Here is a 72,089-nt window from a genome sequence, read left to right on the forward strand (position 1 = left end):
GTCACAGGGGATGGTATGGGGGGATGATTATTACGATTTTTTTAAGAAGGGGGGGATGCCATCCCCCCCTCAACTTGAGTACTTTATATATACACACACTGTATATATATGACCAGCACAGCTATGTTATTTTGCATTTTTATTAAATTCAAGAAGAAAAGCAATCAACCACACCGCCCTCAATCTGAGCTCATTTTGTGTAACAGAAAAGCCTCATGATTTGATGCTGATGGAGTAAAAGGTTTAATATTAAGTATATTACTTAACTTCACGATTCTCAACAATTCTCATTTTGATGGAGGGGATAACGGCGCAAGAGTTTTCATGAAATATTGACTTTTTTTCTCGTGATATGACGAGTTTAATCACGTTATTTTAAGCTGTTTTCTTAACGGCAGGAGATTGATGGAAAAGTTTGCACAGCAACTGATTGTATCTATAGTAAAGAGCTCCTGAGGTTGGGAGGAATTTAGTCCATCCTAATCTTTGGACAAAACGCGAGGACTAAAAGATTTCTTTGAATCTGAATCTTCATTTGGTTGATAATTATTTAGGATCAGTTGTATGTCTAATTTAAGTATATAGAGATGAGTGTTGACATTTTACTGGCGGCTCTCTACTGCCCCCTCTTGGTTATTTTAAGGTACTTTTTGTCACAGAAATCCTCTGAAAATCTTTGTAGTTTAATATAAATACCCTGTAGATGAGCAGCTTGAAATACAGGAGGCCTGAAAAGAAAAACATTACGAGACAAAAACGACGTCATCCCTTTGCAGTTGATTTATTTCAAGCACTTTTAATAGGAGAGAATAAAGGAAGATGTCACAGCAGACAGAAGCAGCAGCAGCTGTGTGACACCTATTAGTTGATTGGGGAACACTTTCATTTGAATTCTCACACACTGAATGAAATTCTCTGTGAACAGATACAAAAGGAGACACGTAAGCCTAAAATGGTTGAGAAAAAAAACAAAAACGGTCTCAAACAGCTGAACATGAATTGGATTTCACCTAAACTACCATCACAACATATTTCCACCCTGAAACACAGTGAAGAAATAAAAAGCTGAATTTAATCGTGAACCATTAGGTCCAGTTTCTCCCATTAATCATTTCATTTATTCCTCCTTTACTCAGTATTCATATCGGTGAAGGTTGGACTAAATTATTGCAAACTTGCTGCATAAAAAAAAAAAAAAAAAGTGTTATAATTCTAGGAAAAAAAACAAAAATTATTTATTTAAAATAAAATTTCTGATTAAAAACTCAAGGCCCAACCTTTAAAAAAAAGAAAAGAAAAAAAAGAGAAATTAAAGTCAAACAGATTGCTCTCATTTGACTCCTTTTACTTTCAAAAAAGGCCACGAGACACCACAGTGACACAGCTGCTCTAAGGTCCACCATAACGTACGGCTCGGGTTATCGTTAGCATTAAAACAAGACGGTTCCTTATCAAAATGTACAAGTTTCCCCGTTCCTTCATCCACCTGTTGAATTCTAGCATTTTAAAACACAGAAACCTGCTAAAATGTAAACAGTTCTTCATAAAACACATGAAAATGAAACAAAACCAAGAAAAGACGGCAGAGCTGTGATGTATGGAGAGAAATTTGTTCCAATATTTTTGAACGCAAAGAGAAAATTTCATGAAAAGTAATTTGAACAAACTAGGTTTCAAAAATAGGACTGAAGAATGTCTTAGTCAAAAAAAGTACTTGAGAATGATTTTTAACGTATATGTAAACATTCTACTAAGTTTGCTTTCTCAGATTTGATTTTTCAAATAAATTTTCATTTTTTATTAATTTTCAATTGTTTAAAAAGGGTTAGGGTCAATATTTTTTTATTAAATATTCAAAATAATTTTTTGTAATTAATAAAAAAAAAATCTAATTTCTTTTAAGATTTTCTTTCACAAAAAATTATTGTAAAAAAAAATAATAATAAATGTATGGAGGCAGTTGTGTAGACTAATATTTATCGGGCCACTTCGAGATTTATCTGTAAAATTGGACTTGAAAATTTTGTCAAAATGAGTCTCTTAGAACAATAAAAAAAAAAGAAAAAAAATTTGAAAAAAGGATGCAAATGTGGAAAAAGAAAATGGTATAAAACAAATTTCAAAATTAAATTAAAAAAGCAAACTTTTAAATGTTAAACAAAAGTTTTAACATTAAAAATCACTCTGTAAACCTTAACATTTCCATTTTTGAAAAATATTTTCTTCAAATTTTTAATTTTTTGTTGTGTTCAGAAATATTGGAGCAACTTTCCCTCCATACCTTTGCTTGTTGCGTTGATGCATGAGAAGCAGACTGGAAGCATTAACAGTTCCCACGCCATCCTGTCTTTCCTGCAGGAGTTTCAGCTCTGACGGCAGGAGGAGGAGGAGGAGGAGGAGGAGTTCCTCTTTTGGGCTTAAAACCCAGCGAGTGATGCGGAGCACCGATTCATACACGGTGTCCAGGACTAACGGCCACAGTCGAACACAGAATATATTTGTTGGGAAGTACTATGTCAAACTACTCTGTCCCATTTTTTCCGTCTGAAGCATCACAGGTCTTAAAAAAAAAAAAAGAAAAAAGCCTAAAAGGCCATAAATATCAGTTCCTGCAAATGAACTAAAATATTTACAGACTACTTCTGGCGCCACAGTGATCTGAGGAGAGGAGGTAAAGAGCTGAGGATGATGACGACTTCAGGATGATGTTTCTCCTTCTGGATTCATGCGTCGTTTGTTGGATCTAAAGCCCTTCTTTTCCTTTACACTTCGCTTTGGGCTGAGCGGCGCTCTGAGCGGCGCTCTGAGCTCCGCCTTCTTCTGGCCTCCTGCTGGGTTCGGGCTGGGAGGGGTTGATCCAGGACACCCTGGACGCCTCCGGCTTCGCCGTCTCCTCCAGGTCGAAGTTCAGCTGCTGCACGGCACCCTGCTTCTTGAACGACTCCCTGCGCTCCGACAGAGCCAGCTTCCTCACCGCCTCCTTCGGGTGGCCGCCGCGGTGCTGAGGAGAGCCCGACGCCCGCTGGTGGTTGCCGCCGCCGCCTACGGGGTCGTGGGTTTCTTTCTGCCCCCCGAGGCTCAGCCCCTGGCGACCGTGCTCCCCCACACAGACGAACCTGGTGCCGGCGTCTCCCTCCTCGTCCTCCAGTCCCTCCCCCTCAGACAGCGGCATCTCCATGGTGTGCCGGCGGGTGTTGTACGCCTTCCTGTCGCCGTGGTAACTCCCCTTACCCGTTTTGTCTCCAGTCAGCTTCTCCGCTGACTGTACCCTCTTGAGCAAGGGCGAGCGCGGCGGCTCTACGCTGCGGGGGCGCACCGAGTGACGGGCGACGGTGGGAGGGGACGACGTCTTCCCGTGGAAGCCCTGCAGGGATTTAGGGTGATTCTGGAGACAGGAAGGGGAGCACTGAGGGGACGGGGGCTGCGGCGGAGGGATACAGGCCAGAGGGGACGGAGGGATGCTGCTGGTGGACTTGCAGCGCCCTGCCTTGGCGTAACGGCCGTGGACGTGGAGGGAGCTGGGACGAGCCTGCGGTACCGGAGAGTTGGGAGAACTGGAGCAAGGAGACGAACTAGAATCTGATGGATGAGGAGAAACAGGAAAGGAGGTGAGATTTAGTGGAAACGTTTCCTTCTCGCCGATGAAGAAAGACTCCCACCTCCAGAGTGGTCCGGCGCGGGGGAGCGACACGGCGTGGACGGCCCGGGGGACAGGCTGTGTGTGGGGGAACCGGAGAGGCTGTCGCTGGACGACTGCGGGAAGCCAGAGGAGAAGCTACGGCTGTTCTGCATCGGGGGGGGAGCCGTATGCTTGGACAGCTTCTTAATGATGCGACGTCTGGTGCTGAAAAAACAAAACAATGTCGTGATTAAATCATTCCCAACGCTTCCCGAATCCATCTGTTAGTTCCCTCTTCCAGGTATTGATTTAGCAGAGATGAGCTTCATCATCGCTGTGCGACCCGACGCTCTGATGCGATCTACCTGCTCACACTGTACGTCTAAAAACCACATCAGATTCAGCTCCGCAGTGAGATGGCGCTACTCAGACTCATCTATCCGCAAGTTTTAAGACGACACTTAGGAACAATTTGCATGTTTTCTAAGCCAAAACAAGGCTTTGTTTTTGGTCTACTCTATAAAACCTGGAACTCAACACTATTTCTGACATTTTAAATTAAAAAGCTTCCTTGATTGGAAGAGAAATGTCTTCAAACTTGGAAACAAATTCCAGTGTATTGTTTTTTTTGGAATGACTGAGGATCTTCACCAGCACTTTGACAAACTTCTTAAATCAGGAAAAGGTTTTGAAAAGAACTTTGCTGCTTTCCTAGATTTTATTTATTATTTATTTTTATTCATTTTATTTTTTCTCCCTGTCAAGTTGATTTCTTTGAATTGCCAGGGTCCTACAGCATAAGGAAAGTTAAATTCAAGACTTTTAGAGACTTTTTAATGCCACTTGAAATAAAAATTTAAGACCAAATTCACAAGAAACACAAGAAAAACCTGCTTGCATCAACTTAACCCAAAGGTTTATTTTAACATAAACCACTGCACTAATGTTTCAAATTTTGAAAAGCTTCCCATACAGGAAGAAAGCTAAAAACACACAAATGACAGATATATTTTAACATTTATTTAACTGAATTCACAAACTTTGTTTTAGCAGGGAACAAAACAAATCAGTTTTAAAGCCACAACATAACCAGTGCTAAGTCTTTTTTGCAGCTATTTTTCTTTGTATGGTTTTCTTAGTATGTTTGATTTGGTGATAAGTGGAGGCGTTGCAGAGACAAGGGTGGAACTAAACTGAGAAATACCGGCTGTTTCTCCGTAACTCCATTTTGACGCTTTGTGTTTCGTGCTCCGCATGTGCGACTCCACTGCCTTAATTCCCATCGTTCTGAGCTTGAATGACTTCTTGCACTAAATCCACTGAGCCTCATGTATGTTCCCTGGTTTTAGCCATGGAGGAAACTCTTGGCTGGAGCCAATTTTGGTTACATTTACACTTGCTCATATTTTCCAGACAAAATGTTAATGGCGCATCTCCCAAATGTCCCGGCCGCTTTTATTGGTTCTGCTATCGGGACGGAACCAATAATGGTGAGCCGTTATTTAAAAAATAAAAAAAATTTTCAAGTTTCATTTAGATTACAAAAATAAATCGTAATAAAAATAATCCTATTTATGATTTTTTTATTTTTTTTATTATGACCAACGAAAGACTGATTTAAGACATTTTAATACCAATTAAGGCCTCAGTTTTGTTTTGAAGAATTCAATGCCTTTTAAGACTTTTTAAGGACCCTGCAAAAAATAGCTGCAGAAAAGACTTAGCACTGGTTATGTTGGGGTTTTAAAGCTGATTTGTTTTGTTCCCTGCTAAAACAAAGTTTGTCAATTTCAGCTAAATAATTGTTAAAATATATCTGTCATTTGTGTGTTTTTAGCTTTCTTCCTGTATGGGAAGCTTTTCAACATTTGAAACATTAGTGCAGCGGTTTATGTTAAAATAAACCTTTGGGTTAAGTTGTTGCAAGCAGGTTTTTCTTGTGTTTCTTGTGAATTTGGTCTTAAATTTTTATTTCAAGTGGCAAAAAAAAGTCTTAAAAAGTCTTGAATTTAACTTTCCTTATGCTTTTGCGGGCAAAATTCTATCAATTATTGCAATATTTCTTTAGACAATATGTGTATCTTTTCATAAAAACAGTATCAATATTTTATTAGATATGTCAGGAAATTCTGAGCACTCTCAAAATATCTCGACATACTCGCCGTATGTCAACGTGTGCCGCCGTGTTTCAGCGTACTCATAACTTTCAGAAAACACGGCCATAATTTTGCCAGCGTTTTTGCCAGATTTTTGGTCAGGCACACGCTGGTCTAAATCGTAAAGGTGTGACAGGGGCTTTAGGGAGAGTTTAGGATAAAAATAATGGTCCTTATAACAAGCTAGACTGTTTCTCTGGGATTATTTCTAACGTTGTTTCCAACTGCCTTGAATTGTTTGGGTAACAGTATGTGGAGACGTTCATAGCCTTCCTGCAGGGTTTAAACTAGTGAGATAAACTCTGTTCAGCAGGGCTGGATTTTACGCCAAGATGTTATTTTTCTTTGCAGTGAAAATAAAGTGGCGACTGAGTGAAATCCATGGATCTCCATTTATTTAACTGGACTTTACAGCTGAATACTTTTTTTTCCCGCAGCACCAGCCGCCATGCAGAGCCAACCCACCTCTCCTGACCGTCCTTCTTCTTGCTCTTCTTGCTGCGTCTGACCATCTTGGCCCTGTAGCTGGCCCTCCTGGCGGGGCCCACCTTGATGGACGTGTTCTCCAGCGCCGTTGTTTGCAGGGTCACCTTGTTGCCGCTCTGTGGGAAACATTTCAGCCAGTAGTTGGTGTGAAACAGACAAGCCTTTGTTTCATATTTTACTTACGTTTGTTTTTGAATCCATTTATCCTGATTTGAAGAAAATTTCTAACATTGTTCCGTTGACTAAAAACTCTGATAAACTCAGAACACCTAGAAGTATCTAAATGATTTATAGTTAAAGGAATGCTGAATCTGTTTAAACACAAGACTCTTAATCATTTAATATAAATTAAATAAACGGATCAGAATATTCAGCTTTTAGTCTTAGCTAACGGTAAATATGTAATAAAAAAACTGGTTAATATTTAACGGTTTCTGCTCAGTTTGTGCTCAAAGAATCGAATATTGATCAGAAAAGGTTCTAATCGTTCAATCCTCCTATAATCATTCTATTCATTTATTTTTGATTCATAGTTTCTATGCTCGTCGAAAGATGGAGGCTGACGAATAACAGCGAAGAAGTTGCTGTGGCAACCGTCTGTTTGTGCAGCAGTAAGTGTGGCTAAATTTAGTCAATGAAATTATCTGTCAGCTTCCTGCAACACAGGCCAGTATATTATAAAAAGGACGGCGCATGGCCAACATGACTTGTGTTCTCGCCAAGTACGTTCTGGATAAGAACGCAGGAAAGTATGGACTTGGGGAGACCGGGAGCACGCAGAGTAAATGTGGGACAATTGGAACAGAAGCGTACTGATGATGTCACCACACGCTCTGCTGGTCTAGAGCTGCATTTCATCTCCTGTTATTAACAGTCTTTAGATAACAATAAATCATGAGTTTTTCATTTAGTGGGTGAATAATGATTAAAACAGATAAACACAAATCAAATAAACATTTTGCCAAATAAAACAAAAAAACTCCATCATAGCCGGCGGTCCTTCACACACTGCTGCTGCAGAAGGGCTACCGTTAGCCCAGGCTGCAGTTAGCCTTGGCGAACCGCTGGTTGCCATGGTCCTCTCAACATCAGAACTCTTTTTAAAATTTTAATTATGCACTAAATCAGTAAATCGGTATATTGCGACGCGTAAAAGTATAACTTTCTCACCTCAAACTATCTTAAAACGTACTTTTATTGAACAACGGAAACAGAAAAGTGAACTTTTAATTTAATACTCTGAACTCTGTGAGCGCTATTCTGAAGCTGCTGCTGCCGCAGTGCATGCTGGGACAGCTGTCAGTCTGGAGAAAGACAAGTCTGCTGGGATGCAAGCTGGGTAAAGAGGGAGGGGCTAGAACAACATCCAGGGACTTTGTCCGTTCTCTGTCCTCTTGTTCTTGTGAATTGGAATAGTACTATGGCTGTAGCTGAGGACGTTTCACGAGCAAATGAGAACGCACAGATTGAGAAATGGCCGCTGACCCGGGAACCCACCCGCTGTAGCTAGCAGATCTGCTTGGGTCTTGTGCAAGCTAGTGAGGTTATGCTATGATGGGCTGAACGTTGCCACAGACAGTGTGGCGAGTCGGGAACATCTTTAGCGTTAGCGTGTCTGTCGACCGAGGAATATTTAACTGATTGATAAAGATGAAAAAATCTGTTCATGGTGAACAAAGTAACTGCAAGACCACAATATAAAGGGGAAGAGGTGTGTAGTGCTGTGGCTAGCTGTGCTCAGTAGCTAACAGGTTAGCCTCTTTTAGCTGGCTCAGTTAGCCATATTAAGCTAAAATACTTTTAACTTAGTAAACATCAACCGTTTGTCGTTGGGTTCAGTTCTGTTCCCAGATCAATGAGCTGTGTTATTACAGGATCAACACCAACATGTGTGGAAATGGGCGCCTATAGTCGTACCTTTAGCAGAAGCTCCACCACCTCGGTGTGGACCAGACCCTGGACGGACTCCCCGTTGACGTGGGTGATGAGGTCGCCGGCCCTCAGCCCCGCCTCGCGTGCCGGACTGCCGTCCTCAACAGACTGAACCCAAACAGAACAAAAGGAGGTTCAGGTTTGACCGTCCACCTTCAGGGAGGAACTTCACATTCTAGATTCACATCACAGGTCGGAAATAATAATAGAACATCATCCACTCTGGTTTTGTTTGCTTGTTAGAAGAACATCAGATGTTCATTTCCTTCTCGTTACCGTTTTAGTTTCAGGAGGAGGAAAGGGTGATGAGGTGTGTGTTTGGTGATGCAACAAAGGATTGTGGGTATTAAACTGAAGCAGAGGGACAAATTCTTTAAAGGGTAGGGAGGTAGATAATAACAGGTTATATTGGCAATATGCACAGATATAAAACTCCGGGTCAATAACTGATATTTAACATTATTAAAGATCATATTTGTTGAACCAAACACACACAACATGGACCCAATATTATAATACTTAAAGGAATAGTACACCCAAAACATGATTAGCCTTCATTTTCTACTCACCCCCATGCTGAACAACACTCTGGAGTACTTTTTTGATATCTCAAATGCATCTGGAGATCTGGGAGGCTTCTTGCTGTCTGCTGACATTCAAATAATGGAGGTCTATGGCGCCCGAGGCAGAAAGGTCCATAAAAGTCCACAAAAAACGTGTCAATATTCCTCCATACTGTTCGTCCAATGTATTCCAAGTGTCCTGAGTGGGTAGCATCCAGAATTTACTCGAAACGAAGTCATTTAGAATGTTTTAGAGCATAAACAGTAGTGTATAGGATTTCCTGAAAGTGTGTTCACGAGTCTACGGAAACCGCGGCAGACCAAACCAGATGAAAGTGCGCATTCAGCGTCTGCTCTGCCGATAATGCAAGCGTAGAAGAAGAAATGTGCTGTTTACCTGTGCAAAGAAAGAAACAACGAAAGAAAAATGTCTGAGGACTTCAGTGTTGAGGAAGAGCATGAGTTCTTTGCCGAGCTGAATGCGCACTTTCATCTGGTTTGGTCTGCCGCGGTTTCCGCAGACTCGTGAACGCGCTTTTAGGAAATCCTATACACTACTGTTTATGCTCTAAAAACATTCTAAATGACTTCGTTTCGAGTAAATTCAGGATGCTACCCACTCAGGACACTTGGAATACATTGGACGAGCAGTATGGAGGAATATTGACACGTTTTTTGTGGACTTTTATGGACCTTTCTGCCTCGGGCGCCATAGACCTCCATTATTTGAATGTCAGCAGACAGCAAGAAGCCTCCCAGATCTCCAGATGCATTTGAGATATCAAAAAAGTACTCCAGAGTGTTGTTCAGCATGGGGGTGAGTAGAAAATGAAGGCTAATCATGTTTTGGGTGTGCTATTCCTTTAAGGCTAGATGTTTGACTCAATGAACATTAGATAAAAAACACAGATTAAAATATGGGTTTTAGAACGAGTGAAATTTAATGTTTATAGAGTTAATTTTGATATTTGGAAATTCCAGGAAACAGAAATGAAACTTTATCAAACTTTCCAAGAAAAACGTAATAAAAACAATCCACTGGACTTTGTTTCCAAGTTTGAAGACGACACTTAGGAATAATTTGCATGTTTTTAATGCCAAAACAAGGCTTTGTTTTTGGTCCACTCTATAAAACCTGGAACTCAACGCTATTTCTGACATTTTGAATTAAAAAGCTTCCTGGATGGGAAGAGAAAAGTCTTCAAACTTGGAAACAAAGTCCAGTGGATTGTTTTTCTAAATTTTGTGGAATGACAAACTTCTTAAATCAGGAAAAGGTTTTGAAAAGAACTTTGCCGCTTTCCTAGATTTTATTTATCATTTCCTTTTATTTATTAATTTTATTATTTCTCCTTGTTCAGTTGATTTCTTTGAATTGCAATCTTTTCAAATTGTGTTTTTCAAATCACTTTTTTCTTCAAGCCTCATGCACGTGCTCGCTTTCACCAATAAAAATTTTGCTGCCAACGTCCAGCCGACCGATAGAAATCCATTTTCAACCAGAAGTGAAGAGAATGTGGTCTGTAAAATTATTTTAAATGTGTAAAACTCAAATTTTAAAAAAGATAAGAAAAAAAAAGGAAAAAAATCTGAAGTGCTTTAAATGTTAAAAAAAGTGAAAAAAAATGTATTGAATTATTTTTTTCCAAAACATAATATTTGAGAAAAGTTTTTTTTTGACTAACACATTTTTTAAATTGGTACTTCTGGATTGCTTTTATGTTTATTTCCAAAATGTGTTCTTTGCTTTCAACAATGGGACAAAATTCACTCCATAAATTTGACCTCATCAAACCAACCTGAAATAGGACCGGTTCAGGTTTGCTTTGATGCTGCTAACTTCAGATGGGTCTACAGACCACCTACCCAGACCATGTGGTGAACCGTGTAGACGTCGCTGTCTCCCATGTACACCCTGATGGCTCGCAGGGCAAAGCCAAACCTCCTGCCCGAGCTGTGGATGACCACCGGGGGCCTGAGGCAGCTGACGCTGACGGGCAGGTCCCGGCTGGGGGACGAGTCCCGGGACGAGGGGTTGGACGACAGGGACAGAGATGATTTGGGACTCAAAGGAGGAACTGCTGAGTCGTCTGGTGTCAGAAGGCAGGAAGTATTTAGAGTCAAACAATCTGCTCTTATTTGTGCCGTTGAACAAAGCTGCATCTGGGTCTCACCTGGGGTGATGATGAGGGACAGACCGGAGACTGAAGCAGACTTGGGGACGTTGCCAGACGGGGATCTGGGTTTCTCTGGGGTCTCAAGTTGGTGAGCGATCCGCCGGGACGCCCCTCTACGGAACGAGGGCCTGGTTCCCGTGCTGTTGCTGCGCAGTCGGATCCGCCTCAGGTTGGAAACGATCCCGTCTGTAAGCCAGGGTTCAGAGTGAGCGCATGTTCCCCCGCCAAACATGAAGTAACGACGGACGAGCCGCTTTACCTTCCTCCTCAGCGGGGATGGCGAAGCGAGCCGTGACATCCAGGCTCTGGGTGCTGCTCATCACCAGCGGGCCGCTGCCGCCGCGCTCTGGGTGCGACGGGCTGGAGGAGGCACGTGGACGAAGGCTGCGAGAGGGAAAAAAAAAAGACACGTTAAAAATGTATCACTAGCTTTATTTAGACATTTAACCCAGAATGAACCCATCTACAAGATCAATATGTCCTTTTGTAAAGATACTTTTCTTCTCCATGTAAATATCACATATTATTGAGCTTAACCTTTCTTGTTTCTGCTAAACTAGTTTCCTAAAGAGACAGACAGACTTTGAAGTTCTTCCTAAAAACAAGACTTATTTCTCTTTAAAAAGAGCATCGATGGGAATGAGGCATATAAGGCACACACTCGCACATCAACCATCCATCCACGTTCTTCCGCTTTATCCGGGGCCGGGTCTCGGAGGCAGCAGTCTAAGCTGAGATTTCCAGACTTCCCGATCCACTCCAGCGGCTCTGGGGGGGCCCTGAGGTGACACAGGGCCAGCTCAGAGACATAGTCCCTCAAGCGTGTCCTGGTCCTTCCATGAGCCCTTTTCCCAATAGGACAAGCTTGGAACAGCTCCTAAGGGAGGCGACCAGGAGGCATCTGGAACAGACGCCCGAGCCACCTCAGCTGACTCCTTTCAACGTGGAGGAGCAACGACTCCGAGCTCCTCCCGGGTAACTGAGCTCCTAAACCGATCTCGAAGGGTGCGCTCAGCCACCCTGCGAAGGAAACTCATTTCGATCACAAGACCCTTATGGACAGAATCAAACCCAGGACCGTGACGTCGTCTGGTATGGCGAAGCCAAGGCCCCACCCTGGAGCCAGCCCTGGGGTTGGGGCCTGCATGGTGGCTGGGCCATGCCCCCGGGGCCCGGCCGGGTTCAGCCTGAACAGACGACGTGGTTCCACCTTCCTGTGGACCCACCACACGCAGAGGGATCCGTAGGGGTCAGATGCAGAGAGGACCGGGTGGTGGTTGAGGGGGAAAGAAGTAGAAAAGTTGCACTCCACCTATAAAAACCTCATTCACTGAAATAATAATATCCCTGCGTTATAGATTCTTAAAGGCCTCGCATCAAAAAAATACTGCGCAAAATCAGTGCAATGCAATACCTCGGCTCCAGGCGTCCCGCCCCCTCCACAGACACTCCGCTGCTCCTCTCCCATATTGTAGCTGACCGCAGACAGGAGGCCGGCTAGTTTTGTTTTTATGACCGAAATTGCGGAAAACAACTCGTGAAGTTTGACCCGCTAGAAGAGCGAGGTGCGTGAGAACGCTGGGACCCTTTTTCCACCTGGATCTCCGCTCTTTTTGGCCCTCATGTCCCTCCGTCGTCGGACTAAACTCGCCCCCACTTCCTCGCTGCCTCGGCCGTATCTAGACCCACAGTGTGTAGCACAGACCACGCTTCAATATTGAGCATAAATCAAAAATGTCTGCGTCAAGCTCACTGCAACACACTGCTGTAAGAGTATAATCAGGAAGCGCAGTAGGAGGGCAAAATAGGTTTAGCGCCACCGCAGCACGGGAGGAGAATTACGCCCAGGAACAAATGGATAAAAATAGACCGGAGGAAAAAAAAAACATGAATCGATTCTCTTGCGGACGTGTTGATCGGATCGTCGGCTGTTGGATCGATGCATCGATACAAAACGATTATTATTTACACCCCTACTGCTCAGTGGTCCGCGGTGCATGTATGCTCAGACACGTGAAACATTAGAGGGAACACCTGCGCCAACCATTCCTCATACCATGAGTGTCACACAAATAGATCCATCATGCGATCGGTACAAGTTTAAAGTGCAGATGAATAAAATCCTTATTTTTGGTTTTAGGCAGGAAAATTCCTCCATATAAGCAGAAAACCTGCAGGATCAGAACAGGGAGGTTCATTGGGTCCATCAGAAGCTCAGACTCACCTCCCCCTGGGTACATCTGCCTTCTTGTCTCCACCGGCCAAGTTCTTGTATCCGTCTCCCAGTGAAAGGCCTCCCCTGCCGTCCCAACGGTCCTCCTTCTCCTCGCTGTGGCTTCGCTCCGAGGAAGACAGGCTCTGATTGGACGGTGTGGACGTGGACAGGTGTTCTGTGCTGCTGTACACCTACAGATCAGGAAAAGCAAATGCGTCATTTGATGCGTTTAGTCTTCCTTACACAACGAGGAGCCGAATCAGAGCGACGTCCACCTTGCTGAAGCGGTGAGCGACTGAGGAGAACTGTCGGAGCTCCAGGTTGGACTCGTCATCGTTGGTTTCGTCGTCATCGGAACCCAGATGGCAGTAGCGCTCCGACCGTGCTACAGGAGGCAGAGGAGAAGAGAGAAAAAATTGGATTGGGCAACAGCTGATGAGATGTTTCAGAAATAACCGACATACTGTCAAAGTAGCTGGTGTCCTCTTCAGACTCCAGCTGAGGTATGAACTCTGCTTTCTGCCTCAGGAGGCCGTTCCAGTCCAGGCCCAAAAAGAACATGTGACTCTTCACCTCTGTGGTTCCAGCTGTAGACAAAACACATCATTAATGATTCTTTCTGAAACATCTGAACGTAGCATAAACTGTACAACAAATTAACCCTTAAGCATCTTTAATGGTCCATTTTTGACTCCATACTTTTAGACTGGGATTTTTTCTGGGCTCCAGCCTTTAATATACTACTACTGAGAACGAACTACGGAGAACATCAGCCCAGTTCTAAAGTCCTTCCTCAGGCTCCATGTATCTCAGAGAATAGACTTTAAAATACGTGTCTAAGTCTAAAAATCACTGAAAGGCTCAACGCCAAGAAACATTCCAGGCTTATTGTCAGTGGATCAACAGCCAGACCAATCGGGTCTACTGGCTTTAATCAACCCTTCAGAATCAGAACCAAACACGGAGAAAAGCTTTTAGTTTTTATGCTCCACTCATCCGGAATAAAATCCCAGAAAACTGTAAAAACACTAAAGCCCTCAGTTGCTTGAAATTGAGAAAAAGTGATTTGTTTAAATCAGCAGTGGCGGCTGGCCAATAGAGGGCGCTATGGTGCCGCCCCACTCCCAATGACACTGATTAAGAAAAAAAATATTTTTTTTATAATTTTATTTAAATTAAAATGTAAAATATTTCGAAATATATCTGTATATATATATATATATATATATCTGTATATATATATATATATATATATATATATATATATATATATATATATATTTTAGATGTGCAAGATATTTAATTGATATTTAACCTTTAATGACTAGTAAAGCGTAATTCAATATTGACTCGTTAAAAGTTGTACATGTGCAGCAGCTCCTCTGCAATAAAAAAAAAGGTAAGGAGTGACAGGAAGTGTATTTGCTGAGAGAGACAGAGTGCAAGAAATGTCCTTTTTCAGGACCTGGTTTAGCAAGAAGGCTAAGCTAGCAGCATGTAGCTTTATTCTGCTTTCTCTGCCTCCTTTTTTCAAATGTCAGGATCTGAGCCAGCATGGATAAAGATAGCTAGGACGGATTTAAAGCACTTTCTAGAAAAGACAAAGAAGCAGGAACAATCTGGGATTCACATGGAAAATAATATAATATAATATAGTGTACTTTTTCTAGACGTTTGTTAGCTTGCATAGTTGCTTATAAATAAACTACGGAAGAGGATTAGAGCCACTGAAAAAAAAAAGTTAACTGATTTTTAAATATTATTTCAGTTTAATATGGGAAAAAAGTCAGAATTCTGACTTTAATCTCAGAATTTTGGATCTTAATGTAGATGGGCACCATGAAGGAAGAGATGTGGAGCACTCAGCTTCACTGACAAAGATGTGAGTTGTTTGAGAGGGCCAGTGACACATTGGTGGAAAATGACGGAATTAGGCAACTTTTTACGTGCCCGAGGGGTCCCCTCATTAATGGAGGAGCAGGTGATTAAAACAAGAGAGCTAGTCTCTAAAACAGACATGGCTATGGCTTGATGCGAACATGTTTGTTAGCTGTCAGAATTCAGAGAAAAAAGTCAGAATTCAGAGATTAAAATCAGAATTCTGAGATTAAAGTCAGAATTCTGACTTTTTCCCCATACTTAACTGAAATAACATTTTAAAATCAGTTTACTTTTTTTTTTTTTTTCCCCAGTGGCCCTAATCCTCTTTCGTAATAAACACATTCTCAGTAAATAGTTTTTATATATTAAAACCAAAAACTGACTCTGTTATTAAATTGGTACATTATTTTTTTGTAGGTTTTTGACCCAATTTTGGACCTTGCAAAACATTGATTTGTCTCAGAAGGGCAAGAGTTATGCATAAAAAGTAAACCTACGCATTAAATTATTTCTTCTTATTAAATTTTTTCGAAAGATTCTCGCACAACTGGAAAATCGCCCCAAAAATGGCACAGTGTACGCCCGGCTTAAGCCACCACTGTAAAAATCGCATACCACAACTTATTGTTAATGTGCCAGCTACAGTACAAATAAAGGTTTATAAAAACAAAGTTTGTTTTTTGGGAATTAATTGGGGACTAGAAGTCTGTTTTTTCAGTATTATTGTATGACCATGATGGATGAAGGTTTAGGAGTGTTTGTTCTTTCACATATGAGAGTAAATCAGAAATAAGTAAAAGAGGCGACAAAAAAAACTAAAAGGTGAGAAGTTATGGACTAATTAGGAGGGAGGACGATCACCTGGTTAAATGTTCATTTACGGAAAAATAATGTGCGTGTGTGTGTGTGTATATATATATATATATATATATATATATATATATAAACAAAAGATGATGAAAGGTTTCTTCTCTGTCACGCTGCCACTGACCTGTTCCCAGACGCTCCAGAGGGTTCTGTCTCAGCAGTCGGGTGATCAGGTCCTGAGCGTCGGCTGGCAGAGCATCTTCACCTTCAGGCCAGATGATGTCATCTAAAATCAGCAAAGCAAAGACACCGATTGTTGCAGAGAAAGAAAGAAAAAAAAATCCCAGGTATGTATTTTTCCGTTCAAGTAATTCAACTATAAACACATTTGAATCAATGACATACATTGTGTAAATTAAGTACTAAACATGCCACCATTTTTCTCAGTAAATATGTTTCTAGAGGCGCTATTGACGTGACGTTTTCACCAGATGCAACCCATACATACCAATAAATCAAACCATATATGTCCAGAAATTAAGTTATGTGTAATAAAGTGAAATGGGCATGGAAAGACAAGACAGCAGCTGAAATCTCTCAGTATTAGAAAACAATCCTCCTCCTTATCAGTGCAGATTAATATCAGCTGGTTCAGAGCCAAATGACGGCCTTTAAAAAGGCGTCTCTGGTATCACACAAGAAACACCTCACAGTGGGTAAAAGTAAAGCGCTGTATCAAGAATAATAAAGAAAAAAAACTATAGAATTGCTTACAAAAGGATTTCTAAACTTCTGAATGTTCCAATGAGCACTTTTAATGATTTTTTATGACCGGCGGAAACGCTGTTATGTGTAACCAAACATCACTGTCAATAGAAATGAAAAACGACTCACCGTTTACCACCTGACCAAAGAGCTGCTCTGGAGTGTCTCCAAAGAAAGGCACACAGCCCACCAGAAACTCGTACAGGATGATCCCCATGGCCCACCAGTCCACTGGTTTGCCATAACCCTGCCTCAAGATGACCTCAGGAGCGATATACTCTGGAGTGCCGCACACCTGCAGAGGACAACAGAGGAGGGAGGGGGAGGTGAGCTCAGTTTGAGAACCGAGGCCCAAACCCTGAGAGGACGAGGCACCCGACCTGTTTGTCTATAAACTCCCTGGTGTCCTTTTCGATGTGTCCTTCGTACAAGTTGGTCGTCATGTTCATCAGACCGATCTTCGACAGCCCGAAGTCCGTCAGCTTAATGTGACCCATGGAGGTGATCAACAAACTACCAGGAGAGGGAGGAAGACGGCGTGAAGAGAGAAGTACGGGAATGAATGTTTGGTTTGGCTGAAGAGGCGCTCACTTGTCTGGTTTGAGATCTCGGTGCACGATGCCGTAGTTGTGGAGGTATTCCAAGGCGAGCACCGTCTCTGCAAAGTACATCCTGGCCATGTCCACAGGGAGGGGGCCGATGTTCTTCAGCAGGTTGGCACAATCCCCGCCTTAAAGCAGAGAGGAGCTGGTTACAGAGCAGCAGCTAATTATGAGGCAGAGCAAAATCGGAAAAGTGCATAAAGCATTTGCTCTAAGATATTAATAGAATCCTCCTTTCTGAATTATTTTGATGGGCGGTAAATAGAGCAAGTGGCTATCAGGGTTCCTACAGCATAAGGAAAGTTAAATTCAAGACTTTTTAAGACTTTTTAATGCCACTTGAAATAAAAATTTAAGACCAAATTCACAAGAAACACAAGAAAAACCTGCTTGCGACAACTTAACCCAAAGGTTTATTTTAACATAAACCACTGCACTAATGTTTCAAATTTTTAAAAACTTCCCATACAGGAAGAAAGCTAAAAACACACAAATGACAGAAATATTTTAACAATTATTTAACTGAATTCACAAAGTTTGTTTTAGCAGGGAACAAAACAAATCAGTTTTAAAGCCCCAACATAACCAGTGCTAAGTCTTTTTTGCAGCTATTTTTCTTTGTATGGTTTTCTTAGTATGTTTGATTTGGTGATAAGTGGAGGCGTTGCAGAGACAAGGGTGGAACTAAACTGAGAAATACCAGCTGTTTCTCTGTAACTCCATTTTGACGCTTTGTGTTTCGTGCTTCGCATGTGCGACTCCACTGCCTTAATTCCCATCGTTCTGAGCTTGAATGACTTCTTGCACAAAATCCACTGAGCCTCATGTATGTTCCCTGGTTTAGCCATGGAGAAAACTCTTGGCTGGAGCCAATTTTGGTTACATTTACACTTGATCATATTTTCCAGACAAAAAGTTAATGGTGCATCTCCCAAATGTCCCGGCCGCAACAACGCTTTTATTGGTGCCGCTATCGGGACGAACCAATAATGGCGAGTCGTTATTTTTTTTAAATAAAAAAAAAAAGGTAAATTTTAATGTTTTATTTAGATTACAAAAATAAATCATAATAAAAATAATGGGCAATGGCGTTGGCAGAGAAACTGACAGATGGATTAAAATTCAACAGGAAAACAGTTAAAAAGATACTAAGAACAAACTATGTGGATGTGAAGATGTAACATACAGCAGAATGGGTTGTTGACTCTTTCTTTAATTTTGGGCAAAAGTTCCTGTGATGTTATGAGCCGGAAAGCTCTTGAACTCCAATACCCAGCATGCAATGGGGCGCATGGCGTCACGGGTTGGAGGCTAGAGCGAGAGGGAAGGTCTGAATGTAGCTTGCTACTGAAAGGTTCTGTGGAAGTTTGGAAATAAATATACAGAACAAGTTTACACGCCTCGTCTGTTCTATATAGAATCGAAGAACAAAACAGTTCCAAAAACCTTTAGAAGAATCTGCTGCTGCTCAGCCGCCTGACGTCGGTGTGCAGCAGCAGATCAGTGTGGTCTCCACCTGCCTCCTCCAGCTGGGCGGAATAAACGCCTCTGAAAACTCCCCGCCCGAACAGAGCAAGCGATCTTCATCGCAACACTCATGACATGCTTCATATTTAAAATACTGCCACACTGTTGTTGCTGAATGATGCAGCGGCTGATCCAAAAATCCGGGAAAGTTTCAGACAGCTTGAACAAACCAACAAATCCAGCAGTGCGCCCAACCATAGATGGAGCCCCATCAGTTGGGATAGATGTCATTATCTCCTTATCTCTGCAGATTCCTCTTCGCGCTTTAGAGTCCCTGGTAACCTAGCAACCGTGGCAAACCATGCCCAGCAATCAGCATGCAGAAAAAAAGGTTCCCTGCATACTTTTTACTTTTCATTTTATTATGAAAATAGACGTGGCCTCTCATGATCAATGATTTGATTAGTGTTTTTAAAAACGTTTTTTTTTTTTTGTCATAGCCATAAATAGGTCTACATTGTAAAACTTCTCACAATCGACTGAAACTCCGCCCACGATCGACTGGTAGATCGCGATCAACTGGTTGGGCACCCCTGGATTAGGGCTTCTCTGTTTCTTTTGTGGGTCTGCTTCTGTCTCCTTGAATCCCAGTCGGCTTCAGCAGAGGGCTGCACCCACTGAGCCTGGTTCTGCTGGACGTTTCTTCCTGTCAAAAGGGAGACCTTTTCTCCCCACTGTCGCTGCAGCATTCGGTGAGGGATTGAGGAGTCGACAACACAATGCAAACAGATATCTACAGTCTCCACGTGCTCATCAGGAGGAACGAATCTTAGACTGAGCCTAAATGTCTGTGTCAACGTGAAAACTGGTGAAGAAAACAGCAAAGGACTTACTGTTGGGACTGAAGGGAAACCAAAACAATTTTCACTACTTTGTTTTAGTAAATCCCAACAGGATCCACTTAAGTCTGTGGTGGTGATGAGACAATTAGTGAGAAGGTGAAACCCTGCCCCGCTGTTCATAGTTACCTTCTACATACTCCATGACCATGCAGAGGTGCCTCCTGGTCTCAAAGGAGCAGAACATGGAGACCACAAACGGGTTTTCAGCAAACGTGAGAATGTCTCGTTCCACAAACACCTGCTGGATCTGGTTCCTGAGGATCAGGTTTTGTCTGTTGATCTGCTTCATGGCGAAGCGTTGGCGGGTCTCTTTGTGTCGCACCAGGTACACGGCTCTGCGTGGCGGCAAAAAGATGGACCCGAGATTTAACAACAAAGCAAAAAAGATACATTCACTAAATCAAGGAAGGGTAAGATTTATGAGAGAGAATTACTCACCCGTAGGCGCCGTTGCTGATTAGCTTTATGGTTTCAAAGTCACTCTCGCGTGGTTTTCGACAAGGAGGGGTGGAAGCTGCTCGGCTCTGCTTCCAGAAAAGAAAGAAAAAACCCAAAAAGCTGCTTTGTTTGTCTTAAAGTATTATTAATGTCGACCAGTCATGTAAAGGGTCGTCACGTCTTCGCAGAAACGACTGAGGTGAGAACAAACCTGCACAGGTGTTGCCTCTCCAGAGTCATCGGACTCCCTGCTGGCTGATCTCTGACACGGGCTGGTCTGCTCCAAATGGACCACCTCTGCAGGACCGGAGGAGAAACAGCTTCAGGTTCTATTCAGGGTTTCATGCACATGTGAGCAGCTCAGTGTGAAGGGAGTGAGTGGATAGAGATCGCCCCCTGCTGAAGAAGTTTAAGCCGGGTATACGCTGCACGAATTTTTGGCCTTTTTGGGCAGATTCTCCAGTAGTGGGACAATTTTTTTGATGTTAACTCCAAACTAAATATTTATTCAATAAGGTAAGATTTTTATAAATAAATCAATGACATAGTGAAAAATTAACCCTTATTTTTTCTCTTAAAAAATACCAAATGACCATTAGGGGTGTATATCACATCCATCATGGCGATTTGATTCAGTATCGATTTCCTGACCCAACGATTCGATTATTTTTGACACTCAAGAATGCACCACCATACGATTAATCGTAATTTTTTATACCTTACAGGCTAAACAAAGTTTCAAGTTTGAAATAAATCAATGAAAGCTGCAATAGCGTTATGCATCAAAAAATACTGCACAAAATCAGTGCAATGAGTGCAATGCAATATCTCGGCTCCAGACGTCCCGCCCCCTCCACAGACGCTCCGCTTCTCCTCTCCCAAATTGTAGCTGACCGCAGACAGGAGGCCGACTTATTTTGTTTTTATGACCGAAATTGCGGGAAACAACTCGTTAAGTTTGACCCGCTAGAAGAGCGAGGTGCGCGAGAAAGCTGGGACCCTTTTTCCACTTGGATCTCAGCTCTTCTTGGCCCTCAAGTCCCTCCGTCATCGGACTAAATTCGCCCCCACTTCCTCGCCACCTCGGCCGTATCTAGACCCACAGCGTGTAGCACAGACCACGCTTCAATATTGAGCATAAATAAAAAATGTCTGCGTCAAGCTCACTGCGACACACTGCTGTAAGAGTATAACCAGGAAGCGAGGTAGGAGGGCAAAATAGGTTTAGCGCCACCGCAGCACGGGAGGAGAATTACGCCCAGGAGCAAATGGATAAAAATAGACCGGAGAAAAGAAAAAAACATGAATCGATTCTCTTGCGGACGTATCGATGCATCGATACGAAACGATTATTATTTACACCCCTGATAACCATAAATATTGCTCCTAATTTTTGATTGCTTAACTTAATTATATCTTTTAATTCTTTTGCATATCTTTTTTAATATAAATATACACATATCCCTTCAAATTATTATTATATAGCTCTTTAACATATCTGCAGATAATGTTTCTACCTTATATACATTGAATATATGATTCTTCACTATAATGCCTATCTGTTTGTCTTTTGTTGGACTCTGTGGTTGAACCTACTTCTGATGTTTTCTCGCAGTCAGTCCTGCATTAGCTGATTGGCATTACAGTTGGCTTCTATTTTCTGGACAATTAATCCAATAAATAATTTTCCAACCCGCTACCACTGCAAATTTGTGACGTTTAATCTTCAGATTGTCATTTGTGGAAGTTTAACGATGGTATAATAAGTGGATAAAGATATAAAAACAATGATTAAGGTTTCACTGCACCTTCCAGTGGATCTCTGGTGAGGCCCAGTTGGCTGATGATGTATCTAGGAAGGTCGGTCTTGATGCCATGGCCTACTTTGGCTTGGCCCTCTGCAGCTTCCAAACGCTGGTAGAACTCCTCTGGATCAAATTCCTGTACGGTAAATAGAATAGGAAAACAGAATGAGACTTTAGCTGGTGGGTCTGAAATACAGAGAGTTCAGAGAAGGAAAGGGGAGAAGGAACTAAAGACCAACAGAAAAGACAGCCTAACCAATGGAAATATGCAAAGAACAGAAGGAATGACCCTGAGAAGGAGCAAAGGAAGAAAGGAAAGATTAAAGTGAGGAATAAGCATTTACAAAACAGTGAATAAATACAGAAATATGAACAATTTTATATCATATTCTTTTAACTCATCCAGAGCACAAAAACATTCAAATCAACTTTTCTCCTCTATAGGAACCCAGTGGGTTAATGGAAGCTGGACCTCCAGGTACCCGCTGTGTGGTACAGAAATCCTGCTGCTGCCTCAACAGGAACAGCCCATCTTCAAAGGAAAAGTCCGCTCATATTCAGAATTCAAACTCATAAAGGAACTTTAAATTTGAAATTATTACATACTTTTCAATAAATAAATGTTTTTTTAATTCAGAGTAATTCTCATGTGAATGTGCTTTACTGCAGGCATCCATGTTTGTCAAAGAACACTACTGCCACCTACTGGTTTGTGACGTCACGGTGCGGTATCGGCTGTTGATCAAGTCCCAGTGCTGTATCTGGTGTTTGTCACAACGCGCTATTATCCAAGTCATCTTGAAAACATTCTTCTTCCAAATGTTGGCTACATATTACGGGTTTTTTCTCTGGCCAGAAGTTCGATGGCAAATCCTCCCTCTTCAAGTTGGCGATTCAACGACCAACCCGTCCGTGGAGGATCAGGAATCAGAAAGGTGCAATATCTTTTTTTTTTCACGGTAACCTCAGGGAATGGAGCCATTTTTGTGGGGCATTTTAGAGGAGAGAACTTCTATTGTTTGTACCAAGCGCAACCAACAACAGACATGAATTTTCAGCATGTGCTCTGTGCGTTTCACCCGATGTATTCCAACATCCAGCTGCCATGCACGTGGGCATTGTCAGTTTCACTATAGCTCTGGTGAATTTCAATGGTGAAGTCCTCTGGAAATCTTCAATAATTGTTGTTGATTGCAGATGTGTCTAGTAGTTCCCATTGATTCTGCTTGTAAAGCGGGGAGAATGGCGCTAGGCTAACCGCACCGTGACGTCACTGCTGGAAGATGACAGGAGGGAGGGGTTACTTAGCCTCGTGAGACCATTCTGATCTCGCGAGCTTTCAAGATTTCACTCGCTAATCAGTCTGGAGACTCTCCGTTAAAGAAAATTTGGAGCCGTTCACCAAACGAACGTCCAATCAGCGTTGGCTTTGAGGCGGGTCGAGGTGTGACGCAACGAGAAGCACGACAGTTCAGTCTAAAGAACATGGCGGCTTCAGCCGATGAAACTAGCGTTAGCGTGGCTATCGAGCAAGTTTTATCGGAATTACAGAGTATTTCTTCACTGAAAGAAGAGCAAAACACTGCTATGGAGGCTTTTCTCAGAGGAAAAGATGTTTTTGCTCTTCTCCCGACTGGTTTCGGCAAGAGTTTGATCTATCAATTGGCTCCTCTTCGTCTTCGCTCTGTTAGTACGTCATATGCTTCGTTGATCTGATTGGTTTATTTGGCCCGTCTATCACCAACATAGGCCAATCAGCTAACCAGTATTTTCGCCCCTTCCCAAAATTACTTCAACGGAAGGTTTCCAGATGGATATGCGGAGAAAATCCATCTGGCGGAGTCAGGTTAGGTGTTACTATATTTGGGCAGAAATGGCCGCTCCAAGACTCAGTGACTGCAACGAAAAAAAGTATTTTTATTCCTGAGTAACTTTAAATTAATTAAATCACTGCAAACCTATTAGTTTTAGGTATAAATAATGATCCTTTGATTATTCCTTGCTGACCGGACTTTTCCTTTAAGAGATGACTCACCGTTCAGCAGACTGAGGAGGCAACTAGTTTGATCTTTGGGGCTTTAGGATTGCTGGACCAACATTCAGCTAGGTCCCTCTGCTAACTACCATTACTAGTAGCTCTTACCAAACACTCCAGCAGTCTGGCAGGCCTGGAGATGATGATGAGGATCTTCTTCACCAACTTGGTGATGATGGTCACCTCCTCGCTCTCTGAACGCTCATAAGCCTGAAGGGACCAGAGAGCGATTATTATCGTTATTATTAGTGGGATAGAACAAACAATACAAGGTTAGAGCTGTCAGTGTGGTAAAAATCTGGTTGTTATTTGAAATTGTAAAGGTTCACTTTTTTTGCAACATAAAACTGACTAAATCTTTTTTAAGTTTTAGTCAATTAAAACTATCAGATATTGTTACGACTAAAATTCGACTAATAGTTTTCGTCCTGAGGACTAAGACTACAAATGAATCTAAGATGGCTGTCAAAAAAACACTGCAACCAACCCATATTAAGGAGTAAAAACTCCTGTTGGCAGATTTTACTTATCAAAGAAAATCTTGACTTTTTTCGGATGCGTGAGGAAGACTCACCTCATGGAGCAGTTTCTCCAGCTTTTCCTGCAGCTCCACGAAGTACCTGGAGGTGACCAGGCCGTCCTGGGACTTGTCCAGGCAGTCCCTGGCCAGCTCCACCAGCTGGTGCTGAATGAATCCCAGCACGCCGTCGGCCAGGGGGAGAGACGTATCTGGAGAATACTCTGAAATGATGTGGACCAGCTGACCCTCCATCTGAGCAGTTGCCTGGGAAACCACAACAGTCAATTTGATTTACTTATAAGATATTGACTTGTAAAGAAAATATATATCCAGATGGTTTCATTCATTCATTCCAACAGAAAGCCACCAGTTTGAGGTAAAACAGTGTATTTCACCTTGGGGAAGCGCTCTTTGTAGACGTGATTCATCATGACAACCTCATTGTCGAACGTTCCGCAGGTCCGCCCAGGGCTAGACGAGAACCAGTCGAAGGACAGCAATGGAAACAGACAAAGAGCAAATGTTTAATGGATGAATATATGAAAATTCAAAATCTGCAGAGCATAACAAAAAAAAAGAAAAACCTGATCAGACGTACAGACAAAGAAATTTAACATTTGCCTAAAAAATTCAGGCCACTGAAGTACGACTGCCTGCTGTAGGAGTCAGTTTAAGTTTTATTCACTGGCTGTTTATCAGATTTGAGTCATTAAACTCCGATTTGAAAAGAAGCCATTTGAATTTCTCTGATCCACAGGATCAAAATTGTACCTAAAAGCTCAAACATGGTAATAAAGTCATCATTAAACCATGGTGGCTGCAGAAACCAATAAACTTCAGCTGTAATTAGGATTAAATATTGGAAGCGTTTCTCTGCAGAGATATTTGATTAGATCAAATCATTTTCTTATTTTGTTTTGAGGCGGCTGTGGTCAGCATAGCTGGTGCAACATTAACATGCCGGCTGTTTTCAAAGTTTTGATTGAACAAATAAGAGTGAGGAGGATCTGGAAGCTAAGATCTGAAGTCAACATTGGACTAAACATTTATGCTTGGAGATTTAGCTGCATTACACACAGCTAAAACAACAAAGTTCGTGGTATGTACTTCTTCCTCTGTCTCTGACCCCCCCCCCCTGCCCAATACACACATACCAGGGTTAGCTGCAGGCAGAAGGTTAATACCCTGATCTGATCCTTATGCCTCATAGCTTTATCCATTTATGTCATTATGTTGACATAATGACAGTTTCATGATACGAATCGAATCACGACTTCTTTGCCAATACCCACCCCTAGTCTGCGCTATGTTACTCCACGTCCCAAAACAAGAGAGACAATCAGGAACTAGCTGTGGGTCGAGATACGGCCGAGGCGGTGGGGACAAGTTTGTCCGACATTAGAGGGACATGAGGGTAAAAAAGAGTGGGGATCTGAGTGGAGAAAGGCTCCCAGCGTTCTCGCGCACCTCGCTCTTCTAGCTGATCCAAATTCACGAGTCATTTTCCACAATGGCGGTCAGACAAACAAAACAAGTTGGTAAGGTACCAAACAGGAAATACAGATAGTGTAGAGCAGATGTAGATTTGACCAATCAGAGGCCTCCTCTCTGTGGTCACCTACAATTTTTGAGAGGAGCAGCAGGGTATCTGAGGAGGGGGGGGACGTCTGTGCGTTTACTGCGACACCTACGCAAACGACCTGGTTTCCAAGTATAAATCAGCCTTTAGGGAGATGCGTCATCAAAATCAAATTGTTTGATTTAAATTTTTTTTTTCTGTTAAACATATCAGATATACTGAAGGAACATGCTTATTAAAGCATGCCACACTCCATATGAGTGTGGCATTTTTCTGGCTATTTCTGTGCAGCAACAGTTGCTAAAAGGGCGTGGCTTCATCCAGGGCTGACACTGAACGGTAACCTCAGGGAATGGAGCCATGTTTAGGGGGCATTTTAGAGGAGAGAACTTTCATTGTTTGTACCAAGAGTTGTGGATCTCTTGTGTGGATCTAAGCGCAGCAACAGACGCGAATTTTCAGCATGTGCTGCGTGCTTGTGGCAAGGGGAAGGATGTGTCACAGGGGAAAAAAAATAAGCCATCCAGATGCAGCCAGCACCCTGGGCCTCTCTTCATAAAACGTCTCTGGCAAACTCATAGCTTCCAACCGCTCCTTCTGCTCAGAGGGATTGTCCAATCATTTTATAGAATCCTCAAATAGAACACAAGCTTTTTTCCAGAGACGCACAAAACCATAATTTCACCAAGTTTCGCTTTAAAAAAGGGCCACGTTTCAGTATTAAGGAAGACAAAGAGAGAGAGGAAGAACAATAGAGGAAGGAACGTTGGCAGAAAGCAACAATGATTTACAGTTAATTTATTATGTGCAGTGCTGAGTCTCTGGAGTCTAGATGTTGATTATCTATAGCTTTTCTTGCAGGGTTCCTACAGCATAAGGCAAGTTAAATTCAAGACTTTTTAAGACTTTTTAATGCCACTTGAAATAAAAATCTAAGACCAAATTCACAAGAAACACAAGAAAAACCTGCTTGCGACAACTTAACCCAAAGGTTTATTTTAACATAAACCACTGCACTAATGTTTCAAATGTTGAAAAGCTTCCCATACAGGAAGAAAGCTAAAAACACACAAATATATATTTTAAAAATTATTTAACTGAATTCACAAACTTTGTTTTAGCAGGGAACAAAACAAATCAGTTTTAAAGCCCCAACATAACCAGTGCTAAGTCTTTTTTGCAGCTATTTTTCTTTGTATGGTTTTCTTAGTATGTTTGATTTGGTGATAAGTGGAGGCGTTGCAGAGACAAGGGTGGAACTAAACTGAGAAATACCGGCTGTTTCTCTGTAACTCCATTTTGACGCTTTGTGTTTCGTGCTCCACATGTGCGACTCCACTGCCTTAATTCCCATCGTTCTGAGCTTGAATGACTTCTTGCACAAAATCCACTGAGCCTCATGTATGTTCCCTGGTTTTAGCCATGGAGAAAACTCTTGGCTGGAGCCAATTTTGGTTACATTTACACTTGCTCAGATTTTCCAGAGAAGAAGTTAATGGTGCATCTCCCAAATGTCCCGGCCGCAACAACGCTTTTATTGGTTCCGCTATCGGGACACAACCAATAATGGAGAGCCGTTATTTTTTTAAATAATAAAAAAAAAAATTGTCAATTTTAACGTTTTATTTAGATTACAAAAATAAATCGAAATAAAAATAATCCTATTTATGATGTTTTAAATATTAAGACATTTTAATACCAATTAAGGCCTTAGTTTTATTTGAAGAATTCAATGCCTTTCAAGACTTTTTAAGGACCTGCAGGAACCCTTTTTTGGGTTAGAATGCAGCTAATCTGATGCTGGTTTAACTCCAAAAAAGTTTGGTCTTTGTTTCCAACTTGGATCTGACGAAATTGTTTTTATAAAAACATTTTTTTTTTTAAATAAAGCATTTTGAAAACCCCATGATAATCACATTTAATTAATTTAATGTCAATTAATGCCTTAATTTAAAAAAAATAATTTAATGATTTTTTTAATGACCCACGGAAACCTTGTAATGGAAAAATATCGGTATCAGAAAAAAGCCAACTTGTGGGATCACTAATTATTTCGTTACGGTTTAAGACTAAATGTCTAATTTTGAGTGCGTCTCCAGAACTAACAGTCTCTACATAATTCATTAAACCCTGCTGTTCATTTCCAATCAGCCCATTATTAAAGCCTACAGACAGTGAGGAACTCAAAGTTGGATTAAAGTCGTTGTTTCAGTGAAACTCTGTACCTGAGGCTGCGGGAGCGGAGCCTGACATGGTGCACTGGCTGGGCTCCCTCGTCGTCCGCCGCGCTCTCAGAGCTCCGGAAATGTTTGAAGAGCAGGTGAAGATCATCTTGGGTGGGCTGAGATGGCAGCTGGTGCAACAGCTCGTGAGAAGACGACGACTTAGAAGAAAAAATTAAACGAGAGAGAATTTTGTCAGGTAGCAGCACACAGATCTAATCAGACATAAAAAGCTGTGTATTGAAATCAATTGAGGACTGAGGTCAGGTGAGCCCCAAATCAAGCCAAACAGTGAAGCATGGTGGTGGCGACATCATGCTGGGGTGATAACTATATTAGCAGGGCGGCGTCATAAAGAACGCTCTGAGCAGGAGCCTGAAAGGAGCTCTGTGTGAACAGGACTGACCTCACCATGGCTGAGCGGTGACACCAGACCCAGCCATTGTTTGCCCTACAACTAAACTCTAGTTTCTGCCAAATACATAAAGGTGTAATCAAGATGATCGTCATGGAAACTACCGACGCCATGAATAAGCGTAACTGGGTGGAGCGCGGCTCTCCTTCCTTTAGACTTTCCCCAAAGGAGAGGAAACAAAACCAGGGAAGAAATTTAAAACGTTCAACAGCTCCTACTGCTTCATGAGATCATCCAGGAGAAAAACGAGGGACCTGGTTACCATGCCGATCAGAACCTACGGAAGAGGAAAAGCTCACCTCTGGAATTCCTTCTAAAGAGTGAAGCGTTCCTCCAACTTAAGATATTTTATGTGTTCATATTTGTTAGAAAACTTTGCTGTTTTTGATGTTAAAACCATCCCTGTCAATAAAAAAAAGGGAGTCATTCATGTTCCTTTCTGAAGATTGCAGAAAGAATCACCTTTGTTTCACACTGCAAAAAATGGAAATCTAAATGAGTCATTTTTTCCTTAAATAAGTGCATTTTTTTCTTGAATTGAGGATTGCCAATGGAACAAGAACATTTACATGAACATTTACATTTAAAATAAGAACAAACAACTGCATTGTCTTATTTGTAGTGCATGTTATCTAATGATCTTATTTTAAAAGTAAAAAACCTCCTTCCATTGGCAAGTAATTTTATTTATCTACTCAAATTAGGGGCAAATACACCTAATTTAAAATATTTTTACTTATTACTAGATTTTTTTGCACTGCTTTTCACTGTTGAAAGCTGTATGCATCTGACCCTTGTTTTGTATTCACTCTGTGCATACAAGATGAAAATACAGTTAGTCTAAGTCTTGACACATTCATCTCCACTTAGCTTCAGTTCTGTCCCTCAGGTCTCATAATGCTAAAAGGAAATGGTCTGCAGATTCAATAAAGGTAAAGTAGCATAAAATGGAGACAGACAGATATTTGGCCATTTTAAGGCAGTTAAGTCCACAACTCTGCGTCCAGCATAGCTACAGTTTACAGCAAGTTTAGCAGCTCTAACATGGAAATATCAGTAAATGGAAACATGCCAAACACTGGCAACTGACAAAGAAAAAAGGGAGATCAGTTGCTAATGGAAAGAAACAAATGTTTTTCAGTCAAGCCTTGGAAAAACCATCTAGAAATAAGTAAACATTTCTTTAACTATGTATATTTATCCTTAATTTGAGTAGGTAAATGAAATAGTTTGCCAATGGAATGAGTATTTTTTTTAGAAATAAGACATTATAATTGTGTTTTCTTATTTTAAGTGTAGATTGTCTTGTTCCATTGGCAAAATGTCTCTTTTACCTCATCAATTGCTCTTTAAGTTAATGTTTGCATGTTTTAAAGTTTCTATTCTCTAGTTAATAGAGTAATTTAGATGATTATTTTAATTAGGGATGCACTGATCCAATATTTTTATTGGTCCAGATATAAAGAAAAAAAACTAGATCAGTATCAGTAACAACTGATCTATTCATTCTAATTCTATGCTATGCTCTGCCGTCATGCGGCAGCGCAACAACACAACACGGCCACATTGTTTATGACGCAGATCCTTTCATAATGGCAACAGATTTTTTTTAATGTTTTTTTTTAAATGAGTCATAACATTGATATTCGGGTTGTTTGCTATTTTTTATTTTTTTTTAAGAAAAGGGAAATCAAATCGTATGCACAGAAGAACGATCGCAGTTTTTTTTTTTTCACACAATAAAACCATCTTTAGGTAATAATTCAGTGCTGTTTTTGGTATCGGTAAGAAGTTATTAATCCCATTAATTGTTTTAGCTCCACCACAGTGTGTGTGTGTATATATATATATTTTATTTATTTTTTTACATTTTCAATGTTTTATTTTATGTTTTGTTGCATTTCTGTTTTTCAGATTGAGTTTTAAACATTTCATTCTTTTCAAATAGTTTTTTCCAGATCACATTCTTTGTTTGAATTTCTATTGGTCCGCTGGACGTTAGCGACAACATTTGTATTGGTCAATGTGGAGTTGAGAGCAAGCGTTGGTGTTTGGCTTACAGTTGAAAGAATGATCTGTAAAAAAAATAAAAATAAAAACTGCAAGGAATGCAACTTGTAAAGCTGAAAAACAGAAATTTCAAGTAAATATATATAAAATCTCAACATTTTTTAATTTAAATTTGAAATATAAATGTTAAAAAATTTTTAAATAAAAAAAAATTGGTAAAACATTTAAAAAATAAAATTCAATTTAAAAAAATTAAAATAAAAAAAAACCTAATCAGTGATTTTTTTTGTAAAAACATTTTTTGTTGTTGCAAATAACAGATCGCAGAAAACAGTTGGATGTGGCCAAGGCAAAAGTCTGAATATGTCTGAGCCTTAATTAACTTTAAAAGCTGCCAAGGATGATCTAATGTAGAGTTTAGGGAAAACACCAACAGCATTTAGTACAGAGCTCCACATTTGAAAAAAAAATAAATAAAAAACAAGTGGGTGTGAGCTGTTCCAAAACAACATAGAAATTTAAATTTGGATTACCGGTACATTTAAAAAATAAAAAAACTTGTCACAATCACTGCTCTGTCTGCAGTGATATACAGCAGAGCCGTCTGTTTATGTAATGAGAGACTAAAGTTAACAGCTCTCAGCTCCCTAAAGGGCTATCCCATTACCCAGCTGGTTAACCACTGCTCGTAACCATTTCCACTGCAGAAAAAATAGATTTCACTCAGTGGAAAGGAAGGATCTGGAAAAACACTGCTTGGATTTCAAAGAACTGCTGCTAATCTTCCCAAAGAAAAGTCTGTTCAGATCTTCCTCTTTTCAGGAGAAATCAAATCACAACGTTACCAAAGTATCAGGGCCGTTTCTGACACTTTGACACGACGACTAGGGTGTATGGCGTGAACTTTGCTCCATTATTATTGTAAGCAAAGAACACGCTCTGTAAATTAAAACACAAAAATGCAATATAGAAAAAAACGTTCTCATAAAAATAGCAAGGGTTATCAGAGTAACTTTGCTGTTGTCTTAATGTTTGTTTTATTTTATATTCATTTTTAATTGAACTTTTTTGTACAAATTTGATTTTGTTTTATTTTTGTTTTTCAGATTTTTTTATGTTTTACAGATCACTTTTTTCACCTGAAGTGCGATACAAATGCTTGATCTAAACCAATGAAAATGTTGTGCTATGTTCATGCAGACCAATAGAAATGCGTCTTCACTCCTCACTCCAGAGGAAAGCCCGCCCCTGGAAGGGAAATGTCTAATCTGAAAAACTGAAATTTAAACAAAAAGAAATTAGAAATTAGCAAAAAACAAAAAAAAATCTAATTAAAAAACATTGATTGAAAACCGAAAGGTTACTCTCAAAACCTTTTAAATTAAAAGTTTTTTTTTTTTATTTCATCTATGGACTGCATTTATTTCAAATTTGAATCTACAAAATCTGTTGTTTTTTTTCCTCCAAATTTCCATTCTTCACTTGCAGCAATAATGGAATGAAACTCACTCCATAATAGCAAACTAAAAATCCAGCCAGTCAACATAAGAGAAAAACGCTAGCAAATCACACTTGGAACACCCTTCAGTAGGAAGCTGTTGTAGAGTGAAGCCGCTGTCACACCTTCACGATTTAGACCAGCTTATGCCTGACGTGCTAAAAATCTGGCAAATCGCTGGCATACGTTGGATAAGTTATGAGGACGCTGAAACACGTCAACATACAGCGAGTACTTCGAGAAACTTTGAGCATGCTCAAAATTTCTTGACGTGTTCCAGCGTATGCCATACTTGGGGCATAAGTTACAGGTAAGTTATCTGATCGTTGACATACGCTAAAGGCCAATTTATACTTCTGACGCATAGCCTCTGCAACCGTCAAATCTGTCTCTGTGCGTGACCACGCCCCCCGCGCAGAGGTTCTGCAACTGTCGTTGCGCACCTCAAAAAAAATCTATGCCTCGGACGGTCGCAAACACGCTCAGACATCAAGCGGAAGTGCGCAGACAGAAAGCAGCTGTGATTGGTCCTTGGTATGTCTTTCCCGGCTGTTTGTGGTCGTCCTTCTCGATTCGGTGTGGGAGGGTGCCATTTTTAAAAAACTGGGGAACAACTACAATGGACGACTACGACGAAAGGTTAATCTGTCTTTTTTGCCAACTCCATTAACAAAACCTGTTCCTCTTCGATGTCTAGCAACCCTAGATCCCTCTCCGTCACCGTGATATCTTGCAGATGCGACATTGTTGTTTTGGAAGATAAACACTCCTGCCGCCGGCACCAAAGTTCCCGCAACCATCCGTCAAAGTTCTCGCGAGTTTTTTGAATAGGCTCCCTTTTGCGTTTTGGCAGGAAACTGCTGTGCGTCCTTAGAAATTTCTTTCTTGCTGTTTCTTTTTATTTATTCTTTTTTTTAGCGGGTGGTAAACAGCGGCTGGGTTAATACTGCGAACAAAAACATCTTTTTGGCATCTTTTTCAGCGCCTAAGGGGAGCAGCTTTAATCAACGCTTCGTAATGCCCATGAAATAATGCTTGAGCATCCTTTAATAGGCATTATGCTGTTGTGAGTTATGCATAAATTAGGCTGTCGTGGGAAAAAAGTCCTGGATTTCTTATAAAAATTGAAAAAAACTACACAGAAAGTTCAGAGTATGCCAGCTTTTTAGGAGATTCTGGGACATCAGGCATACGCTGACAGGGCCCTGAGGAAGATACACCCAATGAACCGACAACAACAGCCACAAGAAATCTAGCAAGAAACTAACTTAAAAAAGTCTGGAGATGTCTGAGTATGTACTCTACAGTTACTGAGTCAATATTTCTCAGTGGTTTTCCTTTCCAGGACAGCAGGGCCCTGCTATCTGATCGTTACGGCGTGTGTGACTAACACAGGCGCTAAATGCTCCCCTGGCAGAGGTGGGGCTAAACAGGCTGCATATCAGATGTTTAGAGACACACTGAGCTGAGCTTACAGAAACTGATGAACTGGGTGCATTGGTGCAGTATCCAGAGGAGGGAACAGACGCCACAGACCACCTTCGCCCATCCGCCCTGCTGAAACAAAAACAAATAAGAAGTTCAGTGGTCGCGTTCGAAACCCTCACATCCTGTCGATGCACTTTAGACTTCAAACGCTTCATGCTCTTTGCTTGTTAGAGATGCAAGTTAAGGCATGCTTTGCGCTCTTACCTTTCGGTGCGGGCCCGCTGGCTACAGAGACAGGAGGCGGGAAGATACAAACAGGAGAGATGAAATTAAAAACCGGTTCATTCGGCATTGCTGCCAGTGTGGCTGTGCTGTTGGGTCTGTCCTGTCCTAGCAGCCGGCAGTTAGCCGATGTAGCAGATTCACCACGATGCTATCGCACTGCAGCGTCCCACTGAACACCAAGTCAGCATGTATGGAGTGATTTTTGTCCCATTATTGCTGGAAGCAAATCTATCTGGAATTTTAAATTTGAAGAAAATGCAACTCAGAAAAACTTCCTGATCAAAAAAGGTTTTAAGTTTAAAGTAGCAGTTTTCTTGGATTTTAATTATTTTCTTCCTTAAATCTTTCTATTCAGATTTTTATGTAAAAAAAAAAAAAACATTTACAGATTTTAAAATGTTTTTTTTTTCCAAGATGGGTTTTACAAATTGCATTATTTTCTGAACTCTTTTCACAGATCACGTTATCTCATTACTGACATCCAGCAGACCAATAGAAATGCATCTTTGCTCCCCATTCCAGAGGGAAAATGCTATGCGAGAAAAACGCAATTTGAAAGAATGTATTTCAAAAAGAGAAAGTGGAAAAATGCTGATGAAGATTCTCAGTCATCCAGGTCATGGTCATTCCGTAAAAGTTCAAAAAAATCCACTGAACTTGGTTTCCAAGATTTGAAATTTCAAATTTTGGAAACCAAGTCCTTTTACGGAAAGTGGAAAAATGCTATTAGAAAATATAAAAACAGTTTTTAAAAAATGGTTGCAAAATATGAAAAATAAAATCTGAGAAAAAGTTTCTCTCAAAACATTTTTATCATTAAAAGTTTTCAAAGTTTCATTTCTGCATTGCATTTTTCCCCCCAAATGTTTATTCATGAAACCTGTTCTTTGCATGCAAAGATAAAGGATCAAAATTCACTCCATAGAACTGCATCTGACAGACAGGAAAATTGAACACGCTCCTGGCAGTCTTCCTTGCATGCGGCGCTCCAAGGATGTGACCCGGTTTCACAGACTGATCTGATCCAATGCGACAAGTTCAAAGGTTCAATAGTTAAACCTGGAGACATTCGGCTCAGTCTGAAAGGAAACATATGCAGCTCTATCTGAAATCAGCCATAGCTCCTCTGCATCATTAGACCTGTGCACACATTAGTTGGATCAATCTAAAAGCATAAACTCTAACTAATAAGCATCTTTTAGTTTGTATGCAGCGGTAACTTTACTAAAAATAAAAAAACATCATAGGGTAGAAGATGAAGTGGCTTTATATTGATCGGTAGAACAGGTGGCATTGAATCCAGAGGTAGACTGATGCGTTACACGGATGATTTTAGCCTATATTTGCCCTTTTCTTCCCGCCTTTTTATACGAATAAATCGACTGCTCCCTCCGTTTGCAATCTGATTTTTCTCTATACCAGGGAAAAGTTAGACCGATGTCAAAATACTATGACATAAAACTAGAATCTGTTAAAATTACATTTCCTTGTCAGGAAGAGGGTGGGACTTTCTTCCTAATAGTTGGGATGACCATTTGCTTTAAAAAACAAAACTTTCCTCTTTATTGCAATTGGTTCTGAAGGAGATATTCAAAAGGTTTTAGAAGTTTAAAAAAGCTCAATTTGGTATCTTAAGTTCAGAGACGGGCCGAATCAATTATTGAAATAATCATCAACTCATAATTGAATTAAATCTCTACTAGAGTAATAATATACAGACTCTACATGTCATTTGCTCAAAGAATAACCAGCTGACAGTGATTAAGATAACACTGCAAGAATATAAAGTTCATTTTAATAAAATGATTGCATCTATTTTACGGTTATTTTTAACATGTTTTGCCATTTAAAAGCAATCTAAAATGTATAAAACTAGTTTTAGAAACGTTAATCGACAAAAAAAATAAAATCTCTTTACAAAAACGATTAACTGATTACTAAAATAACGGACCACAGTTTTCTGCAGAAGCTGCGTGGAGCAGAGAGGAAACTGAGCCCTGCTGAACCAGGCGTCTTTTGAAGCAGAGAGCCGACTGCAGAGATGCTTCTCTTGACAAACTTCCTGTCCCATTATCTTTATCTTTTTCTTAAAAAAAAAACAAAAAAAAAACCTGGGCAATAAAAAACACAATGAGCAAAAATGTTTATAAATGCAGCTTCACTAAAAGTATCTCTTCTTTGAATAATCCTTCAAAAAATAAGAGATTAATTCATGTAGTGTCTGAAAAGCTGTACTAAATGAAATTTTGTGTTGTTTACACTGTATACAAAATGACAATAAAAGTTTTCTAATGCTACGTTCACATCGTAAGCAGCAGAGGCACCAAAAACGCGCATGCCGCTTTATTTTTGATGCTTGTACAAGTTTAGTTCTGACGCGCGGCTAAAGAATATTTGCTGCTCTATCAGCACACCTGAAAAGTGGGTCTGATACACGTAGGGCGGAGCTACTCTATCCTTTCTTTCCCTGGACAGGGTTCCTACAGCATAAGGCAAGTTAAATTCAAGATTTTTTAATGCCACTTGAAATAAAAATTTAAGACCAAATTCACAAGAAACACAAGAAAAACCCACTTGTGACAACTTAACCCAAAGGTTTATTTTAACATAAACCACTGCACTAATGTTTCAAATTTTGAAAAGCTTCCCATACAGGAAGAAAGCTAAAAACACACAAATGATAGATATATATTAACAATTATTTAACTGAATTCACAAACTTTGTTTTAGCAGGGAACAAAACTAATCAGTTTTAAAGCCCCAACATAACCAGTGCTAAGTCTTTTTTGCAGCTATTTTTCTTTGTATGGTTTTCTTAGTATGTTTGATTTGGTGATAAGTGGAGGCGTTGCAGAGACAAGGATGGAACTAAACTGAGAAATACCGGCTGTTTCTCGGTAACTCCATTTTGACGCTTTGTGTTTCGTGCTTCGCATGTGCGACTCCACTGCCTTAATTCCCATCGTTCTGAGCTTGAATGACTTCTTGCACAAAATCCACTGAGCCTCATGTATGTTCCCTGGTTTTAGCCATGGAGAAAACTCTTGGCTGGAGACAATTTTCTTTACATTTACACTTACTCATATTTTCCTAGGGCTGGGCGATAATTCAATAACGATATATATCGATCGATAGACGTGTGGCGCAATAGAAAAAAAGAGTCGATAAAAGTTCGATTGTAGCCTAGCATGTAGGTTTATGCTAGTCACTGCTTCCTCTCAACCAATCACAATCGCGGACCCAGGCATGCCGTCACCAAGCGCCGCCCTCTCAAACCACAACACAGAGCACATGAAGATGTCGCAGCAAGGAGAGGCGGAGGAAATTGTTTCAAAGAAGGGTTTTTGTAGTTCGCCAGTCTGGCAGTATTTCGGTCATGGCAAGTCGGACAAAAAACAAACCACAGTCATCTGGAAAATCTGTCGGGAACCAGTGAAAACCAGTCTGATAACGCAACCAACTTGTTTTTATCATCTCAGCCGCTCACAGCCGCAGGAGTACGAGCTGTGTAGGCCCTGACGCGGCTCTCCTCCGAGGAATCTTCGGGAAAATATATATATATTTCCATTTCTGGGCAGTTTCCCACGTAGTTCTAACAATTGAGAGAGAAATGCTGAGGGGCCAGAAACTTCAAAGTAATAACTCAGGTTAAAGCAGGAATGCGGGTGGCGGCTGGGGGGGGTGGGTCCATTTATTTATTTGTTATATTTATTTTGGTCACTTTTCTGGTCACTTTAGTTTATTCTTTGTCAGTATTTAATAACATAACCCAGATCTCTTAAGTTATTTTTCTTTAAAACAATTCTGTTATGGTTAAAAAAGTTGGTTAAATAAAGATTTAATTGGAAGTCTGTGTTTGTGTTCTTTATTATAATTAAATCATTTAGCAATATCATAAAATGTCCAGGCAGAGCTGCACATAAAATATGGTTTCAAATTTTTTCAATAATTATCGATATCGATCAATATGCATTTTTTTTATCGATAAGCTTTTTTTCTATATCGCCCAGCCCTGTATTTTCCAGACAAAAAGTTAATGGAGCATCTCCCAAATGTCCCGGCCGCAACAACGCTTTATTGGTTCCGCTATCGGGACGGAACCAATAATGGTGAGCTGTTTTTTTTTTTTTTATAAGAATTGTCAATTTTAACGTTTTATTTAGATTACAAAAATAGATTGTAATAAAAATAATCCTATTTATGATGTTTTAAAAAATAAGACCTACGAAAGACTGATTTAAGACATTTTAATACCAAGTAAGGCCTTAGTTTTATTTTGAAGAATTCAGTACCTTTTAAGGCTTTTTAAGGACCCGCGGGAACCCTGCTCTAACAATGGCAGCTAAATTTGCTGTGATCAGTGGGTAAAAAGTAGTTTTAATGTTTTTCAGTGAGAAAGTCCACCTTAAAACTTCCTCTATGCAGTCAGTTCATCTAGATTACCATCCTGCCTTAAATATTATTTCTCCGTTGGAACCGCTCAGACCGCCGTACAGCAGCGGTGCGCTGTCACTAGAAATCCTGCTTAACAGCAGCCTCACGCCCGGCCGCCTCTCCGTGTTTTTCTGCTACTGTTCGAGGCGCCTGGAAGTAGATGTTAGTGTTTTTCACATACGTTAATCAAAATGCAGACACCAGATTCATAAAATTGAACATATTTTTCCCAGCAGGTTTTGAAATTTTAAGTTAATTTAGGCGTTAAAGAGGAGTGATCATAGCGCTCTGCATCAGCAGCGCTGTCTCTCTCTCCCTGCCAGCTCCCAGATCAGCTCCTCTGATTGGCTGATGCGGCGCGTCGAGCAGCAAAAGTTTAATTTTTCCAACTCCAGCATCGGCTGCTTCTGAAGCGCGCCGCGCACCTCAGATGTTCAGAGACTCATGACGCGCTGCGGGACCTTTTGCTGCACCTTAATGAGTGCCAAGCATTGGCTTTGCATGGAAACTAGCTGCTTCTGCTGCTTGAAATCTGAACGTAGCATAAATCTGACATATTTACATTTAAATGTTCTTTAGAGCTGAAACAATCGGATTAATCGATTATTGAAATAATCATCACCTAATTTAGTAATTGATTAATCATTATTACCTTAGAGCAGTAATTATAACAAAATTAACTTAGATTTATTTTGTCATTTTGTATATGTGTGTATACAAAAAGAAATTTCGTTTAAAACAGCTCTAGACAATTTCATTTTTTTTAAGTGCAGCCTTGAAAACAGTAATACATTAAAAAAAAAGGTAATATTAACATATGACTGTATATTTACAGTTCTATCATTGCTTTTTTTAAAATAAAATAACTAGGGCTGCAACAACGAATCGATAAAATCGATAAAAATCGACTTTTAAAAGCGTTGGCAACGAATTTAATCATCGATTAGTTGTGTCGCGTGATTAATGCGTCATCCGCCGCCGCCATCATCCGGGGGAAGAAAAAAAATATGGCGGAGCGAGTCAGCGCCGCAGTTGCAGTGTTGCCAACTCAGCGACTTTTCAGATCCCTCTAGCGACTATTTTTCAAAAAAGCGACTAGCGACAAATCTGGCGACTTTTTACGGTGTCACTGGCGGCTTTTGCCTGCCGTGGGGCGCCTCCCCCATCCCAACCCCTTTCTCCCTCTCCCACAGGAATCCCTCTCAGCGCAGCAGTCGGAGCCGCAGGATTTTAGTGAGGAGTTTACCCTCAGCGTCCAGACTGCAAATGAAGCGCGTATGCGCCGGGATTGACGGCGCAAATTGATCACAATAATTAAAATAGCCTGCGCTTTGTAAAGTGAAAAAAGTCGTAACATGCAACTTTTGTCAAAACAAATGAGCATGGCACCGAAGCACCACTGTTATGACGCAGCACCTGAAAAGAAAACACGTTGGAGCCGTCGATGGCAGGGAAGAGAGCTGATCAGCAGGATGAGTAACCATGTTTGTTTCGTTTTAAAGTGGGGAAACGTAACGTTAGTTTCTCAGGTAGCTCATCTGATGCTTTCCTTACCGTGTTAGTAGGTTACAGACAGGGATAAGGTTGGCTACTTATTTTACTTTTAATTTCATTTGAATTAGCTTAAGCAGCGTTTATATTTTCTTTATAAATAAATTAACTTGCAAATTATGAGGGCAAGCCTTTAAAGTTTAAATCTTCTGGCAAAGATAAAGCAAAGAAGATCCTGCAATTTATGGAAGTAAAGCAGAATAAAATCCAGCAAGATCAGTAATATGTCAATTAATTATATGCCACATTCCCATGTAAATATCTGTCTTTGGAGGATGTGTTTTTTAGCACCCCTAGTTCTCTCATTTTTATTCCAAATACAATTTATAATTTGAATCACAGGGATATTTTTATCTCTATGGTTCAGTATTTTCTCAAGTAGCAACTTTAACTGCTATACTTTCCTGTCTTAAAAGGCCGAACTCTTCTAGTCTAAAAAAAACCTCATTTGTTGAAATGGGGGGCCAATTGTTTAAACCCCTTAGGGGCTTTAAAAAACAAAAATGTCTTTTTTGCGCTTTATGAAACAAAGTAGCCTATATTTTGTGGATGTACAGCTACATTTCTCAAGTAAGTTTGTGTAGTTTTAACACAAACATTTATTTTTCATATTGCACCAGTACAGTTAATGAGCAACCTGTACTTGTGTGCTTGTTTGTTCCGTCTAAAATGTTTATTTTGGAATAAAGAGGTTAATATAAAAAAATATTTTTTGTCCGATTCATCAATTAATCGAAAAAATAATCGGCCGATTCATCGATTTTTTAAATAATCGTTAGTTGCAGCCCTAAAAATAACCCATTTTACACAACATTCAGGAGTATAATGGCGGTGGGGAAGAAACTGTTCTGGAATCTGCTGGAATTGCATCAATTGTTAAAAAATATATACCGCATTTTCACGACCATAAGGCGCACCGGATTATAGGGCGCGGGTTTTTAAATGCCTCTACTGCGTATTTAAAAATAGAGCGGGAGCAAAACTGAGTATGATTGTGTTTTATTCATGTATTTATTACAAAGTATTAATCAAACCCATCAAAGTCATCATCCTCTGTTTCTGAATTAAACAGCTGCGCTAAATCAGACATGCCAATTTCCCCTTCTTCGCTGTCAGAGTCACTTTCCGTGCCGTGCGGCTCCTCGGAAATAATGCCAGCTTGTGCGAAAGCTCGAACAACAGCGCCAGCAGACACGTTAGCCCAAGCATCTACAATCCATCCGCAAACCATGGCGTAACTTGAAACTGTGGTCTCCGTCGGTCATCCATCGCTCCCACGCCGCTTGCAGCCTTACTTTGAGCGGCCGGTTCACACTGATGTCGAGCGGTTGAAGTTCCTTTGTCAGACCTCCATTAATAACAGCGTTCATCTGTTTCACCATGTTTTTCACATCGGCTGTGAGATGGGCAGGCATGGAGTCACGGATTAACAGCGATGGTGATGCGTGGAAAAAAAACACCTGGTCTCCTTACATTCACCTCCCTCAGCCACTCTTTCATCCTCTCCTCATCCATCCAGCCCTTTTCATTTGCCTTAATAACGACTCCAGCTGGAAAAGTCTCTTTAGGCAAAGTCTTTCTCTTAAAAATCACCACAGGCGACAGTTTCTGTCCATTTGCGTGGCAGCAGATCCACGCCCACACTTCCCCCTTTAACGTTCTCATGGCGGTCTCAACAACATCCGCAGTAACAACACACATAGGGTGCACCGCACTATAGGGCGCGCCGCACATTTTGAAAAAAAAAAAAAAAGACGTTTATATGCGCCTTATAGTCACGAAAATACGGTAAACATTTTGCATTTAAAATTTAAAAAAGATGTTGCCGTCTGTCAATATGCTCTATCCAGAACTCCTCAAGTGGAAAACTTTTAGTTTCACCGAATTTGCAAACCAATTGTTAGTTGCAGCCCTAATGTTTATGAATATACATTGTCCCCTTTAAACAAATAAAATGCCATTAACCGTACAGCGCTGGTTTGCACTGACGATAAAAAGATCTGGGATTTATTTACCTTCGGGCGAACTGGAAGTTGGAGGAGGTGCTGGCAGAGATATTCCTGGGGCTTTCTGAAGGACTGCTTCCACCTGAAAGACACACATAACATCATATCTAGTACAACATTAAACTTCTTCACCAAGAGGAAGCTCCAGCTCTGGATTCACAGCTTCCAAACAAAGCGTTGGGAGAATAAACACACAAACTGACACCTCCAAGCTGTCAAACATTGACACAGGGCCGAGCTGAGAGGATGAAGAAAGTACCTGTTGCGAGGTGAAGAGGTGAGAGAGGCCGTGACAGCGTGGGGGACGAGGGAGGCCCGACCGCCAAACTCCTCCTCTTGTTGTTACGGGAACTGTAGCCAAACACAGCAGGACAGGACAGGTTAGCACGTTTCCCCCGTTCAGACAGACAAGCAGCACGTGGGTGTAATAAAAAACGCAGTCAACCTATGAACCAGAGCGGCGATAACAGAAGCACCGACATCTTTTTATGACATCTGTAATAACATTTATAGACACGAAGAGCAGGAGAGCAAACAATCAAATCATCTCTTAATGAGGCTCCAATTAAAGCCTTTAAAAAAGTGCTTAATGGACCAAATATCTGAAAATAACTAATTGAAAACTAAAAAAAATGAATCAAAACAGGGTTTTTCTTTCAGCTTGAGGAACTCAGATTCAGAGACGGTTAAATCCTGACCCAGTAACCTTAAGATCAAAGGTTGCTTCAGTCCACTTCCTGCCTCGCCTGCAGGGATCCACACCATCATTAGATCAGGTCTCTGCTTTTTCACCAGTCCTCATCTGACTTACAGATTCTCCTCATTGCAGCTTGGATTCAATTCCTGGTAATAAACCAAGTGGAATCTGTGAGTCTTCCTGGAACAACATCTTACTTCCTGACCTAAATATGAGGCAATGAAACGATGCTAACAGAGCATGACATTTCAGAATCACTTCCAGAGCAGATTCTCTAACTGCTGTGGCCTTGACCCCCCCAAACAGAAAATATAGAGAAATGTGGAGCAACCGGAGAGCTGATAAGGCGTCTAAGTTTACCACGATTTGTGTCTTTTTTTCCCCCAGTCTTATCAGACAAAACAAACAGTCTGTCCTGACAAAGAAGCATGGGACAAGAATGTGCAGAAGAAGCACCGCTGTGTCACACAGAGAGCATGTGAGCTGATTAACAGCTAGCTAGCATTTATAGCTCTGTTTGTCTGTTGCATCCAAACAGGCGACTAACAAACATGGAGCATAAAAAATGCAGCTAAACTCCTGACTTAAAGTCGTAGGGAAACGGCTTTTCCAACCGTTGCAGTTCCGATTTCTCCCGACTTTACACGAGTGAATAAAGTGAATGTGATTGGTCGATTATCAAGGGGGCGGGATTGTTGTGGCGGAAAGTTTGCAAGAAAGTTCGATTGTGACCGTTTTTTTTCGGAAGCATCTAGCTAACCACTTAGCAACTTAGTGCTAGTAGGGTCCCAATTGGAAATTCCATTGGGACCAAGTAGCACTAAATTGGTGACTTAGAAACGACACTGTCAAGGAACGCTATGGACAGAGGAAACATGCAAGAGGAGGAGAGTTTAGTGTCGGAGGTCGTGGATGAGTCTCCTCCATCATCCATTTTTTATTTAGAGGAGGAAAGCTTGGACGAAGATGTTGTGGAAGAGGACGCCAGGGCGGCAGAAGCTTGGTTTGGTGTAGAAGGCTTCGAGCCGTACATGTTTGAGCCCTTGCCTCGCAACGCTGCCAGTTCTGTTAGCTCTACGCCTGCCGAAGACACAGACGTCCATCCCCGTGAACACTGGGACGGAACTCGATGGGAAAGGAAAGGATTCGGATTCCCTGCTCCTCTCTTCTCCTTCCTCCTGCTCTGCATCCTTGGCATGACCTGCTCTCTCTTTTTCCATCCCCTGCTAGTTTCTCTTATATTTAAATTGAGACTTGTGTGACAGCTGTTCCTGTTTGGCTGTGACTCCATCCTGGAGAGAAACATCAGCTGTGCTGCTGCCATCAACACCTTTGCTTATAGATGTTGGAGATCGGCCTGTTTTCCAGTGTAGTCCTGTTTCTCTGACTGTAACTGGCTGGATGTGCTCTCTTCATCCTCTGATATGGGAGCTGGTGCTGGAGCTCTCTGCTTCTGTCTCCTTGAACCCCAGTCGGCCTCAGCAGATGGCCGCTCACACTGAGCCTGGTTCTGCTGGAGGTTTCTTCCTGTTAAAAAGGCAGTTTTTCCTCAACGCTGTCGCTACAAACATACTTAGTGTGAGGGATTGCAATTGAATAAATGAGTAGATGCAATCAACTGGTTTTCCTTAGATATAAATAAATCTGACTGGATGATCTGGTGAACTGTAAAGTGCCTTGAGATGAAATGTGTTGTGAATTGGCACTATAGAAAAAAACTGAATTAGGTAAACCAATGTCAAAAGAATCGTATCGGTCTTTAAAAGCGATCCGATCAGTATGGAGAGCATTACCTAACGTCCTATTTTCCAGTAAAAAAACATGCAAATATGGATGAAAGAACAGTAAAAACAGACAGACGTGTTGCCTAACATGATGTCACCCGATGCATGCCTGTGTGCTTGTTTGTTTTGTTTTCTCAAAAGAAGATAATGATATATGACACAGGAGCAAAACAAATACAAAGCGATGACCTCAGCATGTCGGTTAGATGCTAGATCTACTAAAGCTTAGCTGTTTTTAGGGAAAAAGGGAGATTTTTCTCTGAAGTAGAGAGCCAAACATGTCATTTACAGCTTCTAAAGGGAATAAACCCAAATAAAATGCCAATCTGAACTTCAGCCAGATAATAAATGAGGAATATCTCCTCTAAATGCTCTGAAGCTTTTTGTTGATAAAGGCAGGCAGGTCCAGCAGGCATTACGGGCTGGACTGAGAAGGTTGATCGCATTTACCTGACAATTAAAAGCCTAACTCCTTCCCCCCCCCCTTAAACAGTATCGACATCTCTGTCTTGGTGTCGTTTTATGCGACAGCTGGCAGCAGACAATGCAGTCCGTCTCTGCTCCACACACAAGCATACAAGTCTGAACAGGCCACGTTTCTCCGTCGGAAACCAGATCTAGGGCGGATGGAACAGAAGCTGGAAGGACTCTTAGAAAAATGTCCGTTTGGAAACCAGAGAAAACACCCAGGAAACGTTGCTAATCAAATAAAACGTTCAACAATTGGCTCGTGGAGGGTTTTTCCCCTCCTTACAGACGGATCGATATTCCCCAATGCTCGTTACCTCTTCGACCTCCTCATCATCGCTCCAGCCATGAAGCTGGTCTTGTAGCTGGGCAGGACGGTCCAGTAGTAGCTCTGGTCGGACATGTCGCCGGTCAGCAGATCAAGCCAGAGGGAATCAGTGTCCTCTCATCGTGTTGAACAGGGTCTCCCTGTGGATGTGAGCTCGCGGGCTGTGGCTTAGGCCCCCAGGCAGAGTCCGACAGCGGAAAAAACTCCATTCAGCTCCGGGAGAAACTGGCCCCTGTTCGGCGGGAAGGCAGCTCCGGTTCGCTGAGCGACTTCAGCTTTCTTATTCAGTGCTGAAAACCAGCAACTGTGTGTGTCAGCGGAGAAATGCAGCAGCATTCAGCAGAAGCTCAGATAGGGACACAAACTTTCCTTCAGCGGGACGGAGGAATGAACCGCGCATGCGCAAGACAGAGCAGACGGGAAGGGGCGTGGCTAGTGGTGCATTCAGAATCCATTAGGAAAACACAAAACTGATTTAACCTTTATATTAAAACCACACATTAAAACAACCTTAACAGTGCTGTCGATTTTATTATTTCATTCTTGGACATCTATTACTACCATATACATCCAAGAAGCCCAAACGGTGTGGAAATAACGTGAACGGTTCGGCGTATCCTGTTAAAACCTTTGGGTTTTCAAATGTCCAAAATATTTTTAACGTTACATTTCATCTGCATGAAATGGCATATGTACGACGGAGTATTAGGGCCACACATGAAGAGAAAAAATATTTTTGCCATGACGAGATTAAACTCGACATGTCGACTTTAAACTCGACATGTCGAGTTTAAAGTCGACATGTCGACATTAAACTCAACATTTCGAGAATAAAGTTGAAATGTCATTTTGAGTTTAATCTCGCCCTGTCGACAATAAAGTTTAAATTAGTTCAAGAAAGCCAACCGCTGCACAGGATGCATGCACAGAATCCTATACAGTTGCAGCACGTCAAAGACTACCTTCACTCTTAAAATGCAGACTGCAGCTGTGGAGCGCGGTTGCTCTTTTCTCCAAACTTTGGAATGTCGAGATTAAAGTCGCCACGATATATCAACTTTATTCTCGAAATGGCGAGTTTAAAGTCCACACGTCGAGATTAAGCTCAACATGACATTTCAACTTTATTCTCAAAATGTTGAGTTTAATGTCGACATGTTGACTTTAAAGTCGACATGTCGAGTTTAATCTCGTCATGGCAAAAATATTTTTTCTCTTCATGTGTGGCCCTAATACTCCGTCGTACATATGACTAAGCATGGCAAATGTTTTTTTTTTTTTTTTACCAACAGGAAAAAATATATACAAACTCAGTGGCACAGTGGGTAGCACTGCTGAGAGAAGAAGGTTGCAGGTTCGATTCCCAGTCTTTCTGCATGGAGTTTGCATGTTCTCCCTGAGTATGCGTGGGTTCTCTCCGGGTACTCCGGCTTCCTCCCACAGTTCAGAAACATCACCGTTAAGGTAATTGGGTTCTCTAATTTCTCTTTAGGTGTGAGTGTGTGCGTGAATGTTTGTTCTGTTTGACTCTGTGTTGCCCTGCGATGGAGTGGCGACCTGTCCAGGGTCGCCCATAGACAGCTGGAGATAGGCACCAGCACCCCTCGAGACCCCGTTTGGGATAAAGCGTGTCAGAAAAATGGATATATATATATATATATATATATATATATATATATATATAATAAGAATAATTTTACACTTTTTTTCCCCATTTAGCAGAAGACATTTCATAAACGTGACTTGATCTATGTCTGAATCTCAACTCATTCATTGTAAAAGCAAATATAAAATCTAACCAATGTTTTTAGGGTCTTTTTTTGTGTGGATGGATGGATGGATGGAACTTTACCAAATACCTCTCATCTGTTTAGTTATCGTGTGTGTGTGTGTGTATATACACCTGTCTAGCTCACAGCGTGAGGACCATTTTTCCTAACCTTCCGTTGAAGTAATTTTGGGAAGGGGCGAAAATACTGGTTAGCTGATTGGCCTATGTTGGTGATAGACGGGCCAAATAAACCAATCAGATCAACGAAGCATATGACGTACTAACAGAGCGACAACGAAAACACAACCACAAGCCAGGCTACTCTTGCCGAAACCAGTTGGGAGAAGAGCAAAAACATCTTTTCCTCTGAGAAAAGCCTCCAGAGCAGTGTTTTGCTCTTCTTTCAGTGAAGAAATACTCTGTAATTCCGATAAAACTTGCTCGCTTCTCGTTGCGTCACACCTCAACCCGCCTCAAAGCCAACGCTGATTGGACGTTCATTTGGTGAACGGCTCCAAATTTTCTTCAACAGAGAGCCTCCAGACTGATCTGCGAGTGAAACCTTAAAAGCTCGCGAGATCAGGATGGTCTCACGAGGCTACATTTTTCCCAATTTCACCATCAAAGTGAGGACATTTTGCCGGTCCTCACATGCTATTTTGCTAATGCTTAGGTTTAGGGCTAAGGTGTCAATTGGTTAGGGTTAGGATGAGGTATGCATTGGTTAATTGTTAGGTTTAGTGTTAGTTTTAGGGTTGGGGCATAGAAAGGGTTGAAAATGACAAAAAAAAAATCAATTTAAGTCAATGGGAGTCAATACATGGTCCTCACTATGATGGCAGAAAAAGTATGGGTGTCTTTGTGGATGGGGGGGTATAATGTATCCTCTTCCATTCAAGTGTACAGATTTAAATGAGACAAAACTGGAATAATTAATCCCAAAAGCAAAGAGTTTGAGGTAAAATTACCTCAGAGTTAGTTCAACCCTTTAATTTACAACAAAACAGAAACTACACAAGTTTGTTTTGAAAAGATCAGATACTTTGGGTCCCTGGAACATATTTATGTCTCAGAAGCAGTGAAGGAAAATACTTTTAACAATTCTTTAAATCTGTTTACTATTGGAGAGGTGGTTTATTTTTATTTTATTTAAAACCTACATCTGCAATGAAGGTTAAGATTATGATCATGTAATATTTCTGTTTCCAATGCCTTCAAAGACAGAAATTATCTGATCAGATCAGAGTTATGGACTGAAATGTGTTGCAATCAAAAAACAAGATTTGAAAATAGAAGTTTGAAAATCCTGTTAAGAAAGAGGTTTTGAGAGTAACTTTGCTATTTTCAATTTTTTTGCTTTCAATCATATATTTTCAATCATATTTTCAAATGCTCTTTTGTTTCATTTTATTTGACAACCTTTACTTTTTAATTTCTCTGTTGCAGATTGAAATTTATGAATTGCACTCTTCAGATTACATTTTCCACATCACATTCCCTTAAAGTGTGGGGGCGGGCTTTCCTTCGGAGCGAGGAGAGAGGACGCATTTCTATTGGTCTGCTGGACGTTAGCAACAACACTTTTATTGGTCAAGAGAGAGTGCTTGTATTGGGCTTAGAAAGATGTGGAAAACAGAGCAATTTTTAAAACATAACCTGAAAAACTGACATTAAAAAATATATAATCTTTAAAAAAAAATAAATTAATTAATTAAATTAGAATAGAAAAAGGCAAATTTAAGAAAACAGCAAAGTTACTCTCAAAACCTTTTTAGATTGAGAACTTTTTCAAAGTTTAACTTCTGGATTGGAATTTTTTACAGTTTAAATCAGACGTGTTTTCAGCTTGCAACAATAACAGATCAAATTCACTCCATACAGAAGCAGCTGCTATACTGAGGTTCAACTGGCTGAACAACAAATTCCCATGCAGCTTGTTTACATGCGTCATCTTTCATAACAATAATATGCAAAGCTGATTTTTCACTGCCTGATGAATAGAACTGCATCTACCATGTTCACATATTCAAATGGTAAAACTTCCCGAAAAAGAACAGCCATTTACTGGATTCCCTGCATGAGTATTGGTTTTCTGCTGCCTCGTGTTTCTGTAGACCTACAGAAACCTGTCTGGGCAGTAGGACCGCCCCGTCTTACCGGCAAATTCAGACGTTGCTGCCTCATCAGAGGGTCAAGTAAACAAAGGCTGGTGCAGGCGATCAAAACAAAGCGAACAGGTGATAGTGATCTGACTGATCTCGTTTGTTTGGGGGGGGTTGAGAAAGGGCATCAGAGGTAGACAGATCGCACAGGAGGTGAGGGATATTACTTACACATTTCCCCTGCGTGGAAGGCTCAGCTCCTTCTGGAATAACGATTAAAACATGAGGAGACAAAAAAAAAAAAAAAAAGGTACAGTTAGCATTTTCTAAATGAAAAACTTCATGATTCAGTTTGTATAAAGCAATGGCTATCAACTGATATAAAGCAGTTTTTCCTTTTCTTGCAGTTAGGATCAGAATAAAAGCATATTCTGACATTGCTCCGTTTTTAAATGTCACACGACACAATCATCATCTTATGTTTTGGAGGTAGGCATAAGTGTCAAATGTATTAATGGTTATTACTCCAGTAGAAGTATAAATACTACTCCTTAAAAACACTTTTGTAGAAGGTAGAGCATCAAATTAAACTTTTTACTCAAGTAAAGTGTAAAAGTATCATTTTTAAAACTACTTATAGTATAAAAGTAATGCAGGAAAAATGTTAGGGATAGAAACTTTACTGCATTAGCCTATCAAAGGAAGATTTTTCTACAATTCTATACGATCATTTATACTTAATTGTCTTAGTTTCATAACTAATGGTAATTTAACTTTGCATCATCATAAAAAAAAAATATCTATTTTGGTATGTAGTGAACAACAAGTTGGGGCAGCACCAAGTCCAACCACAAAGAAATTACTGTATTTTGCAGACCAGGGGTCTTCAACGTTTTCCAGGCTAAGTACCCCGAAACTGATGGCGAGATGGAGCGGGAACCCCTAATTATATATATATAGTGTTCTATAAAACTGGTCCTATAGTCACTCTATTACAGATGGTTTTATGTAACTAAAGTAATTTCTCCCTGGGATTATTAAAGTATTTCTGATTCCTGGTTCATGGGACAGCTGTTGTGAATGAAACGGTGCCCAGCTTGAAAGAGCTCCTGTGTGTCTCTGAATGTGTGCTTTGATGACTGAAAGACATCTTCTGTCTCCATTTATCGGTTTACTACAGTGTGTTGAATTTATGTTAATGTGGATTTAAAGACATTTCAATTAGTGGAAAAAAATGCGGGGGGGAATATATAAAAAACAACAAAGTCTAAACAACCAAAACTTCAGCAACCCCCATGCAGTACCTCAGTGGACCCCCTAGGGGTCGCGGACCCCCTGTTGAAGACCTACGATCCAGACTATAGAGCGTGCCTCTCTATAAGCCATGCCCACTAAATAAAATATATATATATATATATTTTTTTTTTTATCCTGGAAATATACATATACAAGCTACTGATATTAACTGAACTGTCTTTATATTTATCATAAGGTTTTATTGGTACCTGCTGTGGGCGCCCCTGGCAGATTTTTTTATATCCATTAAACATCTATTTTGTGGGTGTAATGAATCATCGATCATCGGCGCCACCTTTAGCAGCCCCTGTCAGAATGTGAACAGTTGGTCTATTTTTTATTGTTTCCATCAGGGATGCAGGATACTTTTAAGCATACGGTTATCGGCCCGATAAGTTTAACCTAGCCGATATTAACAACCAATATTTATTTCCATGTACCGTATTTTCCAGACTATAGAGCGCATCTCAATATAAGCCCCCTACATTTTTTTTTAAACAACTGGAAGCATACATATATAAGCTGCACTGGGCTATAAGCCGCTAACATCTACTGAACTGTCCCCCGCCAAACCTGTAGGGGGAGCTCTACATATAGCTCCTGGAGTAGGGATGAAGAAGAATACTAGCTCGTGTTAGCTTGTTGGCTAGCAGCATTAAGAGCTTCTACAGAAAGACGGAGCTTCATCAGCTCTTTATTTCAGCTCTGCAGGAGTTGAGCTCAGTTTCTTCATTGTTTCAGCAGCTTTAATGCAGCAAATAAATTTTAAAATGTCTCTTGTAATAAGGGAAAATTAGCCCTTTATTCTTTCATTTCAAACTTAGACTTCCCCCTCTGGCAGGAAAAATCCACAGAAAAACTGCACCTTCTGATAAGCTGCATGGTTCAAAGCGTGGGGAAAAAAAAAATAGTGGCTTATAGTCCGCGAAATATGGTAATTGTCTGGATTAGGGTTGCCAACTCCCTGAAGAAAAACGAAAAATGACACCTCATGTGGTACCAGCTGACCTGATTGCCTTCACCCCTCCGTGCGTGGGGATTTATTTTAGCCCCCCTTTGTGTGTGAAATAATTTTTTTTTACTATTTGACTGCATTGAATTAGATGTATATTTGTGAGTGACATTAACACATGGAAAACAAATTATTATACAGCAATTCACTTTAATACAAAATAAACTTTGCTGAATAAAATAAGTATCTTAAACATAAGCCTGTCCTGCTTAACTTCAAACTGTAAAAATTAATATAAAATCATTAAAAAATAGTGCTAATTTCTGGTGCAACAGAAAACTTGTGCAAACTTGTAAACATATTTGTGTCTTAAATGCAATGACTGCAGGCTACAGTTGTGAAACAGAAAAGAAATTATGAGAATGAGTGTATTCTGGATCGTTACATGTTGTCAGCGTGGACAGGGCCCGGGAACAAGTTTACCGTAAGTTTTTGTATCCAACGTGCCCTTGTTCATTTTCCATTATGACTATTTTTTCACTCTCACAGTAATACGGGACAAAGTGCGTTCTTTTCCACTAAATACGGACAGGTACTTCTATTTCTAAATACGGAACGATTCCGTTTTTCAAGGGACTGTTGGTAACCGTAGTCTGGATAAAACAAATGATTTTGATGGTTTCTATTTCTTAAAGTTTTTATATACCAATAGGCCATAACCAAAATGAGCTCAGATGAAACAAAACTAACAAGTCTACTTTTAAAATGTAAGGAGTACAAGTGAAAAGTTGTCTAAAAATTAACTCCAGTAAAGTATAGGTAGTCAAAATTTCTACTTGGGTAATAGGGGTGGAACGGTTCACAAAATCCACGGTTCGGTTTGGTTCACGGTTTCGTGGTCACGGTTTTCGGTTCAGTATATTTTTATTGTTAAACCGAAAAATAAAAAAATTAATAAAAATTATAAAAATTAAAGAAAAAAAAAAAATGAATGAAATTAATGAAAAAAAAAATCCTCAAAAATTAATGAATTGTAATTATTTTTAATGATCAGTGGAAACCATGGATCATTTCCGGATGTTTTGCTGCTTTGAATTTAATCATCTGGCGCATGCCCTCTACGATCTCCAAGGAACTCAGAGCGGAGCGGACGGGAGCCACAGTGGAGGCTGTAGGCTTTGCTGTGTGCAGGCGGTCTGGAGCGCAGTGGGGCGGAGCTTAGCGCTAACGGAGTATGAGGGATTTCGGGGTTAGCATGACATGTTGGTCGTGTTGCTGTTAGCATAAACAAAACGTGTTGCACAATGCTTGCACACTGTTGCACTTTTATCCACAACTTTCTTTCCGCCGTCATCGTAGGTCACTCTAAATGCAAAGCGCTCCCATACAGCAGACCTATAAAGTGCTGCTGGCGCGTCTTCCAACTCCTGTTCTTTCCCACTCGCCATACCCACACAATTCTCCACAACAACTGATTTTTTTCTGCTACACCCGGCTATGCTGCTTCGCTTCTTCTTCTTGTTTACTACTGGTGGTTGGCTTTGGTCGCAGTACCGCCACCTGCTGCTCTGGAGTGTAAACGCTTCGCCTATGAGAAAAAGGAGCAGCGCATGAACCGAACGCAACACACGCGAACCAAACAGAGACAGTCGAACCGAACGGTTCGGACAGTTTTCATAAACCGTTCCATCCCTATTAGGTAAAGTAACAAAGTATTTGTAAATTGTTACTCGACTCCTCTGGAATAATAATAATATTTGAATAATAGTTGAACTTTATTGATCTCACAATGGAGAAATTTAGCCCAGCATTTAACCCATCCCCATGGGGAGCAGTGGGCCGCCATAGTGCGGTGCCTGGGGAGCAGTGTGGGGTTAAGGTTCTTGCTCAGAGACCCAGAGTGGCAGTCTGTGGGAGTGGAGCTCAAACTCAGAACCTCAGGATTCCAACTCTATGCCCCTAACCACTAGACCACCACTCCCTATGAAGTATCACTTTAAAAACAGCTGCTTTCAATTTATATATTCAACTGATCTTAAAAATTCTCAGCCAGTTCATATACTGGTTAAAGAGGCGCTGTAAAATTTTTTACATTTTCTCATCTCTAATTTCTTTAAACCACATTAAAAACAAACAATGTGTGCGTCTTTAATACATCTGATGCAGACATGTGGTTTCAGCTGCATCTTGAGCGCAGAACAAGGTGTTACTGTATGTCGGAGGAAATAAAGTCTCATGAAACCATAATACTTGTTTAATGAGTAACTTCTTTTCAACAAACTGTTATAATGAGAAACTGTTTGTGCTGACATCTTTCTACGAGGCTATAACTTCATGGCAAATACAACTTTAATCAAAAATATATCAATATTTACATCGTTTACAATCTAAAGAGGTGAAAAACATTTTCCTGGAACCACATTCAGCTACTCTACCTCCTTACTGGCTCAATTTCTTCGAATACATCTCAACTGTATTTCATCTCCTCCTCTTTATATTTTTTAGATTTGATCAAGTTTTAATTACCAGCCTGAAGGACTACTTTATATATTCAAAAGGTTTTAAACTTGCATTTCCTTCAGCTCATTCAAATGTATGCTTTCAATGATAAAGGAGGTTTAACCTTAAAAACGGTTTGTGTTTTAAGGATGGGAATCAAATGGAATATGGAGTGAATTTTTACGTTTGAATTCCATAAAGTTTAACACCGTGATCCACATTTTGATTTCTACTTCTGGTCCGTTACTTGAATTTAAATATCTGAAGCTTCCAATACATTTCTAATAGCAGAGCTACGCTTGCTTTAATGTTGTCAACTTTACTGTTGACTTTAATTGTGCGTTCAGCCCGGAGGCGGTGAAAGCAGTGATTTCCACGAGCCCTGCTGGAAGATAACCGCTTTGCATTTCAGATGCACAGTGTTTACACCTTCTACCACATCATCAAATAGGAGGAGCTTCAGCTGCATGAAGCTGAAACCCCACTGACGTGAAAAGAACTCAGCAAATAGATCGAATGGATATTGTTTCCTTAGTGCCGGTTTGTGTGTTTAAAATGGTCATTGGTAAAGATGGAAAAAGAAAAAAGATCACATGTGCTGCTGTTGTTTCAGAGATAATACATTTTTTTTTTTAGGTCACCCAAAGGTCAACTATTAAAGGAATAGTACACCCAAAACATGATTAGCCTTCATTTTCTACTCACCCCCATGCTGAACAACACTCTGGAGTACTTTTTTGATATCTCAAATGCATCTGGAGATCTGGGAGGCTTCTTGCTGTCTGCTGACATTCAAATAATGGAGGTCTATGGTGACCGAGACAGAAAGGTCCATAAAGGTCCACAAAAAACGTGTCAATATTCCTCCATACTGCTCGTCCAATGTATTCCAAGCATCCTGAGTGGGTAGCGTCCATAATTTACTCGAAACAAAGTCATTTAGAATGTTTTTAGAGCATAAACAGTAGTGTATAGGATTTCCTAAAAGCGCGTTCACGAGTCTACGGAAACCGCGGCAGACCAAACCGGATGAAAGTGCGCATTCAGCTCGGCAAAGAACTCATGCTCTTCCTCAACACTGAAGTCCTCAGACATTTTTCTTTCGTTGTTTCTTTCTTTGCACAGGTAAACAGCACATTTCTTCTTCTACGCTTGCATTATCGGCAGAGCAGACAGAATGCGCACTTTCATCTGGTTGGTCTGCCGGCTTCCGTAGCGTCGTGAACGTGCAGGCTCGCGCTTTTAGGAACTCCTATACACTACTGTTTATGCTCTAAAAACATTCTAAATGACTTCGTTTCGAGTAAATTATGGACGCTACCCACTCAGGACACTTGGAATACATTGGACGAGCAGTATGGAGGAATATTGACACGTTTTTTGTGGACTTTTATGGACCTTTCTGTCTCGGGCGCCATAGACCTCCATTATTTGAATGTCAGCAGACAGCAAGAAGCCTCCCAGATCTCCAGATGCATTTGAGATATCAAAAAAGTACTCCAGAGTGTTGTTCAGCATGGGGGTGAGTAGAAAATGAAGGCTAATCATGTTTTGGGTGTACTATTCCTTTAAGCTCCGAACTGAATCAAAATTATCTAGCCTACTTTTTCAGTTATTCTTCATTTCTGCAGGTAAAACCATAGTTTGTGCTGATTTGGTTTTTAAAATTTTAATTACGGTCGATGACGTCACCATCCCAGCAGACAGTGCTGCGCTTGTTTCCTGATGTAAAGTTATTGCATAACATCACGTGTCCTTTCTGAATATAACAGTGGGCAAACTCTGTACATGTATAGTTAATACAACTATTCCATATTTGTGCTCATTCATTATGTCTTTGAAAAAAAATGCTTTCCCTAAAATGCCATCAGACTGCTAATAATATGAAGGGTGTCTCAGCCCCCCCCTTCAGTGTCCACTAGAGACTGACATTTTTTCGGGAATCCCATGGGTCACGGGATTCCCGTGGGATGGGATTCAGTATTAGTAATGATCACGGGATTGGGACGGTACAGGATTAAACATTAACGGGAGCAGACGGGAGCGGGAGCAAACCAATAGTAACTTCCGCTCTGAGTTTTTCACCCACACTCAAAAACAACAAGAACGGGAGTGGTGCAGGAGCGGGAGTCATTCTGAATGGGAGCGGGATGGGAGTGGGAGTATTTTCACCAGGAGTGGGACGGGACAGGATTTAGATTTCTACTCTGGCCCGGGATCAGGACGGGACACCATTTTTTTCTGTGGGAGTGGGACGGGACAGGAGTGAAAATCCACTCCCGTGTCAGTCTCTAGTGTCCACCATATTGGATCAGTCCATTTGCTGCACATGTTCAGGAAGGTCCAAACAGACAGCAGCAAACCATTTGAAAACAAACTATGCAAAGAGCAGTGTTGCCAAATTAGTGCTTCCTGTTCAAAGGGAGTTTTTTCTCTCCACCGTCGCTACAAGCATGCTTAGTGTGATCAATGCAATCAACTGGTTTTCCTTAGATAGAAAACTTTGAATCAATTTGACTGGATGATCTGGTGAACTGTAAAGTGCCTTGAGATGACTTGTGTTGTGAATTTGGCGCTATATAAATAAACTGAATCGAATTGAATTTCAGCGACTTTTCAGACCCCTCTAGCACTTTGATTTCAAAAAAGCTCCTAGCGTCCAATCTACCGACTTTTTTCTGCTACTGGAGACTTTGGAGACAACATCTAAAAGCAGCTAACTCTGCTATCCAGAGCGAGTAGATTGGTAACCCCGCCTCCTGCTCTCCTCTATCTTGTCTGCAGCTATTATTTCATCCAAATGAAAAATGGAGAACAGATAAGCAGATCATGGCTTGTCTACAGTGGAAAGAAGGACTGGGTTATTTACTTTGGCCTTTTTGGAAACAAAGGAAGAAGCAATCAGCTAAGTGAGCTTAGTGCTTGGAAAAAAATCTTTCATTCCTTTTGAGACAGCATGAAAAGTCAGCTGAGTACAAAACATAGAGAGGAAAACAAGAAGAAAAGGGACAAGAAGAGAGGGACACAACCTAGAACAGATAATGGATGTCTATTCTATTAACATTTCTCTATCGGTAGAATGGGTCTTTTTTATGTGTCGTCTTCTCATTTCAAAGGGGCCCCGGCCTGTCTCTGTCTTGGGCCTCAAATTTCCTAAATCCGCACCTAAATACAATTCATCAATATTTCCAATTTTAATACTAAAGAGCAAGCTCAATAAAAAAAAAAAGACATCAGAAACCTTCAGCTGGACTTTAGTCTGACGGATGCTTTTAGTCATTCTAACTTGTTTTTCTTCTTCTGCAGCATCAATATTAGTTGCTTCACCACCACCCAGTTCCTTGCAGAACAAGTGGGCCTTGTAGCTGTTTGAGGCATGAATACAGATCCTTTATACTCCCCCCCCCACACACACACATTAACCAAGCCTCTTTCTGTAAAGAAACCAACTGTAAATCCTTAGCAGTTCAGAGATGTGCAGAAAGAACAGTTTGATGTCTTTGACACATATTTTTTTAGTTTTTTTTTTTACTTAACAGCCTTTTCACAACCGGAAAACTTAGCAGCGCCACCTTTAAAAAAAAAAAAAAAAAAAAAACAGTTAAGGACATAATTTCATTTCCCTGTAGAAACAGATCACTAATTGATGAATCCATCATGTTATCTCTAATAAACATGGCACCCAGTGAGGAAAATAAATACAAAGATGAAAGGCTTTTTTTAAAAATCCATCTCCTTCAAGGATCCGCGTGCTTTTTATCCCCATCACCAAGACAACCACATCAGAGGAGCAAGAAAAATATGCAGAAACCCAGATCAGCTTCATTTTCACCCTAATTAGACCCATTCATTCACATCTCATACTTGGTTCTGATGATTAATCGAGATAAACATGATTTTTTCCTTAAACAATTGATCCTTTTTGCCACATTTTAAAAATACCTCGCATATTAATAGATAAAGTGTCAGAAACTTGCTGCCGCGCAGAGCAGAAAGCAGAAGGAAGCCGCTGCTGCTGCGCCCAGAACAGGACAGATGGCTCCCCGGAACCGAACCGATGTTTTACCTGCAGTCCGCGGCGTCTGAGGATGTTCGGCTCATCCATCCCTGAATAAATAAATAAAATAATAAAAGAAGAGGCTCCAGTCAGTCCATACTAAGCTCCGCTAAACGGAAGCCGTGTCGCTGCTCCACCAGCAGCCGATTCTACATCCCTCCCAGCGGCGACAAGCAGCACTGAAGCTCGGAGAGAAGGTGTTTCCTTCAATTAGCTGAAACCAGCGGAAATAGACAGGAGGGGGGGCGGGTTTGACCTCAATTAACCAGCACACCCACAGGAACAACAGGTGGGCGTTAAGGCGTCCTTTACAGGGGAGCTATGGGGTAACATTACTGTCAAAAAAATTACTTATATAGATTTCGATTTTTTCCAGTGCATAATGCTCGACATTCCTCATTTTAGGGAAGACAGCGCTTTTTGTAAGAGTTGTCATGAAAATACAACTTTATTTTTTTAATTTTAAAACTATTGTTGTTGTGATTTTTCTCTCACTTAATTTTATGACTTTATTCTCATAGTGTCAGGACTTTATTCTTGTAATGTAATGACTTTATTCTCGAAATAAATAATAAAAAAACCTCTTAAGCTTGGCCCCAATACTCCGTTGTAGAAATGAAGCGTAATATTAAAAAATGATACTGAGATGTCTGAAATGTAACATAACTGTTCATAATAATTAAAAAAATGATACTTAGAGGGCTGAAATGAAACATTAATGTCAATAATAATAATTTAAAAAAGGATACTTAGAGATCTGAAATGTAATATAACTGTAAAAAATAATTAAAAAAAGATATTTAGAGGGCTGAAATGTAACATTAATGTCAATAATAACAAAAAAAATGATACTTAGAGGTCTGAATTGTAACAATAGTGTCAATAATAATAATTTAAAAAAGGATACTTAGAGCGCTGAAATGAAACGTTAATGGCAATAATAAAAAAAAAAGATACTTAGAGATCTGAAATGTAATATAACTGTAAAAAATAATTAAAAAAGGATACTTGGAGGTCTGAAATGTAGCATAACTGTAAATAATACTTAAAAAAGGATACTTAGAGGTCTGAAATGTAACAATAATGTCATTAATAATAACAAAAGATACTTAGAGGGCTAAAATGTAATATAACTGTAAAAAATAATTAAAAAAGGATACTTAGAGGTCTGAAATGTAACAATAATGTCAATATTAATAACAAAAGATACTTGGAGGTCTGAAATGTGAGACAGTGAGCTTAATACGTTCAGTCACTTTTTTAACCAAGGTCCTTGTCTGTGCTGCCAGTCTATCCATTTCTACATATTTTATAGCAGTGTTGTGGTCAAGACCATCTAACCCGAGACCAAGACAAGACCAAGACCAGAGTGTATCGAGACCGAGACAATAACAAGACTTTTAGGGTCCGAGACCGAGTCAAGACCAAGACCAGCGCCAGAATGTGACAATAAAATGTGAAACATGATCAAAATCACAAAAATTGATCTAGAAGACCCACATTCACATAAAAACACCTAGATATTTAACACACTGAACTAGACTAAACATTAACATCTTTATTTAGTACTTCTGTGTAGTAATCACAGAATTTCAAACAATTAATCAAAGTCGATCAAAATAGTATTTTCTCTGCCGTTCATGAACAGTACATACATTTATGTTGTTTTTAAATGTGCTATTTCAAAACAATGTGCAAAATTCTGTAAAATGTGTAAAACTGAAAAAAATGCCAATCATTTCTCTTGTTTCTCTCTCATATACAGATTAAAGCTATATTATATAACTTTTCTTAAATAAATCTATATCTGTCACCAAGTTGTGAAATATGTTATGAGACAGATAATTTGTTGAAAAAATAGATTGATCTCCTTCACTGCATTTACCAATGAGACGGGTTATTGCTTGGATTTGAATCCAAGCATCCAATAAAAAAAGAATCTTAAAGAAACTGATAATATTATGATGATTAGCGTTATTTCCACAGTTGTGGTCTTGACCGGTCTTGAAATAAAATGCCGAGTCCTCAGCGCCCGAGACCGTGACAAGACCGAGACTAATGCGGTCAAGTCTGAGACGAGACCATCAAAGAATGGTCTCGAGACCAAGACCGATCTCGAGTACTACAACACTGTTTTATAGCTCTTAAAGAAATAACAACAATAGAGATGTAAAGGTCAAAAGGTTTTCATAAAAAATATTATTTTTTGCTATAATAAGACATCCATATAATGTTGGGAGCGGTGCAGAATAAAATGATTAATTTTACTGAAAAAGATGTAATACAAATCATTGTTGATTAGAATAATAATATATAAATGAAAAATAATGCTTAAAGCTACAGTGTTTAATTTTCAGCGACATCTAACGTCCAGACTGCAGACCGCAGCAACATGAACATCTCCCCCCCCACCGCTCCCCCCCCCCCAACAGTACGGCGAGCGTTACGGGACAAAATGTCTTCCACGACGTCCGCATCACCTACCTTCTCAAGTGATGAGGTTTGTTTACATAGATAATTTTAATACTGCCATCTATTGTTCAGTACCGTCTCAGTTCATCTCTCTCAACTTGCCGTAGTTACTTTCGAGCGTAATGGGCGATCTCGCAATCGCTAGTTTGTTGGCTCCGGCTGCCGTAGCGCAAAGATGTCAGCCTCCATGGCTGCGAGACCCGCTCCTATGTAATTATAAATAACGAATTCTAAGGCAACGCAAATATTAAGGTTAAGAGGCTGAGCTCATAGATGATGATAAATAACATAGTTATGTATAATATATTACATTTCTGACTGTATATCCCTGTAATTATTACACACTGTAGCTTTAAGTCTCACAAAAAATATTAGAAAAAATGTATAGAAAAGTAAATCAAAAGACAGGAAAGATCCCCAAATTATGACACATTAAATATTAATGTAATTAGCTATGAATGTCTCCATTTTACTGCATATCTCATATAACTGTTTATGAACTGTATCTGTTTGTGTTTCTCTTCAAATTATTTTTCTTGTGGATCCATTATAAGATGAAACTGAATCCAAATTCAACTAGAATTAAAGGGGAAGGGAAGAAATTAATAGGATCTAATATTTATTCAGTTTATCGTGATTCATCAGCAATGACCAGAGTTTCAGATCAAACAGGTTGGTGAAATAAAAAGGTTTAAGTATGTTTGTTTGAATATCAAAAACAGGAAAGAACAACTGCTGAATGATGCCGACTGACCCGCGCCGTCACCCAGCACTGCCACAGTCTGCTTTCCATAAAACTACAAAAGCTGGTTTCTTCTCCTGCGATGCCACGTGTCCGTTTGTGTCAGCCTCAGTGATGTGAGCTCTTCCTTGTTTCTCTGTGAAGACATCCGTAGAAAGTGACGACAATGACGGCACCCGATTAGTTTACTGGGAAAACTCCACAGGGAGGAGCAGCTGAAGTGAAACCAATACAAAATGGTTTTACGGCTATATAAATAGAGCACTGGGAGCTGGCTTTAGCTTAGGCATTAAACAGAAATGAGTCACCGATAAGGAAATGTGTAAAAACAAAATCACAGTGAAGTGCCCAGACAAGTATAATCTTTACTGTAGTTAAAAGGAAATCTGATCAATTATTTTCTACAAATAATGTGTCCTAGAAAGACTCCATCAATGCTTCTCAGCATAGATGCTGAGGATGTGGAATGGTTGGGGACCAATCACACATATTTTGGGACTGCCCAGTGATGCTAACTTTTTGGAAGGGGGTAAAGAATGAGAGAGTTCTGGGAATTAACATACTGTTTATTCTGAGTCAGTTTCTTTTTTATCTAACACCTGAAAGCATGTACACTAGAGACCAAAAGCACTTGTTACATATACTCTTGATCAGAGATGGGAAGTAACGAAGTACAAATACTTTGTTACTGTACTCAAGTAGATTTTTCTGATATTTTTACTTTACTTTACTACTTATTTTTATGGCGACTTTTTACTTCTACTCCTTACATTTTAAAAAATTGGCTCGTTACTTTAGTTTTGAATCATTTCAATGGAGTTACCGTTATTATTTTTCACGTCATCAATACCAAATTCAATCTAATTGGATCAGATTCGCTGTGTTCAGGGCTTTACACTGAAAAAAATCCAAATCTAGATAAGTAATTTTTTCTCAAGATAAGTGCATTTGTTCTTGAATTGAGAAGGTAAAAGAGACATTTTGCCAATGGAACAAGGCAATTTACATTTAAAATAAGAAAAAGCAATTGTATTGTCTTATTTCAAGTGCATATTATCTAAATATCTTATTTTAAGTGTAAAAATACTCATTCCATTGGCAAATCATCTCATTTACCTGCTCAAAATGAGGGTTAATACACTTAATTTAAGAATTCCTTACTTATTTCTAGATCGTTTTTCCAGTGTAGTGCCTCTCTGAGAAAAGCAAGCAGTGGATAGTTTCCTCCTCAGGAGGGCGCTAAAGAGTCATGTCACCAGTGCAGAGCTCGAGGTCAATTTCAAGTGCATCTCTCTGCTTCATTAGGCAACAAATCTCAGACATCCTCATAACAGCAAATCAAAAACCATAAAAACGAAAACATCAAGGGCAGAATGAGCCTCCGCAGGGATTAAAGATGTCTGAAGACCAAACGGCGAGCAATACACCAGATGCAAGAAATTTGGGGCCCAAGGCGGAAGCAGGACTACACATACAAAACAACAGGTCAGTAACGAATAGAGACATTCCAACCGTGTGCACATGGATTATTTGTTTGACCGCTCCTCCCTCTCTTCCTGTCCCCCCTTCACATCATCTTCTTTACTCCTGCCTTTTTTTCTTCTTCTCTTTTTCTCGGCCTTTGTATTTCACTTCCTTTTGTTCTAGTTGTTTTTCTCTTCCTCTCCTTTTTTTTTGTCGTCTTCCATGTTTTATTGTATTATATTTTTATTCCATGTTCCCTAAAGTCTTTGTGGGCTGATGTTAGAAACCCCAAGAAAGAAACGGCAAAGCCTGAATTTAACCAGGAAATTTCAAAAAAAGACTTAGACTTTTTTAGACTTAGACAACTTTTAATCGTTTCTTAAAGTGCATCCATTCTTCCATCTATTTGAAATCCTGGATGGGAACCATAACATCTTCAAACTTGGAAAACAAAGTCTAGTGGTTTGTTTTAACGTTTGTCGTGGCTCAGCTTTGATGACACAAAAGGCCACAGATGCACCATTGGAAAGGAATTTACGCAGGCAAAAGGAAAAATGTTCCAGGTAAACTCCTTCAGTTTTCTTAATTTATTTCTCCTCAGGCAAGCAAACAGAAAAGGACAAACATTTTCCTCCATGCTTCTCTTGCGCTGGTAAAAAAAAATAAAAACATATGCTCACCCAGATGCATGCTGGTCCTTCCACTGACAGCATGTTTATAAACTAAATCACCAGAACCAGAAACAAAGCAGCATAACTAAATAACCAAAAAACAAAACACAATATCAATAGAGACATCAATTATTAAAGTAGAAGTAACGTAAAGTAAGTAGTAGTTAGGGTTAGCAGTGACGTCACGGTGCGGTTAGCCTAGTGCCATTCTCCCCGCTTTACAAGCAAAATCAATGGGAACTACTGGACACATCTGCAATCACCAGAGCTATAGTGAAACTGACAATGCCCACATGCATGGCAGCTGGATGTTAGAATACATCAGGTAACAATTAGTTATTTCACCTATCATTTATTGAAAATTCAACCTGCCCAGTACAATGATGGTGCAGTTCTACTCCTCCATCATTGAGTACATCCTCACTTCCTCCATCACCATCTGGTACGCTGGTGCCACCGCTAAGGACAAGAGCAGACTGCGGCGTGTCATCCGGTCTGCAGAGAAGGTGATTGGCTGCAACCTCCCATCTGTCCAGGAGCTGCACGCCTTCAGGACTCTGAGGCGTGTAGGGAAGATTGTGGCTGATCCCTCGCACCCCAGTCACAGATTATTTCAGTCACTTCCCTCTGGCAGGAGGCTGCGGTCCATCAGGACCAGAATCTCCCGTCACAAAAACAGTTTTTTCCCATCTGCTAGCGGCCTTATCAACAAGGCCAAGAGCCGCCCGTGACACTGGACAATGTTTCTCTCCCCCATTCAGGATTTCTGTGTTACATTAACGCACAGTCTACTGTGTGTATATAGCTTCTGTGTATATATATATATATTCTATCTTATTTTGTTTTTTGTCTGCACCAACAAAACCAAGTCAAATTCCTTGTGAGTGCAAACCTACTTGGCAATAAACTTGATTCTGATTTATGATTCCTGATCCTCCATGTTGGATCGCCAACTTGAAGAGGGAGGATTTGCCATCGAACTTCTGGCCAGAGAAAAAACCCGTAATATGTAGCCAACATTTGGAAGAAGAATGTTTTCAAGATGACTTGGATAATAGCGCGTTGTGACAAACACCAGATACAGCACTCGGACTTGATCAACAGCCGATACCGCACCGTGACGTCATAAACCAGTAGGTGGCAGTAGTGTTCTTTGACAAACATGGATGCCTCCAGTAAAGCACATTCAAATGAAAATTACTCTGAATTAAAAACACTGATCATTTATTGAACAGTATGGAATAATTTCATATTTAAAGTACTTTCAGAAGTTTGAATTCTGAATATGACCAAACTTTTCCTTTAAAAAAAGAGTAAAAATGTTAAAACACAGTTTAGGATTTTTGAACAAACCCTTTTTGACCAGTAAAAAGCTTAAAAAGTGTCTTTTTTGTGCATTTGGCTCATTTTAGAACAGACCAAGCTATAAAAAGTAGCAGTTGATTGATTTATTTTCATTCTTGATCTCACTGTGGAGAAATGTACTAAATAATACGCTTCTTAGATAGCTCAAACCGGACTAGAATGTTCTACACTAATAACAGAACCTTTAAAACACAGTTTGGTGTTTGTGAACCCTTTATCTGGTTTGTGGTTTTTCAGTAATATGACACAGAAATATATTTTACGTGTTTTATGATCCTAAAACAACTGAAAATATCAGTTATAAAAAAAAAGAATTGGTTTGGTCAAAATCGGTAGATCGGAAATTGGTGATCGGCCAGAAAACCTTCGATTGGTGCACCCCTATCTTTTTTGGTAACTGCATGGCTTTTACAGTACGGTAATTTACTATTATTTGACAGTTTTTGCACTGAGAGAAATGTAGTTCATATCTCACTGTGTACACTTTTAGTCAGTTCAATAATAAAACCTGCTCCATTGTTGGTAACAAGCATTTTTTCCCCTTTCCCTGACTACTGTCCCATATTATTTCTTTGTTTTTGTTAAAAACCAGCCTCCTTTAACCTGACAGAGTTCTTCTGTATCTGAACTTTTCATCAAAGAGAGCAGCTGTGCCCCTAATTGCGGCCGAGAACACTGGCAGGAATAAAACAGGAATAAACAAAACAAACGTTTCCGAGATTAACTTCTCCCATTAAGATGGTAATAGGAATGTCCTCTAAGTGCAACTCCTAATACTACATGCTCAATATTTTCACCATGACCAGGACTGTCACATGGTAAATGTACAGAACCCTGCCTCCCTGCTGATCTTAACCCCACTCAGAACATGTGATCCGTTTCCAAAACGCAGCTGGATAAACAGAGGCTGACAAACCCTGATGAACTCAAAGCAGTAAATGGGTCACCACTTTTATCACTATCAGAAATACTGAAACTTTACATGAATATTCTGTTTTTTGCTACAAACCTCCTTAGAAATGTGTTTTGTTTAGCAATCAATTGGTCAGGAAGATACAGATGATGAAGCAAGAGTTTAAAAAAATGTAATTGGGCTCCATCAGTTTGTAAACCATCAATAAAAACCAAACGTTCTGTCAAGATAATCATTGTTCTGTTCTTACGTAAAGTACAGGGCGGCCAGCAGCAGAAACAGGAAGCTGCTTTGGTCCTGAATCGGTCAGGTACTTTTTAAGCATGCAGCAGAAATATGAGACCAGCCTTGTTCTTAAGCCTTGGATACACAAGGAGGCGCCATCAGACAGTTCAATAAACAGTAAAATATGCATGCAGTATAACTCTGGGGTTCTCATCCATCCATTACTTTTTTATTTGGACTTAGACAACTTTTCATTCATCATTTAGTAAACATAGAGTGTATAATTCAATTCAGTTTATTTCTATAACACCAATTTACAACACATGTCATCTCAAGGCACTTTACAGTTCACCAGATCATCCAGTCTGATGGATTCAAAGTTTTCTATCTAAGGAAAACCAGCTGATTGCATCGACTTATTGACTCGAAGGAAATTACTCACACTAAGCATGCTTGTGGTGACAGTGGAGAGGAAAAACTCCCTTTTAACAGGAAGAAACCTCCAGCAGAACCAGGCTCAGTGTGAGCGCCATCTGCTGAGGCCGACTGGGGTTCAAGGAGACAGAAGCAGACATAGAAAAAGAAGCAGAGAAACAAAAAGCAGCTGTAAAAGGTGTTGAGGTAACACACAGCAAAGCAGACGAACTTCAAGCCAGCTACCATGTCAGAGGATGAAGAGAGCACATCCAGCCAGTCAGTCAGAGAAACAGGACTACATTGGAAAAACAGGCCAATCTCCAACATCTATATAAAAAGGTGTTGATGGCAGCAGCACAGCTGATATTTCTCTCCAGGATGGAGTCACAGCCAAACAGGAACAGACCAGATGAAGCTACTAAGAACGTTAGAGATTGAACTAACAGATTCTGCAGAGTTTGAAATTTCGTTTTGTACAGCTTTCTTGACATTTTCATTCCATAAAGTGCAGCAGTGATCAAACGTAAACAGTGTGGGAGAAAAAAAACACATGGTGCAAAAGAAACCCATTGGTATGGAAGTTCAGAGCATTAAATATGTATGGTGCAAATATGCAGTATTTTTGGTTTGGTGTTGTCAGTGTGATGCAGAGTCTGTGTCATTATTTAGAGTTTCCTCAACAGTTCAGCAGTCTGATGAAGCCTCTTCCCAGAGGGCAGCAGGGAGAGCAGTCCGTGGTGGGGGGGTCATTGATGAGGTCACAGGCTCGGGACACGCAGCTCTGGGATGAAATGTCTTTAAAGGAGGGAAGAGGAGCCCCCATGATCCTCTCTGCTGTTCTCACCTTCTTCCAGTCTGAGGAGCTGCAGCCTCCACACCACACAGTGAGACAGCTGCTCAGAACGCTCTCTATGGTGCTTCTGGAGAAGGTGGGGAGGATGGGGGGGGGGGGCAGGTGGGCTCTCCTCATCCTCAGCAGGAAGTCCATCCATCCATCCATCCATCCATCCATCCATCCATCCATCCATCCATCCATCCATCCATCCATCCATATAGAAAATATAGGCATTTAAGCGGTGCATTTCATTATTTAATTCTACATTGTTCAATCTAATTGTATATTGAATATTTAAATCATGCAATGATTCATGTTTCAATCATTAAATAGATAAATGCCTCAAGAAATAAATAAATAATACATCTACTCATTTCATGCACATCTATTTATTACATGGGGCATTCAGGTTTATGTATTTCCTGATTTATTTTGCCCTCTATATCCATCAGGAGAAACCATTTTGCGACTTAACAAAGAAAACCTACGAGACCTTTTTAATGCAATTTAAGATTATTTAAAGATCTGTTTTTCAAGACTTTGGACTATTTTGTAGTCCAAAGTCAAAGTTGTTTTGTTATGACATTGGGTCATTAGGTCCTTTTTAGTTAAATAAGAAAATTTATAAAATTGCAATTTAATAAATGTCCATATTCATTTTTGACTGATCCCATGTTGACACATTTGGCCTTCATTGCAGAAAGTTTGGACTTATTTATTTGATTTAAAGTAATCAGTTTAGCACCCTGCCAGGGTCACTCTAAAATGTTATGTCATTACTGCAGGCTTAGAAAAACGTTCAGGTCAAAGTTTATTTATTTCAACCCTTTAACTCTGCTGATGGTACGAACGGCCAAAAACACAGATGTTTTTGTATTGGTTTCTTTACTTTTATGTTTCTGTGTTTCTAACCCTTTCTTCAGTCTCCTTACGCTCCTTCTGCATCAGCTGCTCCACATGATCTCCTCCTGACTTCATGTCATTCTGCACTCGTCCCTCAGTATTTAAGCTCCTGGTTTTTCATTGTTAAATGTCAGATTCAGCAGTTAAGTGAGCTCCTGCTACTCTCCTGTACACGCCCTGTTTTTCGTCACGATTCCACCTGTGCTTTTTCTCCATATGCCATTGTTTTTTTCGTGCCCTGCAAGTTTCCATTCTTTTTATCAAAACTTTGTGCGCTTCGGTCTGGCTCCTTACCCTAAAATCCTGACACAAACGTGGCTATTTAATTAATCCAGATAACTAGTCAGTCAAGGTAACACATCCATCTGTCAGCGACGATGAGAGAAGAAGGCTTTTTTTGTGTTTTCGTTTTTTCTTTTCTCACCAAACTAGAAGCTTAGAATGTAAAGAGGAACCAGTTAGGAAAATGAGTGCCTTACATTACGCCATATATTGTGTCTGGTTTTAATGAGTCATCTTTTGCACAGGGAGCTTGCCTGACAGGGCACATGACTGTTTCATCACCTAAATGACTCACCGCTCAGATATTCACCCTTTCTGCACCACTTTTAAGCTTCTACCCCCGGGGACACAGTCCTACTACTGAGACACTGAAGCCTCTTTTTTTCTCCAAAATGTTTGCAGACTCACTGCCTGTTTTAGACTTTCATCAAAGGTCGAAGAGCAGCATTACCAGATCGGATTGCTGCCAATCACTCTTTTTTTTTTTTTTGGAAGCACACCAGAACAGGACAGACTGATAAAATATGCGAAACAAAGCAACGTTATTGTGTCCCTATCTCATCTTTTCAAAGCTGCCACCTACGTGAACTTTGCGTAGTATGTCATTGAACTCTAACTGTATCTACAGTGGGGCAAAAAAGTATTTAGTCAGCCTCCAATAGTGCAAGTTCTCCCACTTAAAAAGATGAGAGAGGCCGGTAATTTTCATCATAGATATACCTCAACTATGAGAGACAAAATGAGAAAAAAAAATCCAGAAAATCACATTGTCTGATTTTTAAAGAATTCATTTGCAAAATATGGTGGAAAATAAGTATTTGGTCAATAACAAAAGCTCATCTCAATACTTGGCAATGACATTGATCAAACGTTTTCTGTAAGTCTTCACAAGGTTTTCACACACTGTTGCTGGTATTTTGGCCCATTCCTCCATGCAGATCTCCTCTAGAGCAGTGATGTTCTGGGGCTGTCGCTGGGCAACACGGACTTTCAACTCCCTCCAAAGATTTTCTATGGGGTTGAGATCTGGAGACTGGCTAGGCCACTCCAGGACCTTGAAATGCTTCTTACGAAGCCACTCCTTCGTTACCCGGCGGTGTGTTTGGGATCATTGTCATGCTGAAAGACCCAGCCACGTTTCATCTTCAATGTCCTTGCTGATGGAAGGAGGTTTTCATTCAAAATTTGACGATACATGGCCCCATTCATTCTTTCAGTCGTCCTGGTCCCTTAGCAGAAAAACAGCCCCAAAGCATGATGTTTCCACTCCCATGCTTCACTGTAGGTATGGTGTTCTTTGGATGCAACTCAGCATTCTCTCTCCTCCAAACACGACGAGTAGAGTTTTTACCAAAAAGTTCTATTTTGGTTTCATCTGACCATATGATATTCTCCCAGTCATCGTCTGGATCATCCAAATGCTCTCTAGCAAACTTGAGACGGGCCTTGACATGTACTGGCTTAAGCAGGGGGACACGTCTGGCACTGCAGGATTTGAGTCCCTGGCGGCGTAGTGTGTTACTGATGGTAGCCTTTGTTACTTTGGTCCCAGCTCTCTGCAGGTCATTCACTAGGTCCCCCCGTGTGGTTCTGGGATTTTTACTCACCATTCTTGTGATCATTTTGACCCCACGGGGTGAGATCTTGCGTGGAGCCCCAGATCGAGGAAGATAATCAGTGGTCTTTTAAGTTTTCCATTTTCTAATAATTGATCCCTCAGTCGATTTCTTCACACCAAGCTGTTTACCTATTGCAGATTCATACTTCCCAGCCTGGTGCAGGTCTATAATTTTGTTTCGGGTGTCCTTTGACAGCTCTCTAGTTTTGGCCATGGTGGAGTTTAGAGTGTGACTGTTTGAGGTTGTGGACAGGTGTCTTTTATACTGATAACGGGTTCAAACAGGTGCCATTGATGAATGTAACGAGTGGAGGACAGAGGAGCCTCTTACAGAAGAAGTTACAGGTCTGTGAGAGCCAGCAATCTTGCTTGTTTGTAACTGAACAAATACTTATTTTCCACCATATTTTGCAAATAAATTCTTTAAAAATCAGACAATGTGATTTTCTGGATTTTTTTGTCTCATTTTGTCTCTCATAGTTGAGGTATATCTATGATGAAAATTACCGGCCTCTCTCATCTTTTTGAGTGGGAGAACTTGCACTATTGGTGGCTGACTAAATACTTTTTTGCCCCACTGTAGGTTGTTTTGTTTTTTATCAAACTGCAGCAGGTTTTTTTTTTTTCTACGATTACAAGCAGTGGCGGAGCAAGAAAACTCCTACAGAGGTGGCCAGACCGAAACCAATCTGCATTAAGGTGTGGTCCAAAAAAATGATAACTGCCAGAAGCATTTTAGGGTCAACCTACACTAATTCCATTGTACCTGCAGAAAGAATTATGAGTAAAAAATTCCTATTTACAATCCACCAAGCAAAGTTCGGTTGAAAAGACATTGAAAAGGCGACATGATTTATGTCCAAATGATGTCTGCGTTTGGTTGAAAGGTGGAAAGGCGTGAAAATTCAGACCAACCAAACAGCCCAATCTGGACTAAATCTATTCTATAGCCCCATTTACACTACCCTTTGGAAACCGTGCCAAGATTGGTCTGAGCACGGTAATCGAGATAAGTGTTGAGTGTAGATAGCATGCAGAGCTGAACCGGTTTACGCCAGACACAACCGAACCACGCTAACATGTTACTAGTTCATCAGTAGGTCTCAGCGCAGTCCAGTTCTGGCTCGGTTCTCTGGCAACCAAGAGTGCATGACCAGAGCCTGTCATCTCCTTACAGTCAAGGAGTCAATCATGAAATTTCCGACATTCATAAAAATACTAGCTTCTGTAATGATCTTGGTTCTGTTGTTTTTCTTTAAGTTTTCTGTTTCAAGTTCATCCAGGTTTTTCCTTGTTTTCTAGCTTTATTGATGTGTCTGGATTCATTTAAGTTGCTTAGGTTTTTCTGTCTGTCCTCTGTTGCCGCCTTGTGTTCTTTTCCCTTGGCTTCCTCATCAGCTCTGGTCACACCTGCTCCCTATCAGCTCATTAGTCCTACCTCTGTTCAGTCAGCCATAAATACACTCCCTCTGCAGTCCCTCTTTGCTGGTTCCTCGTCTTATTTCATTCTACCCTGGCTCCTCATGACTTTTCTGTCAAGATTTGGTTTTAAGGTTTTTGTTAGGACCCAAAAGCAGAAGCTGAGAGGCAGGGGTGAGATCTTGGAAGGTTTAATGAAAAAAATCAGGCAGCGAAAACAGGAATCCAAAAATCCAACTTAAAAATGTAAATCAAAACAGAAATCCAAAAAAACCAACATAAGAATTGAACACTAACCAGGACCATGGAGACGTCAGGGGAAAAAGTCATGAGGAGCCAAGGTAGGATGAAATAAGACAAGGAACCAGCAAAGAGGGACTGCAGAGCGAGTGTATTTATGGCTGATTGAACAAAGGTAGGACTAATGTGCTGATAAGGAGCAGGTGTGACCAGAGCTGATGAGGAAGCCAAGAGAAAACAACACAAGGCGGCAACAGAGGACAGACAGAAAAACCTAAGCAACTTAAATGAATCCAGACACATCAATAAATCTAGAAAACAAGGAAAAACCTGGCTAAACTTGAAACTGAAAACTTAAAGAAAAACAACAGAACCAAGATCGTTACAGCTTTCAATTTCAATTCAATTCAATTCAGTTTATTTATATAGCGCCAAATTCACAACACATGTCATCTCAAGGCACTTTACAGTTCAACCAGATCATACAGTCAAATTGATACAAAGTTTTCTATCTAAGGAAAACCAGTTGATTGCATTGACTCATTGACTCAAATACAATCCCCCACACTAAGCATGCTTGTAGCGACAGTGGAGAGGAAAAACTCCCTTTTAACAGGAAGAAACCTCCAGCAGAACCAGGCTCAGTGTGAGCGGCCATCTGCTGAGGCCGACTGGGGTTCAAGGAGACAGAAGCAGACATACAAAAAGCAGCTGTAAAAGGCGGCCCTGTCCAGGAAACACGCAGCCAGGCAGACGAGCTCCAAGGCAGCT

General features: G+C 40.4%; 1 protein-coding gene across 6 annotated transcripts; it reads right to left on the reverse strand.

Moving 5' to 3' along the window:
* Positions 1–2,191: 2,191 nt before the first annotated feature.
* mast3a (microtubule associated serine/threonine kinase 3a) lies at positions 2,192–57,918 on the reverse strand. 6 transcript variants are annotated; one of them, XM_038283537.1, is made up of 28 exons: positions 57,762–57,918; positions 49,180–49,211; positions 42,058–42,149; positions 41,808–41,880; positions 33,787–33,807; positions 33,570–33,651; positions 28,175–28,332; positions 24,766–24,841; positions 24,425–24,634; positions 23,959–24,060; positions 21,819–21,951; positions 20,222–20,307; positions 20,011–20,096; positions 19,699–19,907; positions 17,193–17,331; positions 16,982–17,114; positions 16,731–16,896; positions 16,021–16,122; positions 13,613–13,735; positions 13,424–13,533; positions 13,158–13,339; positions 11,193–11,317; positions 10,931–11,119; positions 10,623–10,846; positions 8,179–8,301; positions 6,241–6,377; positions 3,660–3,844; positions 2,192–3,579 (listed from the first exon to the last, which is right to left on the reverse strand). In XM_038283537.1, exons 1-28 carry the CDS (start codon positions 57,798–57,800, stop codon positions 2,744–2,746), a joined length of 4,173 nt encoding a protein of 1,390 aa, XP_038139465.1. In that variant the 5' UTR covers positions 57,801–57,918; the 3' UTR covers positions 2,192–2,743. The 6 variants fall into 6 exon arrangements, with proteins under 6 accessions (XP_038139465.1, XP_038139466.1, XP_038139463.1 ...); XM_038283538.1 differs by having other exon boundaries at positions 49,180–49,208; positions 57,762–57,916; XM_038283535.1 differs by lacking the exons at positions 49,180–49,211; positions 57,762–57,918 and adding an exon at positions 45,065–45,345.
* Positions 57,919–72,089: the final 14,171 nt, after the last annotated feature.

Source organism: Cyprinodon tularosa, unplaced genomic scaffold, assembly GCF_016077235.1.
Source record: "Cyprinodon tularosa strain WSP-4 unplaced genomic scaffold, ASM1607723v1 ctg195, whole genome shotgun sequence".
In the NCBI taxonomy this organism is placed as follows: Eukaryota; Metazoa; Chordata; class Actinopteri; order Cyprinodontiformes; family Cyprinodontidae; genus Cyprinodon; species Cyprinodon tularosa.

What these genes read in the sequence shown, in the direction of transcription:
- mast3a (XM_038283535.1), bottom strand. Translation starts at nt 45,150, where the DNA reads ATGTCCGACCAGAGCTACTACTGGACCGTCCTGCCCAGCTACAAGACC. An exon ending in CACCAGAGATCCACTGGAAG is followed by an intron (nt 20,308 to 21,818) that starts GTGCAGTGAAAC and finishes CCGGTCCTGCAG; the next exon opens with AGGTGGTCCATTTGGAGCAG. An exon ending in CGCGCCGGACCACTCTGGAG is followed by an intron (nt 3,580 to 3,659) that starts GTGGGAGTCTTT and finishes CTCATCCATCAG; the next exon opens with ATTCTAGTTCGTCTCCTTGC.